The sequence below is a fragment of the Coenobita brevimanus genome, chromosome 38 (assembly GCF_032717465.1).
Source record: "Coenobita brevimanus isolate Jiangsu-jjx chromosome 38, ASM3271746v2, whole genome shotgun sequence".
NCBI lineage: Eukaryota > Metazoa > Arthropoda > Malacostraca > Decapoda > Coenobitidae > Coenobita > Coenobita brevimanus.
In genome coordinates this window covers 51039002-51098693 of record NC_136991.1, presented here as the reverse complement: position 1 = coordinate 51098693, position 59692 = coordinate 51039002, and the positions used below count along the sequence as shown (strand labels likewise).

The following is a 59692-nucleotide window of genomic DNA, read 5'->3' as shown; positions in this document are numbered from 1 at the left end:
AGAGGAGGATGGAAGGAGGAGGAAGAGGAGGATGGAAGGAGGATGAAGAGGAGGATGGAAGGAGGATGAAGAGGAGGATGGAAGGAGGATGAAGAGGAGGATGAAAAGGAGGATGGAAGGAGGATGAAGAGGAGGATGGAAGGAGGATAAAGAGGAGGATGGAAGGACGGTGAAGAGGAGGATGGAAGGAGGATTTGGCAGGAAAGACGATGGGGAGGAGGAAGGGACGCTAGGAAAGGGAGAAGGAGAGAAGAGTGGATGGCGGGAATGGAGGATGATATGATGGAGGGGATGGAGGTGGGATGGAGAGAAGAATGAGGGAGAAAAAGGATAGACGGATAGGGATGAAAAAGGATAGAAGGCTGGTGAAGTGAGAAGAGTTGAAGGATGAAATGATGGATATGAGAGAGAGAGACAGACAGACAGACAGAGAGAATCAGAAAGTGAAGCGATGCCGGACAATGACATATAAACAACACAGGGACAGTGACACAAAATATACAGGAATACAAGAGGGAACAGGAGACGAGGAAGGTGACAGCGAATATCTCACATCACACCTGGCCTAGATCACGAAGCATCAAGGGCTGGATAGGAGGATAAGTGAGGCTGGCAAGGTTTTGGGGAGAAAGCCAGGGAATTAAGGGAAGATAAATGAATACGGGGAAGAAACACAAGATAAAAGTGAGTACAGGGAAGAAAAGGAAGAAATATATGAATACAATGAGGAAATAAACGAATAAAAGGAAGTAAATGAAGATAAATATGAATACAAAGAAGAAATAAATGAATACAAGGAAGAAAAACAATGAAACCAGTGAATTTGAGGGAGGTAAATGAAATATACGGAAGACAAACAAGAAATATGAGAATACTGAAGAAATAAATGAATGCAAGGAAGAAAATCAAGAAAACCAATTAATTAAAACGGACATAGATGAATACAAGAAGAAAAAACAAGAAAGCCAGTGAATTTAGGAGAAATAAATGATTGCAAGAAAGAACACGAAAACCAGTATATTAGAGGGAATGAATTGATAAGGAGGAAAAATCAATGTAGAAGTGGAATAAGCAATCAACATGAGATTGAACATGAGGTCAATTATATACCTGGTTTACCTCAAGCCTGTAAAACGTAAACAGACAGAAGGGGTTGACACTGATCCGATAAATAAAGGCATGCATTTCCTTAACCTTAAATTATGTCTTAAATTATGTCTTCTTTTGTGTTGATAATCATGTGTTTCCCTTCACAAGCTGGTGATAACAGACATTTGGGATTGTGTTTACGTCTGGTCATGGAATATAATAAACACACAATATCACAATGAAAAATATCTGTCCTCACGAAAATATACCGGTACAGCTGACGGATTATTAAAACAAGCTGAAGAGTTGGGGAGATGTATATGAATTTTTACGGCACTGGTTTCAAGGCAGGTATTACGTAAGGACCTCAAACAGTAAATATCCAGCGACGTAAAGCATCAGACACCAGGGACAAGATGCAAGGAGATCAAAGTATGAGACAGGAACAGGAGCAACTTAGACTGAAGATGCTAGTGAAAGAGAGACAGGGATCTGCTTAAGTAAGAGAGGCAGCTTGAGCGCAGCAATGCCGGGAGAATGGAAGACTGGAAGATATAAAGGGGGGGGCTAGCCGGGTGGAGTTACGGGGAACAGTGCATGGCCATTTCAATAAAGCAAGGACGATCAATCTATAGCGCAATGTACCGGGGATCAAGGTTATACTGTGTTGATATGGAGGGCGGAAGTACTTCAAGAGACTGGTGCAGATCACATATACAGGAGGGACATATCTAGGAAGCAGGGACGATGGTCTGTCAAGGATAAATCAAATACTTAGTGGTGGTGGCTGTTACTACGTGGAGGAACAAATTGGATGGTTATATATAGACTAAGGTATGTACCAAGCATCAATCTAAGACTCTGTGGTGATCTGGAGGTACCAAGCATCAATCCTGAGACTCTGTGATGATTTGGAGGGGAAGTATCGGCGTGGAGGGACTAATTGCTGGCGTCATATATACGGAGGAAGAGGTAGGTAAGGGAATCTGTCAAGGATCAGTCTAATACTCTGTTATGAACTGGAGGAGGAAGTTTCGACGTGGAGGGACTAATTGCTGCAAGTCTTAGGTATGGAGGGTGAGGGATGTTCCGGGGATCAATCTAATACTCTGCAGTCATTTGGAGGGGGACATTTCTACAAGAATGGTATGATTTGGAGGAGGACGTTTCTGCTTGGAGGGACTAGTGGAGGTCTTAGGTATGGAGGGACTATTTGGAGGAGGAAATGTCTACGTGGAGGAACTACCCGGTGCCTATGGAGGGTGAGGTGGAGCAGGGGGGACATACCTCCGTGCGAGGGGCTGGTGCAGGAGGGGCAAGACATGACCATCATCTTTATCATTTCCTTGTGCTCCTCCCCGCTGCTCCCGATCAGGAAAGTCTTGGGCACACTCGTCATGGTGTACTGATGGTGGTGCTGATGCTGATGATGGTGCTGGCTATAGTGACTGTGCACCTCTTACGTACACATAAGGCCTTGGGCTGTGCATCTATGGCTCCTGTGCTTTGCTTGTGCCTTGACGCAAATTGTAAGCTGCGCTGAGTTATCGTGAGGGTGTATGAACGTTAAACTGACAGAGGTGGTGGCGTTGAGGTTATAGTAGTGTGGTAACTGCGGTGGGGCTCGTAGCATGGATGGTTGTGGTAGTGTGGTAAGGTTTGGTAATAGTAACAGTTATGACAGGGTGGTAGTTGGGTGTAGGGTTCGTAATACTAATGGTTGTAGTATATGGTAGCTGTGTGTAGAGTTGGTACCAGGGCAGGAGAGTGGTATATAAGTTAGCTGCTTAGTTTATGTACTTCAAAGTGTGGTTCGTCTAAATAATTGAAGGAGAGTCTAACAAGGTATCAGATGACTTCAATTACAAGTGTGTTAACAAAAAACGTGATGCACTAAGTGGTGGTTGTGTGGTGATGAGTGTGATGGTGGTTGTGTGGTTGAGTGGTGGTGTTACTGAGGGCGGTGGTGGTTGTGTGGTATGGCTGTGGTGTTAGTGGTGGTGGCTGTGTTGTATGGTTGTGGTGTAAGTGGTGGTGTTACTGTTACGGGGGTGGGGTACAACTGAGTGGCTATATAAACACTGGGGATGGTACTCAGTCTTATCACAGTGTTCTCTACGGTGTTCCCATGGTGCTCACTCCTCACACCCAGTCACTATACTCAACAGTGCCTCTCTTTACCCGTCGCCTGAAATACACGTCTCTGTTTTAATATATCACGTATGGTACAGCTATAGTTTTTTCACCTTAACATGGCTCAGATTTTTGTCCAGTTGCAGCTTTTTTTCCGGATGTTACTAAGGCTCAACATGCTTTCCACAACACTTCCTCGTGACCAGCATCATTTGAGACTGTACTACGGCTCAACATCCTCTCCACAGCACTTCTTCGTAACCAGCACATATTCTGGTGTCTCCTGTTACAACTCAGCATTCAAGAGCGCGATATGGCAATCTGGGGCCAAGTTTGACTAGAGAACGAATAATTTTGAGTCAGTTTCCACTTCATTTCCTACGAAGCACCGTATTCCACTGTCTTTAAGCTTCACTATACGATAAAGAGTTGTATCGCCACTATTACTTCTTGCAGCAGTATGCGTTGAGTCAAAACTGTTCCTTGTAACTTCATGAGTCACGCTTGCATCATATTAAATTATTAACTGAAACACGCTCTGCCACCGCTACCACATGCACAATACATAAATAAATAGATCGGTAAATACAGAAATACATCAATCAATTAATCGACCACATACAGAAATCCATCAATCAATCCATCCATCAAACATACAAGACAATATTCCTTGTGTCAAAATTATCCCTCCTTCTAACTTAGGTCAAAGGTGGATCATGATATGGCGAAGTTAACAAAATAAATACATAAATATACAGTAATAATCAAGGTGCAGTGTCACTTTTGTCTTTTGATAATCTTAATACTTCATCTATGCAAAGACCACAGCACACCAAAAATTCATTAGGGAAAGCAGAACAACACCACCGATCAACAGTGCTTGGGTACACGTGACAAACATCATAAATACGACTAACAGAACCAATCATCATCATCACCCTCATCGTTATCATAATCCACCTCCTCCTCCTCCTCCTCATTATCATCATCATCATCCTATTCCTCCTCCTCCTCATTATCATCATCATCCTATTCCTCCTCCTCCTCATTATCATCATCATCCTATTCCTCCTCCTCCTCCTCTTTTTGCTCATTATCATTACCCTCCTCCACCTCCTCCTCATCATCATCATCCAGGCCTCTCTTCCCACCTAAGGATGGGGTAGGTCGAGTCCAGAGACCAAGAGGAAAATAAAAGAACATAATGAGGACCTAACCATAACCAGCCCAAGTACCAGACAATAATATAAACATGAAACAAAGCTACTAGGGCAAGAAATCACCCGTGGCGATAAAAACACACAAATTATAGACGACAGGATAAGTTGTGGGGTAAGTGAATTCAATATGGCAACTTTTTTATGCTCTACACACACACACACACACACACACACACACACACACACACACACACACACACACACACACACACACAGGCTCGTATTCTGGGTGGTTAATTAACTCCCTAACACCTTTTCCTTACCGATTTGTCTTTTGGATATGGCTGCCTGACATTATTTTGTACGTTGTTTATGCAGGGTATGGTGATATTGGAATGATCTACGTAGCACAGAGGAGGACGGTAAGGTGTAAAAAGCAGAGTAAATCGCCTAGGAATAAGTGTTACGGAATACGGACCCAAGAGTAAGATATATTTAAGGCTAAGCTGCTGAAGGCCAGGGTCAGCATTCTCGTCGGTTGAGGAAGATCCCTAACACCTTTTCCTAGGCGATTTATTTTGCTTAGTACACATTCCTGTCCTCTACTGTTACAAAAATCCTTCCAATATCGCCATACTCTGCATAAACGCCGTACAAAAGGACATTAACCATCATATCCAAAAATAAATCGCTAAGGAAGAGATGTTAAAACTAGAATACCACATCAAACTGGGGTGTGACATGGAAAGTATAAGTCGCTACGGAAATGGCGTTACGAACCAGAACAGGCGCCTCTCTACCAAACACTACTGCCCCACATGTGTTCCAGGCCAACCCGTCTGGACAGCATCACCATATTCCCTTTAACAGTCTCCACCAGGCCCGTCTTAGCCTATAACCGCTTCTCTCTCTGTGTGTGTGTGTGTGTGTGTGTGTGTGTGTGTGTGTGTGTGTGTGTGTGTGTGTGTGTGTGTGTGTGTGTGTGTGTGTGTGTGTGTGTGTGTGTGTGTGTGTGTGTGTGTGTGTGTGTGTGTGTGTGTTAAAAACGAAGGTGTCGATAGCAGTGATGGTGGTGGTTGTGGTGGTGGTGGAAGAGGAGCAATAGGGATGGTGGTGGTGGTGGTGGTGGTAGTGATGGTGGTGAAGAGAGCACTAGGGACGGCGGTAGTAGTGATGGTGATGCTTACGCCCTGATGGTGGCAGTAAGCAGAGCGGCAGGGAAGGCATTTGTGATGATGAATGCGTAGTGATGATGGTGGTGATGATAAAGGTAGCTACTGAAGACGATGACATTCATGAGAAAGGTTAAGAGGGTAGCGTCCGGCTCACTGCACCACCCACACCAACACTACACTCTATTTCTTTCATCTGACTTACGAATGAGTCTCCTTGGTTATTAGTCAAATCAACCCCCCCCCCCAATCTGACTACACCTGGTCCCTACCCCCCACGCACACAAACTACATTGCCTAAGAGCTGCTGCATCTGCGTCAAATATGGCAGATACACGAAATGACAGGCTACATGCTTCGCCCTTTAAAAGTGTCGCAGTTTTGGTTGTGTGTGTGTGTGTGTGTGTGTGTGTGTGTGTGTGTGTGTGTGTGTGTGTGTGTGTGTGTGTGTGTGTGTGTGTGTGTGTGTGTGTGTGTGTGTGTGTGTGTGTGTGTGTGTTCCTTCCCATATACAGCACACCAACTACACTGAACTTCCCTCACTTATTGGCCTAGATTCACACAAAAGCATAACTCAACAATGCAAATCAACCTTTTTTTTTTAATTAAGCTAACTGATTCTGGCACCAACTAAACACCAAAACAATCAACAGCAATAACACCAAAACAATCACAAGCAATAACAACTACAGACAATACGACACACTATCAGCAGATCTGGCGTTAACGATCCCTGGTATCACATCAGCAAATTTTCTGACCGAGTACTTCTGGTATCCACACACACACACACACACACACACACACACACACACACACACACACACACACACACACACACACACACATCTAGTATAAAGGTCCATATAAACTATCAACCGTTCAGTAAAAAAAGTCACAAGTAGAGTTACTTTCATAACACACACGAAAACGATAAATGGAAAACACTGTGCTTAAAACATCATCAGATTCTGCCACCATTACTGAGTTTATGCTATTAACAGGAAAGAAAAAAGGTATATATTTCGGTCAGCCCCCAAAACTATGCCAATTATGCATCCATGGTGTTTTCTACAATTTAAAATCAGGCCAAAGAGCATACGAAGCATAATTGATAAGTATGTCTCTTCTATTAAGCATTAATTATTTCTATTCAGCATTTCTCATTTCCATTAAGCATTTCTCATTTCCATTAAGCATTTCTCGTTTCCATTAAGCATTTCTCATTTCTATTAGACGTTTCTCTTTTCTATTATGCATTTCTCATTTCTGTCGACCATTTCTCTTTTCTATTAAGCATTTCTCATTTCCATTAAGCATTTCTCATTTCTATTAGACGTTTCTCTTTTCTATTATGCATTTCTCATTTCTGTCGACCATTTCTCTTTTCTATTAAGCATTTCTCATTTCTATTAAGCATTTCTCATTTCTGTTAAGCATTTCTCGTTTCTATTCAGCATCTCTCACTTTAATTCAGCATTTCTCTTCCCTATTAAGCATTTACTTTCCCGAACTTTATCATTTTCTGGGAGTTGCACACAGCCAGGTTCAAATCTGCCTCCAACTATGACATATTTTTAACTAAAAATTGAAACTTTAATCTTAACATTGTATCGAGCCTCTTATGATTCTTTTTTTTTTCGACAAAGCTTTCCCCTAACCATGACCGATGATGTGACAGTCAAAATGGCTATTGTATCTACGCGTCTCTCTCTCCCTCTCTCTCTCTCTCTCTCTCTCTCTCTCTCTCTCTCCATAAATACACACGAACTGGAGTGCACTGGAACAAAGAGAGGTGGCACCGAGTTTTTTATTTATTTATTCATTTTGATGGGGGGAGGGGGAGGAAAAGGGACTGACCTGGAGTTGCATTTGGCTGGGTGGAGTAGGTCAGGGGACGAGCAATTAACAGTAAGTGGACTAGATCTATCAACCAAATGGATGGAGTGGACTCAAATGGATAGGTATGGGGTGGGGGAAGGGGTGCACGAGGCCTGGTACGGAGACAGATGAGAGGATAGTGGAGTGGGGTGGAAAAGGGGAGTGGAGTGGTGTGAGAGAGGTAGTGAGGTGGAGTGAGGTGACATGCTGAAGGTGGTGGAGATGGGTTAGTCTGGCAGTGGTGTGGGGTGGAGTGATGTGGGACAAGTAGGGGTGGGGTGGGACAGGCTGCGGTGTGGTGTGATGTGGTGCAAGCAGTGGGACAGGCAGTGGTGTGGTGTGGTATAGGGGTTCAATGGTATGTTGTGATGTGGTACAGGTAGTGGTGTGATGTGCTATGATACCGGTAGTGCTGTGGTGTGGTGTGGTGTGGTACAGGTACTTGTGTGGTGCAGTGTGGTACAGGGAGTGCTAAGGTGTGATGTGGTAGTGGTGTGGTGTGGTATTGTGTGGTGTGGTAGAGGCCATGGTGTGGTGTAGTGTGGTACAGGGTGGAGTGGGAGGTTTGCAGCGTACACCAGTAAGTATTGATCGAGGCTAAGCTGGTGGACCCCTTCCCTGTTCCCCTTGCCTCGCCGCCACCACCACCCCTACCACAACTACCACACCTGCTACTACCACCTCCGCCATAGTTACCACAGTTGCTGTTTTTACTACCACATCTACCACAAGTACCGCAGCTGCTACCACCGCTTCTGCCACAGCTACACTGCTACTACCACTTCTGACACACCTACCACCAACCGAAGGACAACTAGCATCACTACTTCAGTCACCACATCTGCCAATCCACCACCACCACCACCACATCTGCCAGAACCACCACCACCACCACCACCACCACATCTGCCAATACACCACCAACTCCACATCTGCCAAAAGCACCACCAACTCCACATCTGCAAAAACCACCACCACGACAACCACAAACACCACAACACCAACCATCCACGCTACCATACCTCCACCACAGGCACTGCAATTCGTTGATCGAGTCACTATAATAAGCATCACTACAACCATCAAACTTAACAACAAATATCATCACCTGAGTGCAGTACAGGAGTGGACGAGTATAACACAGGACTGCATATCATAAAATCGCGAGATGGGTCCCTAGTTGGTGCAGGGAACAGTTTATGGATTTGCATTTCGTTAAGACAATTTTATTCTATCCGCACAACCTCAATAATATCACCTCATTATTCAGTATGGACGGTTCGAAGGTGTGGAATATTTCATAGCACCCTTTCCATAGCGATTCATTCTGCTCATTACATTTAAATATCCACTTTTATGTGACTGGTGCAAACTATTTCCAAAACGATACAAATAACATACAGGATAATGTTAAGGTGTAATAAAATAAATCGCCAAGGAAGAGGTGTTAAGAAGCCTCCGATTGCCATGGGATGAGGGTGTGGCTTCATTAGATGTAGTGACAAAGGAGAGAGTTGGACCTCAGGGATTGGAGTGCTGAGACTTCACTATTATAACGTCTCTCTCTCTCTCTCTCTCTCTCTCTCTCTCTCTCTCTCTCTCTCTCTCTCTCTCACACACACACACACACACACACACATACACACACACACTATCACAACACTTCATCAAGACTCACCTAAACGTACCCACTTCAGCTGTAACCTTTTCATGTAACTCTCAAAGGACATAATGTAACCCTGAAATATACATCCACATTAACCACCACCACCACCACCAGCCAATAGTAGTAGTAGTAGTAGTAGTATAAGAAACAGTAATAATAATAATAATAATAATAATAATAATAATAATAATAATAATACTAAGATGAAGAAGAAGAAGAAGAAGAAGACGAGGACGAAGATGATGATGATGAGGATGATGATGATGATGATGATGACGATGAACAACAAATACAATAATAATAATAATAATAATAATAATAATAAATAAATAATTAAAACCTTCTCCCACCACCAACACACTTTGCAACCTGCCAATACAAGCTTTTTAAAAGATTCCTCCATTTTTCAACCATAACCAAAATCAACCAATAACCTCAATTACAACCACCAGTGGCCATAATATATCCCTAAATTATACCCACGTCAACCACCACCACCACCACCACCCACTTCCCTACCACAATTCCGCCTACCAACATCGAGACTGTTACATTACGTGACTAACGCCCCACGGTTACTACCACAATCCGTCCACCAACATTATCGACACCGCAGCAACTACCAACATTCCGACCTGTGACACCAACCACCAAATTCCTAGTACCACAATCCGTACACCAACATTATCGACACCGCAGCAACTACAAACATTCCTACCTACTCTTTGACACCAACTACCAATATTATTATTCTACCAACATTCCTACCAATCCGCGACATCAATATCTTCACTACTAACACAACCAATATTCCTACCTACCCTGTGACATCAATACCCCTCACTACCAACATTCTTATTCTACCACCATTCCCATTAGCTACGACCTCCACACCAACACTACTAGCTTCCTCTGTGACCCCGATATTCTCACTACCAACATTCCGACCCCATAAATATTCCTACTACCACTATTCTTATACAACCAACATTCTCACTACCACCACCATTCCTACCCTCAACACTCTACCACCACTGCCATCACCACCAACATTACAATCACTGTCATCACCACCACCATTCCTAACATCATTATTCCTGTACCACCACCATCATCACCACCACCACCAACATTACCACCACCGTCATCACCACTAACATTCCTACCATCACTATTCCTGTATCACCAATATCATCACCACCACCAACATTACCACCACTGTCATCACCACCACCATTCCCACAACCACCATTACCACCACTGTCATCACCACCAACATTCCCACAACCACCATTACCACCACAAGTTTCATTACAGCAATCACAACGAACATAAACATTTACTAACACTGAGAAGGTCAAGAAACCGTCGCTACAATCCTTCACACAACTTCACACCACGAGTGGCATTTCAATCTCATTTCTACTGGAGAGAGGCGCCTTCTCGTGGTGGCACTGCTATGTGTTTACCCTCTTCTGTCTAGGGACGATTTCGTTCTTGCGGCCACCAGACGATTTTATTCAGCTTACAATGAGTCCCCTGGCAATAAAGGGGTGATCACGGATTTTGCTAATTCACCCACTTCAGCATCTCTCATAAGCTATAAAATCACCTGGAGACAGGATGAAAGTTCTGTGTGTGTGTGTGTGTGTGTGTGTGTGTGTGTGTGTGTGTGTGTGTGTGTGTGTGTGTGTGTGTGTGTGTGTGTGTGTGTGTGTGTGTGTGTGTGTGTGTGTGTGTGTGTGTGTGTGTGTGTGTGTGTGTGTGTGTGTGTGTGTGTGTGTGTGTGTGTGTGTGTGTGTGTGTGTGTGTGTGTGTGTGTGTGTGATCGAGTACAATGGGTTAGACATGTCATAACCCCTAGTGACTTAACAATTCAGAATGACGCCATATATTTCATCTACGTAAAAGAATACAGGGAGAAATAACTGGTAACGAAAACAGTAGCTACAATCCCAGGGTTAGCTAAATCTGCACCCGGTAGACTGCAGGTCAAAGTTACCCTCCTGCTGCACACTGCCCTTGTCTCTCGTGATATGAAAGAGGGACGTATGTAGAGCCGGGTAGGTGAATAACTCGGCTTCCTCAGTGCATTATCCGGGAAATTCTCTACACCTCTATACTTCTAAACTCTTCATTCTGTAACGATACTTTTAGTCATTTAATATTATTATTTTTTTACTGAACGCACTGCTGACTCTCCTACTTGACTCCAGCACCGGCTCACTCAGCACTATACACTCAGCGCTGTGACTCAATATGTTATGAAATTCCTCGGACAAACACCGTCTCAGCAACGCCAATCTACAGCGCTTGCATTCCTCTTCCATGCGCCAGATTCAATACAGACAGACGGTGTGCACTATACGATACACACTTTTCTAGAATACCACTTACTTGAAGACCATAAAGAAGGTGAAGAGAAGCGAGTATTTTACACATACACACACACACACACACACACACACACACACACACACACACACACACACACACACACATACACACACACACACACATTACGACTGGATGCCCCTGGGTTGTAACAGGATCCTCCCTTCCTGAATATCCCCTTCCCTATCAATGCGCGTTTGTTCTCAGCTGACGAAGATCCGTAACTCCCTTCACTTAAGCAGATGGCCAAATGTAGTAAATCTGCCTAGCAACCAAGGAGACTCATTCCTAACTCGTCTAGTAGGGTAAATCTGACTAGTAACCAAGGAGACTCATTCCCAACTCGCCTAAGAAAAATCCATGCAACCAGGACCTACTGAGTTGTGAGAAGTGTAGCCAGACTGTACTGTAGGGTAAATTTGCTAGTAACCAAGGAGACTCATTCTTAACACCAATCAAATTCCACGCTACCACGACTTATTGACCTGTTGGAGTGGGTCAGTTCCATCAGATGAAAACAATACTACAGCAACGTAAGACACACAAAGAGGTTCATCCAACTCTTCTTCTTCTCTTTCAACTCTTTCTTCTCTTCCTCTCCTCCGCCTTTCTCGTTCACTCCCTCCTTCCCTCCTCCTTTTTCTCTCTCCCTTCTCTCTCCCTCCCTCCCTAAATTTGGGGGTCAAACCTCAACGCTTACTTTCTCCCTCCCTCTTTTTGTTCTTCCTTCTTTTTCTCTTCCTCCCTACTTCCCTATCGTCCTCCACACTTCTCCCTCCCTTGTTTTTTCTCCCTAAACTTGGGGGTCCGGCCTAAAAAATGACTCTCTCTCTCTCTCTCTCTCTCTCTCTCTCTCTCTCTCTCTCTCTCTCAAATCCTGACGCTCAAGACGATGGGCTGCCTAAGTCAAAAGTCGTATCCAGCCACCACCTCGCTCACTCACTCAACACAGGTAAGGAGATTCACCCTAGCACATACCTGCACGCAAGGAGAGTCATTCCACCACCAGGTGCATGGAATTGTAGCCAGACAACCTTAAAAATCTCTCTCTCTCTCTGTCTGGGATCCATCCTCGAAAATGACAATCTCCCCCTCTCTCTTACTCTCTCCCTCCCTCCCTCACTCTCTATTTTCCTCCCTCCTTACGTACCCCTCCCTTCCTTTCTGTCCCTGAATTTGGGGGTCCAACCTCGACTATGACAATCTCCCCCCTCTCTTACCTTCCCCCTCCCTCTTTTCCTCCCTTCCTACGTCTCTCTCCCTCCCTGCTTCTCTTCCTACAGCTTCAAAAATAAGAGTCTCCCTCTCTCTTTTACTCCCTCCCTGCCTTCCAACGTCTCTCTCCCTCCCTGTCACTAAAAAATGTAAAGGAAACTGTGCTGCCCTGCCAAATCCACGCCCCTATCCAGCCATCAACTCTCTCACTCACAGGAAGATGAGGGACACAGAGGAAGGAAAACTATTAAGCGAATCTGCGCCGTATCCTGTACATACACCATCACACCCCACTCACCCACACAACATTAAAATTGCCAGTCTCTCTCTCACACACACACACACACGACGTCCAGGGATTTGCCGTATAAGTAACGCAAGTGATACTAGGGCTAAATCTGAGAGCTAAAAAATGCCCTATCAACGTGGGTCCAATATTTAAGCAGTGGAGTTGCTGATATTGTTCTGGGCGACAATGGCCTTCCTCACAATTACCCCATAAGGTCACCAGTAATTGTGGCTCCATAACAACTGTGAAATGAGCTAGATTGTGTGGCAGTGTTAGATGGTCAATAACTGGTGGAAAATATAAGAAAAATAACTCATACCGATGTGCGCATACAAGTCTGTCTGTCTATCTATCTATCTATCTATCTATACACAGACGGGTTAATCCAGTAAGGGTTGGCCACGAAGAAATCGCCTCCATGTTGCCCCGTCCCCTGCCATTTTGCTGCCCTCCCCCCCCCTCCCAACTTATAAACACCCCCCTCTCTCATAGACCCCTCCACTTCCCCCCTCCATCTCATCCTCGGTGTTTACGCAAATTACATAATTACGTGAACCGATACATCATGAACCACATCCTCCCCCCTCCAGCCGCACCGTGAGAGCTACTATAATCCTTTTACCTTAACCTGGCCAAGAGCTTTGTCCTGTTACTGTTTAATTCACGTGGCTCGATGGCAGAATTAGACAACAGTATGGCTCTACATCCTTTAAAGTGCCACTTCTTCATGACTAGCATTACAAGTACAGTATATTCTAGTGTTTAACCTCTTGTTACAACTCGGTATTCAACACTATGGCTCTACATCCCTTCCATGGCACTTCTTTATGACTAGCATTATATTCTAGTGTTAATCGCTTGTTACAACTCAGTCTGCAACATGGAGAGACAGCAATTTTAGGCCAAGTTAGAATAAAGAGAGTATGGTATCCGAGAAAACTCATTCCCATCACATAACTAAGGATCATCAAATTTATGCAACCACGATTTACCATTTATGTGAGTGATCCAGTTCCATCAGAAGAAAACAATCTACCTATCTATCTATAGCCATACGCCTTAATCCCAAAAGGGGTGGCCACAAACAAATCGCCTCCATGTCTCCCTGTCCCCTGCCATTTCGCTGCCCTCCTGTTAAACAATCCTACATTTAAAACTAGGCTTCCAACCGGACGTGTGGTATCCGGAAGAGTCAGCAGCTGCAGCAACACAATGACCCCTCTCATGAACACAGCTTGACCCTCTCTCTTCAATATCACAGCCACTTAAGTGCTATACAGGCATCATCACTACCATCACTTAACCATCACTACAACACTACCATCTATACGTCGTAGTAGTGGTAATAATAATAATAATAATAATAATAGTAGTAGTAGTAGCAATAATAATGATGATGATGATGATAATAATAATAATAATAATAATAATCCATCACACTAACCAGATCCAGGTAAGGGAAGATGACAGCACAGGTAGGCATGGAGTCTGTATGTGTCTATCATCACTGCAAACACCCACTACACACACCCACTACACACACACACACTCCCCTCTTCTTCCCTACACTCGCTTATCGCAGCATCTCGGTTAGTGTATCAGCGTGTGGTTTATTCACCTGTGATGTTCAAATGGCTATCTCTGACTATCTACGTTAAAACACACACACACACACACACACACACACACACACACACATTTTTTTCCTCTCCATCCCATCCACCTCTCTCTCTCTCTCTCTCTCTCTCTCTCTCTCTCTCTCTCTCTCTCTCTCCATCTATATCCCCACTCCCCCATCACTTTCCGTCCACCGCTCCCTCACTCTTCATTACAAAGCTTCTCCCTCACCCTCACCCTCCACCATCAATCCTCATTCTCTCTCTCTCTCTCTCTCTCTCTCTCTCTCTCTCTCTCTCTCTCTCTCTCTCTCTCGCTATCTTTCCAATCTCTTCCTACTCTTCCCTATCAGATCTTGTCCATGTCCCTCTTTCCAAAAATATTCTCCTCACTTTCCTACTTCCCACCTCTCCTCCACCTCCTCTTCTCACCTCTCCTCTCTTCTCTTTTCTCCTCTCCTCTCTTCTCTCCTCTCCTCTCTTTTCTCCTCTCTTCTTCTACCTTCATCCTTGCTCTCGTCTCCCCTTCCCTCCCACTTTCACCCTCCTCTCCTTCCCTCTCCATTCATCTTTCTCCCTTTTTTCTCTCCTCCTTATTCACCTTCATCTCTCTCCTCTCTCAGTTCTTTCCCTTCTCGTTCACTCTCTCTCTCTTCTCTCTTACTATTTCTTCCCTCCTCATTTACTATCTTTCCTTCTCAGTTCTTCTCGTACACAATCTCCCTCTCTCTCTCTCTCTCTCTCTCTCTCTCTCTCTCTCTCCTACCTTCTCAGCTCTTCCCTTCTTATTCACGTTCATTCCCTCTCACCTCCTCATTCTCTAATTCTTCCCTCCCATTCATCTTCACCCCCCTTTCTTCTTCTTCCTTCCCCATTCATCTCCACTCTCTCTCCACCCCTCCACACACTCGACCTCTCCCATATCTCCAATCTTTCACCCTCACTCACCACTCCTCCCTTCCTTCTTCCTACTGTTCTTTCCTCCCCTCTCTCCCTCCCTCCTTACCGAACTCCTCTCCTCTCCCTGTGTGTATCACTCTTTACCTCTTCTGTTTCTCCTCCTCTCCTCTCCTCTCCCCTCCCTCATTTCCTCTACTGCTTCTCCTACCCTCCTCCCCTCTCCCCTCCCTCTTTACCTCTCTATTCTCCCTGCCTCTCCTCCACTTCTCTCCCTCTTCTTCTCTCCTTTCCCCGTTTTTCTTCTGTCCTCACCATATTTCTTCATTCCTCTCTCTATCCCTCTCCTCTCCTCCCCCCCACCCACAACCCCTCCCCCACCTCTTTACTACAGACCTCTGGCCCTTATTCTCCCTTAGCCTTTCCAAACCATTATCGAATTTTGTGCCCCATTCACCTTCTCCCTCTCCCCCCTCCCCTCCCTGCCATCTTATCCCTCCTTCTCTCCTCTCTTCTCTCCCCTCCTCTCCTCATCTCACCTAACTTCTCTTCTTTCCGCCATTACCTCGTGTTGTAACTCTATTCACCTTCTCCCCCTCCCTCCCATCCTATCCTTCCCTCTCCGCTTCTCTCCCTTCCCATTCTCTTCCCCTTCCCCTCCCTCCCTCCCACCCCAAACCTCCAGTCCTTTATTCTCCCCTACCCTTTCTACATCATTACCTCTTACCCCTGTCCACCACCCACTTCCTCTTCCTTCTCCTCACCCCACCTGTCAATCACCATCCCAGCCCTCCTTCCCTCCCTCCCCCATATCTCCATTTCCCTTCCCTGACACCCCCACCCCATTCCCTCCTCCCCACCCATTGCCCCCTCCTGCCATCATCATTTCATCCTCTCATCTCCCCATTTCCACTCCTCCCCGTCACCTCCCCACCCCTCCATTTCCCCTTCCCGCCAACACTACTTCGTCCCCTCAATCTCCCCCATCTCTCTCTCCTCCCTTCCTTGTATCTCCACCCCACTCCCTCCCTCCCATCACCTTTCTACAGTATATGGCAAAACGCGAGGAATGAGGAATGGCACTATGGTAATGAGAAGGTGTGGCACTACGGTAATGAGCAGGTGTGGCACTATGGTCTTCAACAGGTATGGCACTATAACGAGGGAACTCGGCCAATACAACCTAATTTTCAAATGACAACACAAAAACCACTTAAACCAAACATATCACAGGTTTCTCTTCCTTTTTACCTCATTATGATGGTTTTATTAGTTCATTTACCTGTTTTAATTACTTCCGGGTGGTTAAATTAGACACCTTCCCATCACCACTGGTACTAAAGCAGTCAGTTAGACATACATGAAATATAAAGCCAGAATTAAACACGGAAACAACCCTCCTTCATATTGTTTACTTTTCATAACTCTATCTTGAAGTCATTTACCCTGACGAAACAAAGTCCAACCTGTTATTGATCTTGGTATTTTGGTTATTTACCGTCACTGCTTCGTCCTCATGTATTTTCTCGTTATTGCCATTTGTTATTTTTTACACTGCTGTTATTGTTCATCCAGGTAATGCTTGGTAAGTGGAAACATTTGAATTTATACAGAGTGCCTATATTCACTGTATCCATCAACTGTTTTAGTACATTACAGAGCTCAGTGCACATTTCTTCACTGTAACCATCAAGTGTTTTAGTACATTACACAGAGGTCAGAGCACATTTTCATCACAGTAAGCATCAACTGCACATTACATACAGCTCAGTGTACGTTCCTTCACAGTAACCATCACCTGCTTAAAGTACATTACATACAACTCAGTGCACATTTCTTCACAGTATCCAACAACTGCTTAAAGTACCTACATTACACAGACCTCAGTGCACATTTCTTCACAGTATCCAACACCTGTTCACTGTACACTGCACACAGCTCAACTGCTCAGGTCGAGAGCTTTGCAACGCTGGTCTCTTTCACATCAATACCTCCCTGCTTGCACTGTGCTCTCATTCCTTGGTCATAGCGAATGCAGGCTGACCAGCGGAATTCGGTATACTCATTTCCTGTGTGTGTGTGTGTGTGTGTGTGTGTGTGTGTGTGTGTGTGTGTGTGTGTGTGTGTGTGTGTGTGTGTGTGTGTGTGTGTGTGTGTGTGTGTGTGTTTTGCGCATAAAGCAATATCTAAATAGAGACTTAGCCTTTGCAACATGTGTCCTTAAATCCACTTGTTACTAACGCTATATTTTCGTAATATTTCCGTTCCTGGTAACTTACATTTTTTTTCTTTACAGTGTCAGGCCCGTATACTTGGTGGCATAGGAAGTGTCGTGGCACCTCCTCCATAGCGATTTAGTCTGTACATTATCCCGCAGCACTCTCTTCCATGGTATTTTTTTCATTTTAATACCGAGACAGCTGGCATCAATAACATACAGGTGAAATGCTGAGGTGTCATGTGCAAAATAAATCGCCAAGGATTAGGTGTTTGGAAATCCTGTCACTCAGAACATGACCTGAAGTTTCACCGCCTACACACACACACACACACACACACACACACACACAATCTTAAATCCTGCCTCAAATCTACACGGGATGCAAGTTACCAGCGTACAATCTCCGCTAGGACTGCTGACTGTTTATGTCTGGCCTCTGACTGTCGTGTTTAGACCAAGTATACTACGGGTTCAGGGAGCAGCTGCCAGTCTCTCTCTCTCTCTCTCTCTCTCTCTCTCTCTCTCTCTCTCTCTCTCTCTCTCTGTTAATAACGCTAAGAAAAAAAAAAAACGGTGTGGCCAATTGAAATATGTGAAGACACTGAACAGCAGGCGGTATAGCATAACACTGAGATGGGTGAACTACGACAAATGGCCACACCAAACTAAGAAAAGTTCTGATCGATGTACGGCAAGAGAGTACACTACCAGCCCACTGACTCCCACAAAAAGGGCAAGATGGATGGCAATTTATGTTTCTGACAGCAAAGGTTCTCCCGTCAGTACACGACTATAAAGAATAAGTGGTACTGCAACGTAGAGGGGTAGAGTGGTACATGAAATAGTATGCTGCTTGGCTCTGTCCTCGAAATAGTATGCTGCTTGGCTCTGTCCTCGAAATAGTACGCTGCTTGGCTCTGTCCTCGAAATAGTATGCTGCTTGGCTCTGTCCTCTATGGTTTATACCTGAGCCGCTCTGGACAAATAACAGCATTACACAGTAAATAATACATGATATATATGGCTGAAGACCAGACACAACACTATAATATGACAAATATGTTACGTATGCCGCTGCTACACGATACAACACAAGGCTTGTCACAATACACTACTGACATGGTACTGTATGGCACTAAACAGCATACGGGACTGACCAAGGCACATCATCACGGCATAACACGAAGATTCCACACTTCATATAACACTGGATATGAATTCATGGCACAACACTGGGTATGACAATGGCACTAGAGGGCACAATACGAGGCTCAACGATCGAGGCGACACATGACACTTGACACATGTGGCAGGGAGCAGTGATGACCATCGTTTCGAATACCTAGAGCACTGACTGAGATATACGCATTGCCCTGTAAAACCCACACCAGAGATGACAGTAGCACTAGATGACACACGAGGATGTTTAACAATGACAACAGTGGCACAACAGGGGGTTTGACACTGACACTAGCTGGCACAAGATTAAAATACCACTCATGACACAACACAGGGTTTGACAGTGACACTACGGATGGAACAACACGGGGTATGACAGTGGCACTCACGGCATAACACAGAATATTTCCTATGGCACAACACCGGATATAACGTTAAGGCTTCCCAGGCACTACTGGCAATATGACACTGACACGAATTTCATAGCACAGGATATGACACCCAACGGCACAGTAATAAGTATTTGCACGACACTTTACGACGCAACATGTGGTATAACAAGGGGCACTATAGCAGACGAAGTATGACTGCCAGAACACGGTGTATATGACACTGTAAGACTCCATAACGGCAATATGACACCCAACTCCACGATATCAAGCACTGTATGACAAAACGGGGTATGGCAAGTGACAGTAAACGAGGTATGAAGCTGACACAACGCAGGAATGTAGTATGGCACTGCACGACTTCAAAGCCCGAGAGATATCACTTCTTATGACAGAAAACGAAAAAGATAGGACACTCTCTGACACAACACTGAGGTATGACAGAAGTACCAGACGGGGTATGACACTGGCACAATTCTATATGGCGCTGCATGTAGGCCTTCAGCAGTATATGACACTATTTCGCGACATGAGGTATGACACAGGCGCAATTCTAGACGACACACCACATGGTATTTAACAAGGCAGGACTTTCACAACATACGCCCTACCACTCTTGACGACCGGAAACAAATCACTGATAAAGCAGGACTGTTCTGAAGTAGGGTTGTGTGTTATTACGGCAGGAGAACAATAGACTTAAGGTTTAACACTAGAATAACACAAGACGACATAACACAGGGGACATAACACTCCAGACCCTTCATAAAACACGTTCTATCACCATTTTATACCGGAAACGAAACACCGATAAAATAATACCCTTCTGAAGTGTTATTATGGTCGGCGGAGGGGAGGCGAGGCGACAGGGGTTGAGGCAGCGTGTGTGTGTGTGTGTTTGTGTGTGTGTTTGGCATTTGGGGGGAGGGACGCCGACCAATCCATATCTTGATGGTGGTGGTGGTGGTGGTGGTGGTGTGCTGCTAGTGTGGGCGTGGGAAGCAGTGGTATTTGTTGTGTGGTTGGTATATGGCAGGGTAGGTGTGGGTGTTCTTGTGGTGTTTTTTGGGGAGTTGTGTGGTAGGATAAGACGGTGGTGGTGGTGGTGGTGTTCTTCTATTGTGGGAGTAGGAAGCAGTGTGTGGTAGTTGTGTGACTGCATCCGTGTGGATGTGTGGTGTGGTGGTGGTGGTGTTAATAGGGAATAGTGGTGTTTGTGAGGTAGTACCTTAAGGATGGTAGTTTGGTGGTGGTGGTGGTGGTATTCGGCTAGTGTGGCAGTAGCGAGCAGTGGAAGCTGCGGTAGTAGGAAGCAGTGGCAGTTCTGGTAGTAGGGAGCAGTGGTTGTTGTGGTAGCAGGGGGCAGTGGTAGTTGTGGTACTAGGGGGCAGTGGTAGTTGTGGTAGTAGGGGGCAGTGGTTGTTGTGGTAGTTGGGGGCAGTGGTTGTTGTGGTAGTTGGGGGCAGTGGTTGTTGTGGTAGTTGGGGGCAGTGGTAGTTGTGGTAGTAGGGGGCAGTGGTAGTTGTGGTAGTAGGGGGCAGTGGTAGTTGTGGTAGAAGGCTGGTGGTGGTGGTGTGTATGACTCACGTGGCTACAGGTAGTGATGAAACTGAAGTAGTTGTGTGGCAGCAGGAAGCAGAGGTATGGTGTGGCAGCAGTGTGGAAGGATGTACCGTGGTAGTGGTGTGGTAGCAGTGTGGTAGGATGTACTGTGGTAGTGTGTATGATAACTGGGAGATACACAGCAGGGGTGGATAATCATGCAGTGTAGTGTAATGCATTGTAGTGTAGTTATGTAGTGTAATGTAGCGTAATGCAGTGTACTGTTGCAATGCAGTGCCGTGTAATGTAGTGTTGTACTGTAGCGCAGTGTATTGTATTGAAGAGGTAGTGTAGTGTAGTGTAGTGTAGTGTAGTGTAGTGTAGTGTTGTGTAGTGTAGTGGTAAGTGTTAGGGTGGTAAAGGGGCTCTTGGGTTGAAGGAAAGTGGTAATATGATAGGGTCGTGCAATGTGGTAGAGTTGTGGCAGTGTGGTAGGACGGCAGAGTTGTAGTGGTAGTGTGTGGCAGGGTGGCACTGTAGTAGAGTATGAGAGTGGTAATGTGTAGTGTGGCGATGTGGCAGGATGTTCTGGTGGGAGTATGGAAATGGGATAATGTGGCAGGGTGGTAGTATGGTAGTGTGGTAGGGAGGTAGGAGGTTAGTGTGGTACTGTGGTAGGATGGGATGGTGGTGGAATGTCAGGCTGGTAGTGTGGAAGAGAATTAGATTGGCAGTTGTGGTACGATGTTGGTTGGCAGTGTGGCAGAGAATGAGATTGGCAGTGTGGTAGGGTGTTAGTTGACAATGTGGTAAAGAATTAGGATGGCAGTGTGGTGGAGAATCGGGATGGTAGTGTGGTTGGATGTTGGTTGGTAGTGTGGTACTGTTAGGTGGTTTTGTGATGACGTTAAGACGATATAAGAGGCTGGAAAGAGAGAGGGCAAGACAGGGAGGGGAAAGAAGGAGGAGACAGCGAGGGAGGGGGAAGGAGGGGTAAGAGAGGGAGAGAGAGGAGGGAGGGGACAGAGAGGGAGTGGAAGGACAGGTAGCGGAAGGGCAATGGGTGGAAGTACAGGGAGTGGGGTGGGATGAAAGGACAGGTAGTGAAAGGACAATGGGTGGAAGTACTGCGAGTGGGTGGGATGGGGGGTGAAAGGTGAGGTATGCCAATGACCCAAGCCATCAATAACGCATAGGTAAGGCGGATCTTTTACGGTCACGTCAGGTCGGTGCAGGTGCAAATTTTTTATGAGGTGACTGATTACCCACCTCAAAAGAAAGTGAAAAACGATACCCTACCTCACGGAACGGCACTAAAAGATCAAAGCAACGGTTCCAATTAATTCCTTGAAGGGGGAACATGAAGGAGTTAATAATTACAAAGTTACCTGCAGCTTTAGAAAAGGAAATGGACACACTGGAATTTTATTATTACTGTTATTAAACCACTTCAACCCTAAGACGCATTTCTTGTTTTATTCTTCCCATCTCCAGAAAGAAAACGAAAGAAAGAGGACGTAACCACACTAGGGGGGTTACACACACACACACACACACACACAAAAGATATGGAAAACAAATATTACCAACAAAAAATAACTCTTGGTTTATCAGTTATCTTGTTTCATATTCATTCGTCTGAGTTTATGATTCATGTTGTTAAATATTCAGCCCTCTCTCTCTCTCTCTCTCTCTCTCTCTCTCTCTCTCTCTCTCTCTCTCTCTCTCTCTCTCTCTCTCTCTCTCAATAATGTATCCAAGGGTTGAATGACGAGTGAATGGATGTATGACCCCATTCACCAAGTGCTCGGCTAAAAATTCTCCTCCAGCTGTATTTTCCCAATTGATGATGATGACGACGACGATGATGATGATGATGATGATGATGATGATGATGATGATGATGATGATGATGATGATGACGATGACGATGATGATGATGATGTCACCCTTCTCCCTTTTTCCTCCTCTGGTGAGCGTGTTGCCAGCAAGGAAGAAATCAATTCTGAGAGTGACGTTTGGGGAATCACATCATCATCATCACCATCATCACACTACTCCCACCACATTCGCATTGCCCACAAGTCTCCTCCGTAAGCACACATCATCGTCATCATCATCATTCCCACCACAGTCATTATCACCACCATCACCAACCCGCATTTCTCTCAAGGCTCTTCTACGCACACGTCCTTCACCACAAGCCTATGTCCAGGTCGTCAATAATATGAAGACGATATTAAAAGTGATGCTTGGAAAACCACCACCACCACCACCACCACCACCACCATCACCATCTTGTTTCATCACCACCACCACACCACACACCTCGCATTCTCTCAAGGCTCTCCAGTAAGCACACATCCTCTACCACAAGCCTTTATGTCAAGGTCTCCGTCAATAATTAAAGGTTACACTCGTAGATGCGCGCTCTCTCAAACTACACTCTTTCACCTTGACTTAGCCCAGATTTTCGTCCTTTTGCAGCTTATTTCACGTAGCTCAGAGGCACAAAAAGACAATGCTATGGCTCTACATTCTTCAAAGCACTTCTTCGTGACCAGCATCATATTCTAGTATCAAGTTAGCATTGCAACTTAGCACTCTTGATGGAGAGATGGCAATTTCTGGAGAAGTAAGCGCAAATGCAGTACTTCTATTACCTTTACAAGTAGGTGAAGGATGCTCCGTGATCCCACCGCCTTAGCGATTCATTCTTGATATGTTAAGACTGACTCTTATGTTATTTTATGCTATTAGTATACAGGAAAAAAAAATCATGAGCATAAATAAACATAGTGAGACAGTATGCATAATAAATGGTTAAGGAAAAGGTGCTTATACTCCTTTTACTCTAACTTGGCCTAAATTGCACTCTCCATCTTGAATGCTGAGTCGTAACAACTGATTAACACTAGAATATAGTGCTAGTCGCGAAGAAGTGCTATGGATAGGAAAGAATCACAACATTTCCTCTGCCACCAAGCTATACAAAAAAACGAAAATCTGGGCCAAGTTAAGGTAAAACGACTATAGAATATGATGCTGGTCACGAAAAAGTGCTATGGAAAGGATGCACAGCCGTAGCCCTGCCTTTTTCTACCAGTGAGCTACGTGAAATGGGCCACAAAAAGGCGAAAATCTGGGTCAAGTTAAGGTGAACCAACAATAGCACTATAAGGAGAACCTGAGCCATGTAAAGGTGAAAGAACTGTAGCTCTTTAATGACAATATGAGCCATGTAAAGGTGAAAGAATTATAGCACTTTAATGACAACCTGAGCCATGTAAAGGTGAGAAACTAAATCACTTAAATATGCTGTGTTAAATTTCTTGATCTTCTTCTTTTCTAGGGAGGAAGGGAAATATTGATGGGTGGAGCCTGAGGTGCCAGCTCTACCTCCCTCCATTCTCTCTCTTTTTTCCTCTTTCCCCTCTCTTTAGTCGCTTTTCTCCTAGTTCTCTTTTTTTTCTCTACTGTTTCCTTGCTTCGTCTACCTCTCTCACAAGCTCAAGCAGAAGGTAGAGAGCAAAACGGAGAGAGTAATGGTCAACGGTACTGGGCTAGTTATTTAATACCATCTTTCCTCTTTCTTCCTTCTCTTTTCTCCTCTTTTCACTGTTTCCTTCTTTCCTCCACCTCCTCTCGCAAGCGAAGATGGTGATATTGGGCAAGCACGGCAGCTCAAAGATGGACGATTGGTGATTTTCGTATTTCAGTTCCTGCGTCCTCTCTAACCTCTCTTTCCTCTTCCCCTCCCTCCTTTCCTAGAGTTTCCTCCTTTCCTCCACCTCCTCTTTCAGCATACGATGGAGAGACAGACCAAACAGGGTAGGGCAAAGATGGATGTTAATATATCTAGCAGTTTTTCACACCCCATCCGCGTCGCCCACACTTTTTTATCACTCGCCTCCTTCCCTCCCTTCCTTCCTCCTTCCATCCCTCCCTTCCTTCCTGCACCGAATCCAGGAAATGGAGGGGAAAATGGATATACTGAGATAAGAAGGGAAAGACCGCTACCTCTCCTCTCGCACCCCTATTCAACACTGATGCTGGGATTCTCTCTGATGCTCTCCTCTCCTCTCTCTCTCGCTCGCTCTCTCCCTCTCTCGAATCGCCCCTGCCTCTCTTTACTCTCTCCTGCCACGTTTACTCACTTCCTCTGCCCTTACTCTCTCTCTCTCTCTCTCTCTTTGTGTGTGTGTGTGTGTGTGTGTGTGTGTGTGTGTGTGTGTGTGTGTGTGTGTGTGTGTGTGTGTCATTACCATTTCCTCTGTTTTTCCAATACTCTAATTTCCTCTCCTACATTTTTCCCGCCACAATTCTTTCCTGCTTTTTTTTTTACCTCACTCACTCTCACTCTCTCTCTCTCTCTCTCTCTCTCTCTCTCTCTCTCTCTCTCTCTCTCTCTCCTTTCATTCAAAGCTCTTCGCTGTTATGAACACCTTGATATTGTTTTAAAGGGCAACACCATATTCTTTCGTTCAGATGAGCGAAACAATAATAATAATAATACCAATAATAATAATAATAATAATAATAATAATAACAATAATAATACCAATAATGATGATGACAGCAGCAGCAGCGGCTACAACAATAAAAATAATAATAATAATAATAATAATAAAAATATCTGAATAGTTTAGACATGATGAACGTAGTATAGCATTCGGCTCACGATAAAAAAACAAACGATTTTATTCATTTAAGTCAAGTATCTAGAGAACAGGGGTAAAGACTATCATTTTCCTACTCAAATTACCCACCTCTTCATCCACTGACCGCTCCTTCCTCATCTAGTCCCTCCCTATCCCTCTATCTTTCATCTACTCCTTTCTAATCCCCCCTTCCCTCCCAATCCATCGACTCCCTCCCTCCTTCTCACCTGTTTCCTCCCTCCCTCCCTCCTCCACACCTGTCTCCTCCCTCCCTCATCACCTAGGCTACTCCCTCCATCGATCCCTCCCACCTAACCTAACCCCTCCCTCCTTCTCTTCCCTCCCTTTCTCCCTCCTCACGTATTCCCTCCTCCCCAATCCATCGACTCCTTCCTAATCTACTCCTTCCCTCCCTCACCTAATCCCTCTCACTCCACCTAACCCTTCCCTGCTCATTCATTTACTCCCTGTCTCCCTCCCCTCCTCACCTACGCCCTCCCTCCCTCCCTCCCTCCCTCAGGCCTCACCTATCCCCTCCCAATCCATCGATCCCTCCTATCTCACCTGACCCCACCTTTCCTCCCTCCCTCCCTCGCTCTTCATCTATTCTCCCTCCCTCCCTCTCTCTCCATCCATTCTCCCTCCCTCCCTCCCTCTTCATCCATTCTCCCTCCCTCCCTCCCTCTTCATCCATTCTCCCTCCCTCCCTCTTCATCCATTCTCCCTCCCTCCCTCTCTCTTCATCCATTCTCCTTCCCTCCCTCCCTCCATCCCTCTTCATCCATTCTTCCTCCCTCCCTCTTCATCCATTCTCTCCCTCCCTCCCTCTTTCCTGATCTAGTTAATTCTATCAGTCGTCTCTAAAACTGTGTCTGAATTTTAGTGCACCTTTACCCACTCTGACAAGCCTGTCCCTCTTGTCATCCTAATCTAACCCAAGACAACGATTCAGCCACGTATTCTCGTCGCTTTACGTAGCTCCCTAACACCTATTCCTTCGCGATTTATTTTTGGAAACGGTGGGTAATTTTTTGGCATTATTCACGTTGAGTATGGTGATATTAGAAAGGTTGATATAACGCAGAAGAGGACAGCAGGGTGTGATAAGCAAAATAAACCGCTTAGGAGGAGGTGCTAGGGAGCTTCCTCAACCGACTGCCTATCGTGGGTCATTAAGGAAGATGACCAATTTCTTCAAAGCCATAATCTTCCCCTAGAATACAACCCTGCACAGTCGACGTTACATCCAGGTCCCGCAAGTGGGTGAAAAGGCTCGCCCATCCACATCTTTAATAGTCCTGTCTCTCGTAATATCCTCTCAATGTTTCCTTTACTCCTTTCATCTTAACTTGGCCCAGATTTTTTTACGCAGCCCAATCGCAGACTAAGACAACACTGCGGCTCTGCATCACTGACCTAGCACTTCTTCGTGACTAGCATCATATTCTCGTGGTAATCCCTCGTAACAACCCAGCATTCAAATGGGAGAGATGGCAGTCTTAGGGCAGGTTGGAGCAAAAAGAGTATAGTCCCCCACCCTGTACATCGCCCTCACTGTCTAATCGCCACGTCTATGTTAATTTTCGTAGCATTCACACATGTTCCTTTTGAATTAGATATACCACGATACACACGTCCTTCCCTACACAAGTATATCTGGCACATACAGTCTGTCCCGCAATGGAACGTCGTGTCGTTACCTCTCAAGCCAATAATAATAATAATAATAAATAATAATAATAATAATAATAATAATAATGATGATGATGATGATGATGAATAACAATAATAATAATAATAATAATAATAATAAAATAACAAAGCTCAACAGAAGGAAAAGATCGAGTACCAGAAGTTATTATTTGCAATCCCAAGCTACTCTCAACGTGAACCCTGTGGACTGCAGGCTGAAGTTACCCTACACATGCAGTCCCACCCTCCCCACGCCGTCCTTTCTTCGGGGGATAGGGAGGGGACTGAGGGACGTTTGTACAACCCGTCAATTCCACCGCCGGGTCATATCGGTGCCAGCACATGAAGGCGTCCCTCTCCCACACCAAATGTACAATATATCACCACAGGAACAACAACCCAATGAAGGAAAAGACAGAGAAGTGAATAAATTCGTTACCATCGGCACTTGAGCTTCCCCACGGCTCGGGAGTAACACGTTTGATGAGCCCCCCCCCCCCTCTCTCTCTCTCTCTCTCTCTCCCTACAATATTCGCGCTTAAACTCTGATATAATATTTACTGCCCCGTCTGATCATTTCAACATAATTATAATACTTGGAAACCGCGCAGCTTTATATAAATACCACACTCTTTACCTCTGGCCATGTGGGGGGGATGTGGAATGAAAGACTGACTAGGAGAGCGTAACTGATTGAGGTGGATGGGGGAAGGGGGAGAGAGAGATCGAGGATGAGGTGGAGAGGTATATTAAGAGAGGTGTGAGCTGGAGAGAAAGCAGCCTGATGGCAGAGGGCAGGGCGATATGGAGGCGATTTGTCTGTGGCCATCCCTTACATGATAGATAAACAGAAAGAGACAGACAGCCAGACAGACGCACAGACAGATAAATGTAGATGAGACAGCCAGCAAGACAACCGCACAGGCACACAGACAGACAGATAAATGTACGCGTATAGTCAGATAATTCTTTTGGATCCTAGAGTGACTCCTGTGAGATGAGGGTGATGACTGCTGGGGGCAAGGATGGGTTAGTGAGAGGACTGTGAGACCCGGTGGTGGTGATAATGAGCGGTGATGAAGGTAATGGGGCCAATGAAATGAGACACAGGATATCACCACGACTTAGTATATATTCAAGGGGAGTGGCCCAGTTCCCTCGGATGAAAACAAACCAAGTAGTGTGAATCCTGGTGATGATGAGGGTGTTGACTGCTGGAGATGACGATGGTCTGGTGAGGGGGGGGCTGTGAGTGGGATGCCGTGCGTGGTGATGAGTGGCAATGAGTGGTAATGACTGGAATGAGACACGAATCATTACCCCTTGACTCCGACGTCGTAACTATACACTGTCTTCACCTGACAGAACTGGGCAACCCTCACACCTTCAAAACTAAATCATGGTTACCTGAAATTCAATGAGCCTTGGTTATGCAGTATGAATGAGTCTCCTTGGTTACTATACTCTTAACATCTTAACTTGGCCCAACTTTCTGTCCTCTTGCAGCTTAATTCACGTAGCTCAGTGGCACGATAAGACAATACTACGGCTCAACATCCTTCCCACAACACTTCTTTGTGACTAGCGCCATATTCTACCAATTAATCTCTTGCTATAACTTAATATCCACGATGAAATGAAGGCAATTTTTCTGATAGTTAATATAAATAGGAAGAAGTCAGCCTCACCACTACATCATTGAATTCACCAACCTCTCTCACACACCTCATCATCCAATCCCTCCAATTCATTCTAGGTCTCCTTCTCCCCTCCCACCTCACTCACATACACTCTCAACCCCACCCCTCCATCACACCCTTAGTCTCCCCCTCCCCTCCCCCCCTCCATCTCATTCTCGGTCTCCCCCTCCCCTCCCCCTTCCATCTCATCCTTGGCCTCCCTCCCCCCTCCCCCCTCCACCTTACATTCACTCTCCTAGTCAGTCTCTTATTCTCTGCCAGCGAGAACTTAAAGCAATACCTGTCTAACACCCACCTAATGTTTATATATACCGTTTACGTTGTTATGGTGATAGTTTTCCATGCATATTGTTCAGGATAACTCTCTCTCTCTCTCTCTCTCTCTCTCTCTCTCTCTCTCTTACCTGGACATCCACGAACCATCACTGCTCCTGTTCCTACTCCATTTTAACCTGGATTCAGGATGGAGTCACTTGCTTACAATAACAGTGAGGTGTGAGTGATTATTCCTCCATTTCAACCGTATTCCTTCAACCAGTGGCCAGAGACAGTGTATGATTCTCTCTCAACTGGGGACGCAAGGAGAGTGAATCCCTTATACGAGTGTCAAGTGGGATTCTTAACCCATATGATCCGTGTGATAAAATGAACTTAGCCTTTATACACCGGCCAGAGAGGGATTATTACGGCATATTATCACCACCAGGACACATACTGGCATAAATCGCTACTAACACTAGGAAATTACGAGAAAAAAACACTCTATTTCAACTCGGAGGTAAGGAGAAATTAATCGCTTATAACAGAGGTAATTGAGACTGTTACTTCCCTTCAACTACGTGACGGAAATGGAAAGAATCGCTTGTGGTAACGGTGGGGAGTAAGAGGCTGTGACTTCACTCCATCTCAGAGGTAAACTAGAGTATCGCTTCACCCGTGGCATGAGAGAGACTGGCTTTTGCTGTGTGTGTGTGTGTGTGTGTGTGTGTGTGTGTGTGTGTGTGTGTGTGTGTGTGTGTGTGTGTGTGTGTGTGTTGATGCATTACACATGGGGAAGGTGTTCGGTTCGGTGATAATCGCTTCCTTGACTCCCCCCCCCGTCTCTCTCTCTCTCTCTCTCTCTCTCTCTCTCTCTCTCTCTCTCTCTCTCTCTCTCTCTCTCCCCTGAGTACATCTGTGTGTGCTCGATGTAGTGATAAGTTCCCAATCATTTCTTGTTTTTCTTTCTTCGTGTTACCTATCATTTATTTATTTTAGGTAGTTAGTGAGTTAGTTATCTATGTATTTTTCCATTCATTTTGGCTATAACAACTTCCTACACACGCGTCAGCATTTGTTAGATAATATCCTTTACAACTTGCATAATAATTAATAACAATAATAACAACGGCAATAACAATAATAATAATAATAATAATAATAATAATAATAATAATAACAACACCTACCTGGGAATCGTGTTAGTTTCCTCACACTACTAATGACCTACGTATACCTGTAATTACCTCTTGATTGGCGTTACCTGAGAAAATAAATCCAACCAACCCCCAGACTTCAACCCAATTATAAAAGTGCACGAGACACCTGTGGAGAATGTAATGACCTCCGCCTTACCTGGCAGCCGTTGGGGTCGGTGGGATCTGGACGCACATACATATCATCAACACACTCACCTGCAAAGAGAAGAAAGGTGAATATACGTAATGATTGCTTTTGTAACGTCGTCGTCATCATCATCATCATCATCATCATCATTATTTTTCGCAGTAGTAGTAGAAGCAGTAGTAGTAGTAGCAGTAGTAGTGGCAGCAGCAGCAGAAATTGTGATAGTAGTAGTAGTAGTGGCAGCAGTTGTTGTAGCAGCAGTAGTAATTGTGATAGTAGTAGTAGTAGTAGTAGCAACAGTAGTAACTGTGATAGTAGTAGTAGTAGTAGTAGCAGCAGTAGTAATTGTGATAGTAGTAGTAGTAGTAGTAATAATAAAAATAATAATAATAATAATAATAATAATAATAATAATGACAAGGTAACCAATAACTCAACAGGGCTAACCAAAACAGTAAATAAAGCCAAAGATAATAACCAAAACAAATTATTTTATCAGTAAAGCTAATTAAAAGATTAAATTAAAAGATAATCATTTCAGCCAAAAAGTGAAAGTTAATTTATGTGCAAAAAAATATTAATATGAATTTTTTAAATGCTGTCAACTGGGAAAGAAAATAGTGGAAGGTGAACATTCTCTCTCTCCATCTCTCTCTCTCTCTCTCTCTCTCTCTCTCTCTCTCTCTCTCTCTCTCTCTCTCTCTCTCTCTCTCAAACACACACACACACACACACACACACACACACACACACACACACACAGCAGTAACGCTTCCAAACACATCAGGCCAAGAACGCAAGCATCGGTAATCGAAGGCTACGTTATATAAACTGAAGGTAACGCTGGTGGGGTGGGGTGGGGTGCAGGGATGTGTTGTGGTGGTGTGGTGGGGTGGGGTGGGGTGGGGTGTAATGTTGTAGTGGTGGGGTGAAATGGGGTAGGGTGGGGTGAAGTTTTGTGTTATGGTGGTGTTGTGATAATGGTGGTGTTATAGAAGGGGGTAGGGTGCTATGGTGTTGGTGTGGTAATGGTACTGGGTGTTTTGAAGAGTTATTAGTGTGGTGGGGTGGTGGTGGAGGTGTGTGGGGTGTGGCTGGGTGATGGTGGGTGTGTGTGGGATGTGGTGGGGGGGTGTGGGGTGTGGGGGGTGGTGGTGGGGGGTGTGGGGTGTGGTGGGGTGGTGGTGGTGGTTGTGTTGTTATGCACTTGGATCCAGGTCAACAACAGCATACATCACCCCAATCACAGTGGACTTGCAAAGCACTTATCACCATGGACGATACCTGCACCGATTGGGAAGCGGCATAACATCCATTCACCACACGACCATCACACCACTCAATACACTGACATCACCACAATAAACCACAGTCACGCACCACATACCACACCACACTCACCCACAATACTAACATCACACCACTTATTACACATACACACACAAATACTACCACATAACAAACGCAACACTATCATGACCACACAGCACACAGAGGCCAATGATCATCAGCATAAAATAAGCTACTGTACACATTAGCAACACCACACGTATTATCAAGACTTAGCAAATTGCGTGAGGGGGCCATTCATTTTCAACAATCGCTTATGGAACACCTGTAACCAATTGTCAGACGCATCAACCAGCATCCCACATTGCTGCATGTAGTCAGTAACGATACAAAAAAAAAGCCGGCCATGTTCTCTCGTTACATGCACAGTCCATCACGAAAGTACTGCACCCCTGAGGCCGATGGATGTGGAAATGACCGAATTCTGCAGACACATAAGAATCTTTTAACCCGATGCCACAGAAAATACAGCATCCAATATATGAAGTTTTATGCAATTTAGAGTCCTAATAATTACCAAGGACACTATCAGCATGTACAATCACAAGGTGTCCCATTTACCACAATACTTCCTCTATGTTTCAGAAAGATACGTGCAGTAAGGATGCCAATGCTTATTTGATTCACTGTCCATAGCCTGCATCCCACATTACAAACTGTAGTCAGCATCGATACATAAAATTCAAACACGTTCTATGTCATCACACGCTTCGAAAATTACCGTTGCATGTATTTAACTTTCATCCCACATAATAGTGTGCACTCATACTCAGAGGGATAGAAATAATGATTACTTCTTTCTTTATATTTCACTTCTTTCTTGTCTTCTGTGATTTGACGGCGTTTCGATCAGACTGGGTTATAAGAAATACGAAACTGGGGTGAAGTCTATGCTAATGTACCACCGGATATCTTGAAGGAAAGTCGCAACTATTGCTTCTACAGTTTATATTTCAGTTTCAACAAGAAATGTCTTTGTACTTGGGCTATAAGGCACATTAATCAGATACAATTAAAACACACATGGATTTGGAGTTAATTTCCTGCTAATGTATCACCGAATATCTTGAAAATTAAGGAAAGACGGCATAATTATGATTTCCTTCTTCATTTGCAGTACCTATATATACAAAATTTCTTCCGAGCTTATCACCTGGACCATACGCGATTAAAACACATTCGGAGCTGAAGTGAATTATCTACTAATGCATCTTCGAATAGCTTGGAAACGAAGGAAATAGGGTGTAGTTATGATCTGTTTCATCTCTCTCTCTCTCTCTCTCTCTTTCTCTCTCGTCATATGGTACTTGGATCCGATGCAATAATTCGACACAGGGAATTGTTGCGCACTCCCCTAACCGGAGACGTGGGTAATTTTCTGCTCGACTGTGTGACGAGAGGGGAGCAGCCAGTGCGTTGACAGCGGGTGACATTCTCCTATAGATCATTCACCTTGACTTGGCGGAAAATTTCGTCTTTTTGCAGAATGTTTCTCGTACATCAATGGCAGAATCATACGATGCTTCGACCCCACATCCTTTCTAATGCACTTCTTCGTGACTAGCATCATATTTTTTCTGTTAATTTCTTCTAACAGCTACGCATTAAAGACGAGATGACAAAATTTCGTCTTTTTGCAGCACGTTCCTCGTAGTTCAGTGGCAGAATCAGACAATATTTTAACCTTACATCCTTTCTATAGCACTTTTTCGTGACTAGCACCATATTCTTGTGTTAATCTCTTATACCTATGCATTCAAGATAAAGTTTTCGCTTTTTTTTTTATAGCATGTTTCTCCCACCTCAATGGCAGAATCAGACAATACTTGGACCCGACACTCTTTCTGTAGCACTTCTTCGTGACTAGTACCATATTCCTGTGTTAACCGCTCAACTAAGCATTCAAGAAGGAGACGGCTAATTTACGCCAAGTTAAAGTGAAAAGAGTATAGGCTTCAGAACTTTCCAAACACTATTTTTTCTGTGACTGATATTGCCTAACATATCTTAATATCCCTTCATGTGTTACTAAAGCAAACTATGCCAAATTTACAAAGGTATACAGGAAGCGTTCGCAACACTAATTCTTAAGCGATTTATTTTACCTTCACATCATGTATGTTACTGACAAAAATTATGTCAAATTTGGAAAAGCATAAACATTACAAAATTATCAAGTTGTACTATGCAAAATAAATCGCTTCGGAAAAAGTGCTAGGAGGCCTTCTGATGCCAACGTGAATACGGCAATATGAAGGAATACAACGCAAACTAAATCGCTTATTAAAAAGTTCTACGAAGTCAGAATTCAGGGGGTTGAGCAGCACGGCAGGAAGGAAAGTGAGGAGGCTTGTTCAAAACATTACACGGCTTCACACTTCACTGCGGTATGTGGACACTGTTACGCCCTGTTATGCCTACGTATTCGGGTTTATTTACACTAAGATCGGTGCTAGAGAGGGGGGAGCCTTCATGTGGTGGCACTGGTATAAACTGGGCGGCGGAGCTACCACACACACACACACACACACACACACACACACACACACACACACACACACACACACACACACAGAAATATTCATCCTCCCACCTCCCCCCACCGCACTCAATCACACCTCTCCACAGGGACATAATCATAGTTCTTTCACCTTAACCTGACCCAGATTTTCGTCCCTCTGCACCTTATTTCACGTCGCCCAGTGACAGACAAAGACCACACTACACCCCTCCATCCTTTCCATAGCACTTCTTCGTGACTAGCACCGTATTATATTGACACTATACTGTTACAACTCATGAAAGATCATACTACGGCCCTGTATCCTTTCCACAGCACTTCTTCGTGACTAGTACCATATTCATATACCTCTCCACCCCATCCCACCATCTCATCTTCGGCCTTCCCTTCCCACCCCCCTCCTCCACCTCACTCACATACTCTCTCCTCGTTAGTCTCTCGCCCTCCATCCTCTCCACATGGCCAAACCACCACAGTGTACTTTTCCTAACGCCTTCTACCACAGGTGCGGTTCATAAGAGATAATTGGAGGTTTTTAGATGACGTAACGCCATTCATGAGGGTACACAAACGTAAATATTAAAGACGGTATTTATTATCACGTACATCTTTTTGTCGCTCTTCATCTTTGTTATTATTTTCACGTAGCTATCAGTTTTTTTTCATTGTCTTTAATTAATACTGTAATCCTTATACTAAATGTTTTTTTTTTTTTTCGTTTTCCGCCATCGCACTATTCTTATTTTCACGCATATATCGGTTATTTTTAATGTCGCCCACGGTCTTATTGCTTTCATTATTACCTGTTTATTACTACAAATACATCCGGTCAGAAGATTTTTTCCCCCCCCAGAATATTGCCATTACCTTATCGATTAACAGATATACTTGTACATTATTATTATTATTATTGTTATTATTATTATTATTATTATTGTTGTTATTATTATTATTATTATTACCACTACCACCATCATCGTCATCATTACCACCACCACCATCATCGTCATCATCACCACCATCACCATCGTCATCACCACCACCATCATCATCATCACCACCACCACCATCGTCATCACCACCACCACCACCACCATCATCATCGTCATCACCACCACCATCATCATCGTCATCACCATCACCATCGTCACTACCACCACCATCATCACCTCTCAATGGATGTGCTGTTTAATGTTCACGCGCACGCTGTCATCACTATTCCATAACATACGTAACCCACATTCCTTCCTGCACTCCATGCTTCAACAACAACGTTTTCTTTGATATATTTCCTTATTGCGGAGGTTTTATAACACTTTACGAACTGGAAGGGTTACTGTTTTATTAGCACCTTCACTACTAGAGGGCTCCGTTTAGTAAATAAATAAATCATCAGATAAATTAAATGTTACCTGCAAAAATTGGCGGTTGTAGTAGTAGTAGTAGTAGTAGTAGTAGTAGTAGTAGTAGTAGTAGTAGTAGTAGTAGTAGTTGTTGTTGTTGTTGTTGTTGTTGTTGTTGTTGTAATAATAATAATAATAATAATAATAATAATAATAATGGGCCGTCGTCTGTCTCAGGGAGTTAAACACGGAGTAATTTAGTTCCACGTGAATCTGCACTGCACGTAGGAAAAGCTGCACGTGGCTGTATCGGTTCCTGAGCATGCACGTCCGTAAATTCTTCTAGGTGAAAATTTGCACGTGAATTTACTGTGAAACACGCACATGATTTTACAGCAGAATACGCACGTGAATTTTGTGACTATCCACGTGAAGTTACAGTAAATAATACGTGAATTCAACTATCATATACGCACGTGAATCATGAGAAGTACAGACACACATAATCTTATACAATGAAATACGTGAACTTACAGAAGTACGTGACTTTTGGCTGTATGCATGTGGTGTAGTAAGCAACCTGGCTAGGTGATTAGTGTGTGGCGTGTAACTTTTCGCGGTATGTGGTGTAAGTGTGGCGTGGTGTGATGCACTGTAACTTACTGCATTGTATTATGTTGTATTGTAGTGTGGTGTGGTGTGGCGTGGTATTCTGTACTGCGCTGTGCTGTGCTATGCTATGCTATACTGTGCTGTAAAATGATGTGCTGTGCTGTGTTGTGGCGTGATATACTCCCTTACAAGCCTCCCTCTCCCCAACACCACATCCCTGGTACGCAACTCAATCACTATACCTGGTGACAGCAGGACAAGGGGCACTGCCTGGTACTTGCATGTGGCCATCCTCCCTACAAGTCTCGGCATCACCATCACCACCACCACCACCTTCACCACAATCACCACACGCCAGTCACCATGCAACCTCCCTTTCACTTCCTCTCATTATCTGGGGGGGGCGAGCGGGAGGTGAGTGGGGGTGGAGGGGTGTGGAGTGGGATGCAGGCTAGGTGGAAGGATGTGGAGGTGGACGTGGGATGTGAGTGGCTGAAGAGAAATGTAGGTAGGTGGAAGTGGGGGTGCGATGCAGGTGGAAGGAAGTGTGATGCAGGTGGATGATGGAAGTGGAAGTGGGACGCAGGTGAAGGGCGGAAAGAAGTGGAACGCAGGCTTGGTGGATGGAGGTGGGTAGGTGAGTGGGTGGAAGTGGGAAGTAGGTGAAGGGTGGAGAGAAGTGGAACGCAGGCTAGGTGGATGGAAGTGGGTAGCCTGTGTGGGTGGGGGAATGGTGTGTGTGTGTGTGTGTGTGTGTGTGTGTGTGTGTGTGTGTGTGTGTGTGTGTGTGTGTGTGTGTGTGTGTGTGTGTGTGTGTGTGTGTGTGTGTGTGTGTGTGTGTGTGTGTGTGTGTGTGTGTGTGTGTGTGTGTGTGTGTGTGTGTGTGTGTGTGTGTGTGTGTGTGTGTGTGTGTGTGTGTGTGTGTGTGTGAGAGAGAGAGAGAGAGAGAGAGAGAGAGAGAGAGAGAGAGAGAAACGGGAGGCGAGTGGATGAGTGAGTGGGAGTCGGGGGAGGAAGAGGGAGTGAGTGTGGGAAAGGATAGTGAGAGGGGGAAAACACTGGTGAGGAATGGGGGTGAGGGAGGGCCAGAAGTGGATGAGGGAGGGGCAGGAGGTAGGTAGAGGGTGAGGAATGATGGTATGAATGAGGAACAGAAATGAGGAACAGGGTGAGAACTGAAAGTGAGGGAGGCACAGGAGTGAGACGGAGGGTGAAAAATGAGGGACAGGAGTGAGATACAGGGTGAGGATGAGGAACAGGAATGAGGCAGGAGTGAGGAATGGGCGTGAGTGTGGGATGGTATGGTAGGGTGAGTGTGGATAATTAAGGTGGGCATTAGGTAGACGTCAGACAAGGGGGTGTTAGTGTGTGGGTTAGGTGGGGTGAGATCACTTCAAAACAAAGTTGGCAGACTGTGAACACAACATTATAAATAAAGCAGCAAAAGAAAATATAAGACTCAACTTAAATAAACAAGAGCTGATGTTAATTATAGCAAAAGCACTCAGCCTTCTAGTGACACCAGAATCTTAAGCCAAATTAAGTGAACTAAATAAGGTATGAGTGCAAGTGACAAGGAGCAAAAGAAAATATAAAAAATAATACACACAGGCTACAGTACTCTAGAATATGACACAGCTACAAAGAACTACAAGTAAACTATAAGAAAATAGTTGCTAAATAATGAGACAACCATTTTAACAGCAAAAGAAAAAATACAAAACAGGCCATAGTACTGTAACTTAAAACAGCTACACAAGACTACAAAATTAGTAATAAAATGGCAACCAAATACTGAGGAAAAAATAACTTCAGCCCGAGGACTTATCTGATTTTATTCCTGCAACAATACGGCTATTTAACTGTACTTGAGAATTTTCCATCTGGTTAAATATTTTGTATCTGAAGTTAAATATTTTCTATCTGCAGTTAAAACAGATCCTTCATTCACCCCTTAACTACTGGGGTCCTCCTTTAAATAACTTCGGTACTTGCAAGAATAAAAGGAAGATATTACCCTCGAGCTGAATGGATTAATCTAACGTAATAAAAATAAACACAGAGATGTAATAACACTAAACACAGGGAAAATAAATTGTAATAAAACTAAAACACAAGGATAGTATAATGTAATGCAACTAAACACAAAGATAATCTATTTTAATGAAGCCAAACACAAAGATAATCTACTGACACAAACTAAGGATTATCTACATTAACTATAACAAAACTACACCCAAGAAAACAGACTAAGGTAAATTCCGGATGCCCCCCAAATAAGATGTGTGGGTTAATAGTGTGCCTTTATCCTGAAAAAGATCTGTACCGGTAACGCCTCTGTGCTCAGTTAATGGCCAGGTGTAGTCAGACTGGAGGGCTGATCTGACTAGTAACCAAGGAGACTCATTCCGACCGCGTAACCTCAGTGATTTCCACGCAGCCATAGTATAGTATTCAAGTTCTCAGAGCGGCCCAGTTTTATTACACGGAGAACAAACCATCTACAGTGCGAGGGAAGGCGACGCACCACACCTAAAACACCTTGATAAGATGTAAGGGATAATCTCCAGTGCTTACGGGTATCTCGCCACAGACACGCACTCATCCACATTTCCCCTGGTCATAAACATTACTAAATTCCCGAACCGCAGTCGTATTTGCCACCATTTCTTTCCCAGGAGAGTGTAGGTTAGGCTTGGTTAGACTGTTATGGCTGGGTTAGAATTATATATTACTGTAAAAGCTACACCCAAGCTGAAGCGGAGTTTGTCACTTTTTCTTTTCAAGGAGGGTCTAAGTTACTGTAGGTTTTGTTGGACTGTTGGGGCAGGGTTAGACATGGGTACAGAACAAACATCCTACCTCTGCAAAAATGGCCTATATTTTAGATGTAAAGTACCCATCACCGCTGTCAGCACATTATTACCGAACTTAAATAATGCTGTTAATCTAGCTTACTATCGTTACAAATGGAAACCACTATTACTTACCGGTAGCTAGTAAATACGGCAAAGCTGTAGTAGGCACAATAACTTCACGGTGATGCGGCATCTTTCATTAATATTTTATCACAAATTTTCATCACAGAAAATAAAAATGTTCTACCTTTAAATGTTTCAGACACATGTATCCCATCACCACACCCACGCTACGGTGCTTTCACCTTGACTTGGCCCAGATTTTCGTCAATAACTCTGGTATTATGACTCTTCCATCACCATTCTTATCACAGGTTTTCATCACAAAATAATATGTTTTACCTGTAAACGTTTCAGTCCATTCCTCACCACACCCACGCCATGATGCTTTCACCTTAGCCTGACCTTGATTTCCGTCCTTTTACAACTTATTTCACGTAGCTCAGTGGCAGAAAAAGACAATGCTATGGCTCTATTTCCTCTCCACGACACTTCTTCGTGACTAGGGTCATATTCATGTCAATCTATAGATACAGGTCTGCATTCAAAATGGCGATGGCAATTTTAGGTCACGTTAGAGTACAGTATACCGTTACCAACTTACCGTTACTGTCACCTGAAGTAACCTAATACATCCCACCACAGCAATACCTGCCACGTCACTACCCCAGGCCCCTCTGCCTGAACATCATGACAACTTGCGTTTCCACCACACCACCATAATTGCCGCACTGTCACCAGTAAAGAAAAAAAAAATCATTATCAGGAAGTATTTTACGTGTTATTTTTGTTACCTCAGGACGATTTTACTCAGCCTGGGGAAGACTTTTCATGCAGGAGGGGTCGGGAATAATTTCATTAACCCCTTCACTACAATAAATTTCCCAAATTAAAGAAACTCGTCAGTAGGACGCAAGAATACAATATAAATAAACGATATTCTATACTTGTTTCACCTTAATCTGGGCAAGATTTTCGTCCTCTTGCAGCTATTTCACACACCTCAGTGGTAGAAAAAGACAATGCTACACTTCTACATCTCTCCATTACACCACTTCATAACTAACATCATAATCGGTGGCGTGGCTACGAGGAGACCTTGAAGGGAGAGGTCCCGGCCCCCTCAATCAGATCTCTCCCCCCCCCCTTCCCATTTGAAATTTAGGGCTAGTTAATATATATATGTAGCAGCGAGCCCCTCCAGAACAGGACTTGGCCTCACCTTGGTTCTCTAATCTGACGAGACCTGGCTACGCAACTGACCATATTCTAGTGTTAATCATCTGTTACATCCCATAGACAGATGACAATGTCAGGCCAAGATAGATTAAAAAGGGTGCAGTTAAAGTAGTTAATCCCTTCCACCAAATTACTTTTTTGTGGCTCATATCTTATTACAGTACATACATTTTTATTCTAACTTGACAAATCCAAAACTCGCTTCAGCTCTGCTAATGGCCACGTGTAGTCAGACTGGTGGGTTCGTTCACACAGTAATGAAGCAGTAATTCCTGATTCATAATTAAGCTTCAATGAATTTCATGAAACCACGACTCTGTATTGAAGTTATGAGTGGCCCATTTCCGTCAGACGAAATAAACGGAATCTGCAAAAACAAACGGAATACAGCCTACCTTCACCTCCGTCTCACCACCACCACCATCACTTCTCCGAACAATGAAACGATGAAAAAACTCGTTTCACAGTAGCCAGAATCTATTTATCTATAAGCGGTGACCACAAACGAATCGCCTCTATGTCCGTCTCTCCCTTGTTATTAGGTGGCCCTTTCTCCAACTCACACCCTTCATATACACCTTCCTCTCATATCCCTCCATCTAATCCTCAGCCTTCCCTTCCTCTCCCCCCCTCCCCCCAAAATAGGTCATCGTTCCCTACCCAATCCCTGGTCATTAACAACCCTACCCATCAGATCACTTAAGATACATATTCCAGGTATTCCAGGCGTCGCAGCTCCTGTTTCTTGGCGATTTATTATACGTATTTCACCCTGGTACTCCCTCTATGTCTTTTTCATATATATCCCGAAATACCGGCCAGAGCGCCTCAGATAACTAAGTACATTTAAAAAGAAAAAAGCTTATTCGGAAAAATAAATTGCTGAGAACAATGGCTTCTGAGACCAAAAATTTCCACATGCATACCATACCATCTCACTGGAGTACCGGTACTGATCTATCGATAAATAGTGCAACAGATTATAAACATCAAGCTGACATCCACCGGTGTGTGTGTGTGTGTGTGTGTGTGTGTGTGTGTGTGGTGATACACACACACAACAAACACAGAGACAGGTAGATAAAGTGTGCGTGGGGTGAATGTTCATATATAAGCTTGCTTCCGTGAATGCATGTGCGTGACTAGTTTCAACCAACACGGATAATCTGTTATCAGAATTCTGTAATACGGTGAGTTTGCCGCTAAAACATGTAAAAACCGATATTTACGAATATGTACACCTATTTCGTCCTGTCATTATATCCAAACGAAATAAACCACAAAATTACTACCACAAACAGTCTATTGAATTATTCCTAGTGGTTTGACTTAATATCATAGTTGGCGATCTCTTTACAATTTCCCGTTTTCTCTGGTGCAATGAAAGCGTCCGAAACTCGCGATTTTCAATTATTATTCACCTACTACATTATCACAGCTGCAATTATGCTAAAAAATAAAACTGCAGAAACACCACTGCCTGAATACTCCTACGACCTTGGGGTGTAACTACGCTCACATGCTACTTTCATCCCTAATTACGCACCTTTATTTGACGTCTGACGGCATCCATGACGTCACCAGTTTCAATTTATTTTTTTTTCCATCTTCGGTAGGCACGTGAGGTGTGACGCATCTTTCGGCATGTCCTTCCTGCTCTCAATGACCATCCGAGTTTGTAACAGGGATATGAATGAAATTTCCCCATGCATTGCATCATGAAATGCAGCAAGATGACCAGATATTCTACATTAATTCAGTATTATTCACGAAACACACTGAACAAATATAGCAAAGCAGAATAAGGGCATCACCAAACCGTCATATACAAGTGTTCTTTCTTTTCTTTTTTTTTTTTTCGGGACAATACATAACGTCAATCTTTAACCCCTTCGGCATAATAACATCTTTCTACAGTATATTCCTGTTACCCCCATGCGATTTTACTCAGCTTGGGAATGATCTCTCGTACTAAACGGATGAAATAAAAGATGTATTTAATCCCTCCAGTCCCGCAAATACCTATTCTGAAGAAAATCGCCTTTATGAAGCACGAAATGTCATCGGAGTGAAGGAGTAAAACATCACAGCTAAACGGAATATACATAAGGATGAATTTTAAACCCCTCTGGTTCCGAAAGCGTTATCTCACGCTGAAAGCAATCGTCTGTTATCAGAGTGAAGGAGTTAATTTGACCTATAAACATTTCCGCCACACTGACTTGTACTTCTCAATTCCCCATTTATGCTATGGCGTCAGGGTAGGTATAAATACACTAGCTTGCAGCCCATACACTGCCAACCCAACTACCTTTGCCAACTTGTCTATCATGTGGAAACCATGTTCTCTAAACATACAAACAATGGAGGGAAAAAAAAAAAAAATCATTCACTTTAAAGTAGATTTTCCCCCTTCTGCATCCTATTGCCCGTGGTTTAATGACAATATGGCAATACTTGTCATGCATCCACAGCACTTCGTGACTGGTACCATATTCTACTGATCTCTCGTTATCGCTCAGCAGTTAAGATACAGCAACTGTAAGGCTTGCTGAAGTGAAATTTATGATACAGCTAGTATGCCAATTCCATGTACGGCAAAATGTTCTCCGCTGTGAACATTTAAACGATGAAAAACCTAACGTGTAATCAAATAAGCCAATCCTAAACAGTAATAGTCATAGAACATTATCAGTGTACAGTTAATAAGCGCCAAACCAAAAAATTACGATGAAGGCAAATACAGAGCCTTACCTGTGTACCGATAAAAGCATTATTACAGCCTCGTACAACCTGATCACTGTAATAAGTTCTCCATCAACATATTACCATAAATACATTACAGCTGAAGGGCAGACCTCTGACTTGCATACAACAGCCTACACAATGCAACAGGGTTCCCACACCTAATCAATATACAAAATTATTTATCACGACTCGCCCGATCCCAAAACCAACACTGCCAGACTTACGAGCGCCCTGACACTCAAGAAATGATAAAAACAACCCCATCAATCCAGTGATGCAATTTTGAGGTATAATCTTACTACCTCAACACGATTTCGTTAAATGTACGGGTGATTTCTTGTGAATGGGTTAGCGAATGCCATTAACATCTTAATTTGTGTTGGCCTCTCCTGACCTGAAAAGAATTGTGTGGGAGCCACATGAATAAGATTAAGTCATTGTACTAAAGAAGATGAAGTAAAAGATCTGAGTGTGCTTGAACTCCGTCATACTCATCGTTGTGAAATTTAATTATGCATGCAATTTCAACTAGCAATTTAATCATTGTGGTCACTTAAAATATTTCATTCGGTAATTGGGAAACCAACAATCAAATGGTTACATCCAGTGTAGAGACTCAAGCAGGGCTTATACCTGGACCAAAACAAGGCAGGTTTTGCGTTGGTCATCTATGGCTGATCACCTTGGCCCGTGACATCACCAGGGCATTCACCTGGCTGGGTCCCAGAGCCAGGACATCAGTGAGTTTTGAGCAGCCAGTGTGTCCCATTGTCCGTTTTAATTTACACATTTCATGAGGTTTAGTGCTTTTCATTATATGCCATGTGTAAGGGTGTTTTGCGAAGACATCCCACCGTCATTATCTGAGACTTGTTCACAAGGCAAATGTTAAAAATCACCAGACTAAAGTGGCTACATTTGTGTGGACGGAGGGACAAGGTTTCTTCCCACACCCGTGTCTGTAAAGGCATTTCAGCTCGAAACAATATGCAAGCGATCTGCTATTTAAAAAAAAAAAAAAAAAAAGCTAAAACCTGGAGCAGTCCTTATGTCTCTACACTGTGGTTACATCTAATACAGCACCTATCTATCTATCTACCACCAGATGCCCTAATCCCAGAAGGGGCAGACACAAACAGTCTATCACCTGTCCTCTCCCATCAGGCTGACATCTCTCCAACTTACAGTCTGCCCCATTCCTCTATCAGCAAACAGCAATAGCCAACCTTCCATCAACCCCTTCAATATGTGGCCTTTCTTAAGCTAACTGTAACAGAATTAAAACAGGTTGATGGTGGCTGGGGTGGGAGGATGAAATGTAAGGCATAAGAATATTTACTTCAATCTGCTCTCCTAAGCTGAATATAATCATCTAGTCGTGGTTCAGAGGAAATTATGGATTGGTCGCTGCATTAAATGGGTTGATGAGCTGGCCATGTGGAAAGGATGGAGAAGGACAGACTAGAAGAATGTATGTGAGTGAGGTGGAGACAGAGAGAGTGGGAGACCATGGATGAGATGGAGGGATACAGTGGAGAGATATGGTATATGACAAAAAGGGGTGTGAACTGAGGGTGGGCAGCCAAATGGCAGAGGACAGGACAACATGGAGGTAATTTGTTTGTGACCACCCCTTATAGGATTAAGGCATCAAGCAACTGACAGACAGATGAGTGGACTTGGCTAGGATGAAGGAGCAACAGAATATGGTTTCAGGGATGCCCTATTACTGTGACTGTACAGTTGGTCCGAATTCATCTAACGAGACTCGGCCACTCCCTAAAAGATAAGTGTGTACAATATGTATGCATACTGTATACATGTCACAGGTATTTTTTCAACAATATTTATTTTCTATGGCTGATCCATTTTCTTCTGAAGGAACTTAGCCACTCCCACAACTCAAATATAAAGTCTTGGTTGCATGAAATTCAGTGAGCCTTAGTTATGAGTTACAAATGAGTTTTTGATTACTAGTTAAATCAACCTTCCAATCTGACTACACTTGACCATCACCTGTGCTGAATAAGATTACAGATGTCAATCAGATTAAACACCCTAGCCTATACAGGCACAGTGCTATAGTTAATATTAATTCCTATTTTTTGCGGTCTCCATACAATTTTATCCAACTTCGTATAAATCTTCCACTCTGAATGGATCAATGTTGTCTCAGAATCACAGATCATCAGATGGTTCAAGCATGTTCTCTTTGCTACTGATCTGTCACTCCCCACTCGCTTGCAGCAGTCCCGATCTTTCACATTACATACCATACTGTACTGTCATGGTCTCATGTAAGGCTTTCAAAGAAGTATGCCATGAAAGAATTTTTTTTACATTATCATATCCAAGCTTTCATTGTACAAAAACCTCTGTTTTGTTACTCGAGTGCTTAAAAGCTCCAAAGTGACACACAGAGGTCACAGTGCCATTTGAATCCAGTTCTCCTATGGGAAAGGATGATGTATGAATGTTTATCCTGCATTCCAAAATGTGTCATGGCTTGTTTGGCAGAAAGAAGACTTCTATGGGATGGCTATCTTCTTTTCCCTCCTCATCACAGTTTTGGTACCAGCAATAAAGCACACCTCCAACTGCCCCTCAAATGGAAACCACTTCTGACCATATCCAGTTAGAATGCATTTACAGTGTTAGCATTTCAGGTTTGTCTCAAGTGCTTGGGTGATCTTGTACAGCTAAAATGACCTGAACAACAATAAGCTAACCTTACACCCTATGGGGGTTATAGGTGTCCGATTGTTTCCTATACAATTTTTTAATGACGGCTCATGGCCAATACAGGCTATTACCCGTATCCAGTTTTACAGTTCTGGACACAATTATTATCTCTGTAAACTTTGATATTACTTATAAGGCTGTTAAGTTCAATTCAGTAAGTTCCTAATACCTGGTACTATATCTCTTAATATGGAGAAACAGAGCAATCTGCAATGGCACAATTACATTCTAATCTCTTTAGTTAAATTAGTTTAGGTACTGAACTAACCCAGGCATACTTATTCAACTTAACCTATCGAACATGACTCGCTAATACAGTTCCAACTACCTCATCAACTTTAACGACATGGCAGCCAACCAAATTACTCTCTCATGTAATATTTCAATGTAAATTTCACTACTGATAAATGTCATTAATATCTTACAGTGGAGAATATCGCAGACTAATCCAGTATAATGATTTCCTATGTCCAAAATAATGAGATTCTGTGGTTATATGGAAGTAAAATAATACCATAACAATTACAGTATTGAGAATGATCACTTACGAAGAAGCAATACAGTATAGGCATAAACTGATTTTCCAATTCAAGCCTTTTTTTTTTGCACCCAAAGATTCCTAAAAGTAACTGAGTTGAAATTAACTAATCATACGTATTAAGGCTACCATATTCCTGCCCAAATTTTATGCACTGTTAGAATATAAGCTAGAATTTGTCCGCTTTTGTATATATACTAAATTACACTCAGAGCAATCATACCTACGTTTTTTGACAGTTAAATTTCTTGCCTAATTTGATTATTTCAGTAAAAAAATAAAAAATACATATTATTTCAATTTTTGCCATAATACTGGTTTGTACACGTGCAATTCACTACGCCCTTCAGTATGATCACCCAAGGGGGCCCCTCATTGTGAAGCAGTTACTCTTATATACTTTGTACAGGTACGATAACATCTTTAATATAATGTGGTTGTTCGACTGTTCCTCCTGCCAAGGACTGTGCACTGTTCTAGAGACTCAGAGTGGAACAAGATGGTGAAGTTACAGGCAGACTGCACCTCCATAACACCTAACTCTAATTTATATACCCTCCATATCACCACAATACTCTATACCTCCTGGCCATTTCAGATACTATTGTACACGAAAACTATACCAAAAACAGCACCTAATGAACAAATTAGGCTATACACGAGCCGCTGTTCTCACCTCTGAATAGGTCCACCACATCTGATCTATTTGTCCTTCGCAGCATTTCCATGCCCAGTCCACCAACTCCCTAGGACTGCACTGGGCGGGGGTCACTGGTCAGATAACATCCCATGCCCAGGTCTAGACATGGTTCCAGCCCATGAATGAGGCCCTGGTGCCCGTCCCCGTATGGTTCCACTTTTGTACTGAAGGAGTTTGTTTGTGTCCGTGTTGATGTCGATATCAGACCTGCCAACCCTCTGGTCCGTCTCTGTACTTCAAATAACACCTACTCCACTAACGCAGAAGTTCTAGAGTACATCTTGTTTATGATATAAGTAATGATGTTTTCTGACACACATCAACCGCAAAAACACAATTATATACCTATATTTACATGACTCAGGGGTACCAACCCAACCACAAGCTGCAGCTTCGACTAAAAGTCACCAATTCGCCACCTCCTAACTTTCAATATTCTATTAGTTTCAACCGACTGACACATTTACAACTTATTCTTTTACGAAAATTTGCGCTAACTTTCGACATCATAAAATTTTTACTCCGGAAATCACAGGTACCACTGTCAAGATCAGCAAATAAACTGTTCACGGAGTACTGGAATAATGAGGCTTCCATTGATTTCTGAACTTTGCTAAAATACAGTGATTATCTTATTTACCAAGATGAATTATAAAAAGTGATATAACTCTGATTTACAGGACTACTCCTTACAGTCGTCTCTGCCGAATCCACCAACTTAGTGATGACCTCACCGATAATTCCACGAATAGTGTCGAGTAACCCAAAACTTGCCAAATTAGTATAAAATCATGCAACTTTAAAATATGAAAAGCACTCTTACATTTTTCTTTTTACTATCAGCTTTCCGTAGGGCAGAGACATTTTCCGTAGCCGAGGTCCAGCGGCCGAATATCCTTCAAATGAATAAGACAGTTCTATGTAGTATAATAAAATACATAGGCAGGTTCATGGCACCAAAAAGATTATTATCAGTGATAACTTAAAATTTCCGATAATACAACACAAGCTTATCGGTCCTTGCTTCCCACGATGTCGGCCTCTCCTTCCCAATCTGCCTTGCTGCTATGGCCCACAGGGCCCAGTCTTCATTATTCTCTCTCTCTCTCTCTCTCTCTCTCTCTCTCTCTCTCTCTCTCTCTCTCACACACACACAGCACCGCCCCCTACATACTCTCCCACTTATCTCCATCTCGTTCTCGGTCTGCCTCTCCTTCCATTCACATAATCCTCATACACTCGCTTACTACTTCTCACCCCTATGCAAAGACCGGACTGTCTCATTTAGTGGTTGTTTATCCCAGGATAGAGATTGATTGACCCATCACAGGCTCAAAGGCCATTTTTTAAGCAAAGAAGAAGGGACCAAAGGCCAGTGGCCCGCAAGATTGTTCCCTCCAAGAATGAACAAAAACAAGATAACGAACCAAATTCAGTATCTGTTCCAGATGCCTGGACACAATGCGTTTGAAAGACTGGAGGTCATAGGCAGTAGGAAATACGGACAGAGGAAGACACTACTACTACTACTACTATTACTACTGCTGCTGCTGCTGCCACTACTACTACTCACCTCTAAGCGAGACGTCGTGGAGGGCGAAGGTGGAGTCGGAGGCGTCTGGGTGAGGGAGTGGAGGAGTTGGAGAAGCTTTCCTCCCGTTGGGTGGAGAGGTGGAGGAGGGGTCTTGGAGGAGAGATGACCTGTTGTGGAGAGCTTCGCCTCCCTCCACCGTCCACACGCCTCCACCGCCCTCCTCCTCCTGGCTGTTGGCTGCCTAAGGACGAATTCACCAACTAACAATTAATTTCTTTTCGTAACTATAATTTGAACTTTCGTAACTATAATTTGAACTTACAATATTATTAATTTCTTTTCGTAACTATAATTTCAACTTTTGTAACTATAATTTGATCTTACAATTAATTTCTTTTCGTAACTATACTCTGAACTTACAATTAACTTCTTTTCGTAATTAACTTCTTTTCGTAACAATAATTCACAAACTTATTTACAAATGTTCCTCTACTACCTCCCTGTCCACCAAAGTTGAATTGTAGACTGCAGGAGGAGGGCAATTTCAGCCTGCAGTCCACAGGGTTCACGTTTCACAGTATAGCATTGTTTTGCTGTATGTTTAATGTTGATACAAGACTTAAAATTCTTGCACTTGGAAACGTCATAATCCACTCTTAAAATTCATCTCAGTTTTCAAATATATCGGGGGGAGAGTGAGGATGGAATGGAGGGATGAGGTGGAGAGGTATATGAAAGAAGTGTGAGTTGGAGAGAGGGTAGCTTGATGGAGGAGGACAAGTGGACTAGGGAGCGATTCGTCTGTGGCCACCCCTTCTGGGATTAAGGCGTCTGGCTATATATATTGGAGACGGATAGTTCTGACATTCATTAATTTTGCCTTTAATAGTGAACACAAATCAGACAAGTGCACCGATCCGTTTGAGCTAAAGAAATAGGTTAATCATTCGTAGGCACAACATTCAAACAGCTTAAATACAGGCTGGTGCGGGCTTAGTTCACCACCTGCAGTTCAAACTTAAGCCGCGGAGCACTACCGTCGGTGAAGTGAAGGGCTTAGGGCGAGTATGGCGATCTGTAAGTACGTGATATCAAATTCAGGATCTTTCTACGTGTCTGATTACCACAGCCACTGATAAAATCCTCTATCAACAGTTAATCACATCGGTTAGACTGGCAACTGACAATTACACGGGTGATTTGCATGTGTGGCTGCAACCTACCACTTGAGTGACGACGTAATCTCCCACAGCTGACTCATGGACCTGACAACGGCAGCCCACGACCATTCCTTCACAGTACAAGTGGTAGATATGAATTTCACACCATCTTGCCTCCTCTACGTACGAAGGCATTGAGGGTAACCACATAGTGCAGAGGACACAACGGCCACCATCACTGCATCTCGCTATTTTTAGACATCACTGCACTGCCACTCACTCTTGCCATATTTTTGCACACGTTTCATAGCCGATTTTGACATGTTTCCAATTAATCAGGAACATATTGCCCTCCCACGTTCTTCTGTGAGACCAGTACAGTACATAATTATATAAAAATCAGGAATAAGAGTCACGGAACACGCGACTTATCAACATTTGGTTTGCCGTCTTCTGTGCACCCATCCGTACGCGAAGGCCAGGCATCACTGACATCATTGGGATGCAGTATAAAGAAAATGAATCACTAACTGTATTATTTTGAATGAGAGTAATCGTGTGTGTGTCGGAGGCAAAATTATTTGTCTTAAGCATATTTGTGGCAAGTTCCTTCGGATACCTTTGCATCTCAGATTTATGGACTGCAGTCTTCACTACACCATAAGAATGTTCACATCTTTCGTCCCGCATTTCTCACGCACATTTTACATATCAATACAGCTAACACCATTCTTTTTACGTCCTAACCACTCACGCAACCCTCGCCGAACACTGCCTCTGCACCCTAGTGTGAGTTGTAAGGTGGTGGACATCCGGCAACCCCCGTCAGGAGTAAACACGTAGTAGTAGTAATATTTTTTATGAATGAATGTGCCGCCCGCCACAAGAAACGAAGAAGCTGATTGGCTGACGAGGACTGATCTTGTTTCCCTCCATAAGTGGGCACCGCGTGAATAACATTAACGTATTTGAAAACGCGACATTAAAAAATTACAAGTTTTGATTGTCTTTATCACTGAAAATATCTTACATCGCACATCCTGGACTCCATTCGATTATTAAAAAAATAAATAAATAAATAAATAACCCGAGAAACCAACTTAATATAGAGATGATCCACAGATGACGAGGGCAAAATGGTGAGTTACATTAGAGTTCGTTCACCTTGACCCAGATTTTCGTTCTTTGGTATGTTATTTTACACGATTCATTGACAAACAGAACAAGACAATACGATATCTCTACAACGTTTCCATCGCACTTCTTCATGACTAGCATCATAATCACTGATACTGGAGAGATTTTAGGTCAAGTTAAATTGAAAAGAGTATAATGCATAACTGTCAATTAACCCGTTCAATACGCTAATGACTATTACTTTTATTATTATTATTATTATTATTATTACTACTACTACTACTACTACTTCTACTACTACTCACTACTAGAACTACTTACTACTGCTGCAGATGTTTCGAACTGAAGTGGTCTAGCACAATCTTAAGTAATTCCTTTGCTATCACAGATCTTTAAACAACGAAAAAATTCGCCTGGTAATAGGAGGATAATGATAAGGAGAGAGAGAGAGAGAGAGAGAGAGAGAGAGAGAGAGAGTATCTATTACCACCCCACCTGGTTGTAATAAGTTCCGCCCCCAGTGGTGCTCGTGGTGGTGGTGGTGGTGGTGGTGGCGAAGACGCTGGTGGCCACTCCGTCCGCTGTGGTGGTGAAGGTGGTGGTATAGGTGGTGGAGGAGGAGGAGGAGGTGGGGAAGAGGGAAAGGCCCCACACTCCACCTCGACGTCGCTCCTCCAGTCTCTCCTGTCCACTTGGGTACCCACGCCGAGCTGATTAGGGCCGAAATATCCACTTACACAGGGTATCTCTCTCTCTCTCTCTCTCTCTCTCTCTCTCTCTCTCTCTCTCTCTCTCTCTCTCTCTCTCTCTCTCTCTCTCTCTCTCTCTCTCTCTCTCTCTATCTCCATGAGGTTATCTTGCTGAATGAAACATATTATGTAACACTGCGAAGGAGTGGAGGGATATGTGAGGGAGGGGGTGTGAGTCGAAGGGGAAGGGCAGCCAAATGGAGATCAGAACGACCAGGAGGGGATTTGTTTGTGGCCACCATTTACGGGATTCAGGAGTTTGACAACAGATAGATAGATAGACAGATAAATATACGGGCGAAAATGGCCTGCCTCATAATTACCCCATATGTTCATCAATAACTGTACCTTTTTAACTGTTAAGAATTAGGACCAGCTTGATATAACAATTTTTACCCATAACTTCCTCTACGATGACCTCCTAAAGTTGAGAGAGAGAGAGAGAGAGAGAGAGAGAGAGAGAGAGAGAACTTGCTTGACACCCCGTAATCTACATAACAAAACAGGCGCCCACACCAGCAGGGGTAGATTTCGCGGCCAAGTTTTCGATGAAACAGATTTTCAAAGCATACGGTAAATTTAAATCTACACTAACGGACACGACCATCGCATCAGGGGGGGTTCTTTACACTGAGCACCTGAATCTTTCCGCGCATGGTACTGGGGCGAACTTATGTCGAGAGTTGAATGACGTAAACAGTGAACGGGAGGATGGCAAAGTGTAAGGTTCAAAATAAATCGCTTAGGGAGAAGTGATAAGCAGGCTCCCATGTCAACGTGAATAAAGGCCAATAACATCAACGAAAGAGGATAACCAAAGTGTAAGGTCCAAAATAAATCGCTTAACGAGAAGTAATAAGGTTTCCATGTCAACGTGAATAAAAGTCAAAAAGCTTCAACGAAAGAGGATATTGAAGTGTGAGGTCCAAAATAAATCGCTTAGGGAGAAGTGATAAGGCTCCCATGTCGACGTGAAGAAGAGTAAAAAAACGAAAGAGGATAACCTAAGTGTAAGGTCCAAAATAAATCGCTTAGGGAGAAGTGATAAGCAGGCTCCCATGTAAACGTGAATAAGAGTAAAAAAATCAACAAAAAAGGATAATCAAAGTGTAAGTTCCAAAATAAATCGATTAGGGAAGAGTGATACGGAGCCTCCCCTGACGTGAATAAAGGCCAAAAGCATCAATGAGCAATATTATATACACCTGAAGCTCAAGAAAGTCCGTGAATACGACCCCAGAACGCTAAGAGGAAATTATATAACTGCCTACAGGGAAGCGCCGATAGAGAGGGTTATACATCACGAAATATAACCAAATATAACCGTCTGGATATACAACTAAGCAGACTCTTTATAAAGCTGAAGTATATGTTTGTATCTGTGGGTCAGGGTTAACGCTAAATACTTCTTCGTGTGGAGAAACAAGACAAAATAGGAAAACTCGTTGCCTTGACATTTCGGGTCCTCCATCTTGCATGTTTTTCGATCCGGCGGGAAGGGGACGGATTTGCAGCTGTCTGGCTCGCGGTAAAGTTAGCCCTTTCTCTACAGTGGCTATTTTTAACTCAGACTATGATTCTGTTTTCATGTGATGGAACTGGGCGATTTCCATAACTTGAATGCTGAACTAAGTCGTGCTGCATGATAGTCGAGGTAGGAGATGACACTTACACCTGTAAAGAGAGAGAGAGAGAGAGAGAGAGAGAGAAGTATGGAACACATGGGGGATCGATGGTTGTGAAAGTGAGCGAGTTTTGCAGACGCACATGAATCTATTAACTATCTATCTATCTATATACCTAGGCTGCTTCCCCCAGTACGTGACATCTATTAACACTCCCTCAGAAAAATGAATCCTCCAATATGCGACCTTTAATAACATACATCTTTTCTATCCTTAATGACCTAGAGCAGCTTGTACAGCACCCTACCCGTATCCCTGACCGCCTTGGAGAGAGCTCCAACATACTTGACCTCTTCCTCACAACCAATCCTTCTGCTTACTCTGTTAATCTTTTCTCTCCGTTGGGCTCCTCCGATCACAACCTTATTACCTTAACCTGTCCTATCGCTCCAGTACGGCCTGCGGACCCTCCAGGGAAACGTCGTCTCTGGCATTTTGGAGCTGCGAACTGGGAGGCCCTCAGGCAGTACTTCTTTGATTTTCCCTGGAATGATTATTGCTTCCATGGCCGTGAGACATCTGAGTGTGCCTTGCGCATTACGGAGGTTATTCTCTCGGGCATGGAAGCATACATTCCTTTCTCATATCCTTTGACTAACGCAAGAAAGCCTTGGTTTAATCACGCTTGTTCTAATGCTGTCCGCAACAAGGAGAGGGCCTACAAAAGGTACCGGAGCCAACCCACCCCTGAATCACATAATCTTTACGTTTCTGCCCGGAATCGTGCTAAGTCTGTTCTTCGCTCTACTAAAAATAATTTCATCCATACTAAATGCTCTCAACTCTCCAACTCGAATTCTTCTCGCTCCTTCTGGCACCTTGCCAAAAATCTTTCTAACAACTTTACCTCATCATCCTTCCCTCCTCTTTTCTACTCTGATGGTTCTGTAGCTATTTCTTCTACTGATAAAGCAGATCTCTTCGCACAGACTTTCTCCTCCAATTCCACCTTAGACGATTCCGGTGCTGTTCCTCCATCACTTCCCCACTCTGACTTCCTCATGGCTGACATTAAAATTTCTTCAGTTGATGTATTTTCTGCCATTACTGGCCTCAGTACTAACAAGGCATATGGGCCTGATGGAGTCCCTCCTGTTGTTCTCAAAAACTGTGCTTCTGTGCTTACACCCTGCCTAGGCAAGCTATTTCGCCTTTGTCTGTCAACTTGTACCTTTCCTTCTTGCTGGAAGTTTGCTCTCATTCAGCCAGTCCCAAAGAAGGGTGACCACTCCCAACCCTCCAACTATCGTCCAATTGCTTTAACGTCCTGTATTTCAAAAGTTTTCGAGTCAATTCTTAATAAAAATTTTAAGGCATCTTTCCTATCACAACCTTCTTTCCGATCGTCAGTATGGGTTCCGTCAGGGACGCTCCACTGGCGATCTTCTCACCTACCTTTCAGACTCCTGGTCATCCTCCTTTCGGGACTTTGGCGAAAGCTTTGCCATTGCACTTGACATCTCAAAGGCTTTCGATCGAGTCTGGCATAAATCTTTAATTTCCAAACTGCCCTCCTACGGTTTCTATCCTTCTATCTGTGCCTTCATCGCTAGCTTCCTTTCTGGTCGTTCTATAGCCGCTGTCGTAGACGGCCATCGTTCTTCTCCTAGATCTATCAACAGTGGTGTTCTCAGGGCTCTGTCCTATCACCAACTCTCTTCCTTTTATTCATCAATGATCTTCTAAGCTGTACATCTAACCCTATCCACTCATACGCTGATGACTCCACCCTTCATCTTTCCATTCGGTTCCCGCAACGCCCATCTCAACAGTTACTTCAAGAAACAAGGGATGAGGCTATGGCACACCTAATGTCTGACTTGGCTCATATCTCTGACTGGGGTAAAAATAATATGGTTGTCTTTAATGCATCTAAGACTCAGTTCTTACACCTATCAACCCGACAAAATCTTCCACAGGTATACCCACTAATGTTTAATAATATTCAGATTAATCCTGCATCATCCTTGAACATGCTTGGGGTTTCATTTACTCGACTTATCTTGGAAAGATCATATTACATCTCTTGTAAAATCTGCTTCCAAGAGATTGGGTGTGCTAAGCCGACTCCGCTCTTTCTTTACCCCTGCACAATTGTTGACTCTATACAGAGGTTTTATCCGCCCCTGTGTGGAGTACAACTCTCATGTGTGGGGAGGCTCCCCACATACAGCTCTTCTCAATAGGGTGGAGTCAAAGGCTTTTCGTCTCATTAACTCTCCTCCTCTTACTGACTCCCTTCAACCTCTGTCTCTTCGCCGCACTGTTGCATCTTTATCTCTTTTCTATCGCTACTTTAATGGTCACTGCTCCTCTGAACTGTCTGCTTGCATTCCTCCACCTCTACGACGGGCGCGTAGCACCCGTCTGGCAGCAAACTCTCATCCCTTTTCTGTCCAACTCTCTAATGCAAGAGTTAACCGTTACTCCCAGTCTTTCATTTATGCAACAGGTCAGCTCTGGAACTGTCTCCCTCTGTCTGTATTTCCTCCTGCCTATGATCTCCAGTCTTTCAAACGTAGTGTGTCCAGGCATCTCAAAATGATCGGATCTTGAATTTGGCTCTCTATTGTATTTTGTTTTTCTCTTGGAGGGAACTGTTACTGCGGGCTCATGGCCTTTGGTTCCTTCTTCCTCGCATAAAAAAAAAAAAAAAAAAAAAAAAAAAAAAAAAAAAAAATACTGACTCAAGCAATATTCCCTGCAATATGTGACATCTAATAACATACTGCCACAAGAAATATACCCTGCAATATGTGACATCTGCCACAAAAAAAATATACGAGCCAATATGTGACATTTAATAACATACTGACTCAAAGAAAATAATATACCCTCCAATTTGTGACGATTTATGCGATTTCGTGTCTTAATCATAACCAAGGACACTATTTGCACTTATAATTACAGGGTGCCCCATATATCACAATGCTTTGCCTGTGAGAATGATAGGTGCGGTAAGATGGACGATGCTTTTTGGGGCTGACTGTACATGTGGAGGTGCAGAATCATGTGCCAAAGAAGAACAGTGATTACAATGAGTGCACAAACCAGTACATTTAAACAGATAATGCAGAGGTCAATTTGTGCGGATCTGCAAGCTGTACAGTTGCGGAACAGAGGACTTGTTGCGGAATACAGGAGCTGTGGAATACTGGGGTTGTTGTGGAAGAGAAGTTGTTGCGGAATAGAGGTTGTTGTGGAGTAGAGTAGTTGTTGCGGAAGAGACGTTGATGAAAAGAGAAGTTGTTGCGGAATAGAGTTGTTGCAGAATAGTGGAGTTGTTGCGGAATAGTGGAATTGTTGCGGAACAGTGGAGTTGTTGCGGAACAGTGGAGTTGTTGCGGAATAGTGGAGTTGTTGCGGAATGGTGGAGTTGTTGAGGAATAGTGGAGTTGTTGTGGAGCGGGAAAGTTGTTGTGGAATACAGAAGTAGGAATGCGTGTGTACTGTTCACCCCTTCTTTCCGATGGCATATTTTTCACTCTACCAACCTTCAGACGATTTTACTACAGATGAGGGATTTTCCGACCTGGAGGGGTTAAATAATCTAGCCTTTATAACACACCCTTCAGTCCAATGGTAACCTCCTAAGCTGGAATCACCTGGAGACAGCAAGAGGGGTTTATATAAAAAAAAACTACGGGGTGGGACTGAATAGGCTAAAGAGACTGGGAGTGTAGGACCATCAGTCTACTGTATGTAAGGAGGAGTGATGGGGAGTGGGGAGTTAGTTATGAATATTTGTGAAGTTAAGTGAGGGACAGGGTGACGTGGAGGTGATTCGTTTGTAGCTACCTCTTTCGGGATTAAGGTTTTTGGATCTAGAGTGTGGTTAGAATAGGAAATAAGTGGATTAGGAATGGATAAGAATGACAGATTATAATTATGAGGGAGGGTGGTGTATGAAAGAGGGGGGTGTAAGTTGGGGAGAAGGCAGCGAAATGGCAGGGGGCATGGCGACATGGAGGTGATTTGTTCGTGGCCGCCCCTCACGGGATTAAGGCGTCTGGCTATGGGAAGATAGACAGATAGACAGACAGACTGAGAGATGCAAAAATACTTGAATCCATTTATTGAGGACAGCCCTAAAGGATGCCCAAGAATAAAGAAATAGTGTAGTTAATATTTTGAAGACGACAGGCCACCTTAACCTGAAGAAAAAAGATGAATAAAACAGTATATAAAGAATCGTGTCACTGTGAGAGACTGAGCAGTTACTGGAACTTTATTTACTAACTTATTTATATATATATTTTACTCATTTATTGAGGAGGATTTCATTTGTAGCTACTAAAAGCAAGGGTTGTAGTGAAGTGTGACAACATTCTCCTGGGCATAGTAACTTTCTATCACGTCTTTCCCAGTCTTATGTTTTGTATACCACGCCATTATATTCTGCCGTATGACTTTTAAGGTTTTTTGAGACTATATTCTTTGCTCAAAACTAACGAGCCTACTGAAAGAATGCTAGTAGTGAAGAAACGTTAAGGAGCCACCTATTCCAGTGACAATAAGGCGTGTTGTATGTCGTGTGTTGTATGATGGTCCATTCTTTGAGTGTAGGCTTCGTAACACTTCTTCCTCTGTTATTTATTTTGCATATCACGCTTGAACATTCTCTTGTGTGTAGCTAACTGATTTTATCCCGACACAGTTTGCATCAACGACATAAAATGGGATAAACATGTGTAGTACGCTGAATAAATAAAAAAGGAAAAGGTGTTACGAAATCTCTAATGCCGTTTACAGTACGACTCAAAAGTTGTGGTGAAGGACTTACCTAGTTGCTGACCTGTACGAGCCAAGACTAACCTCGCTCCCCGGTCTCCAGCAGCTCCAGGTCAGGCTGCGGTAGGCCCAGAAACTGCTCCTTGGTCATGTGCGTCCGGACCTGACTCCTGGAGGGCCCCTCGTCCTCGCTCAGGTCGAGGTTGAGGTTGTCGTAGCCCTCAGACGCCCCGAGTGTGACCCTCAACGGCCAAGTCGGTGCGGGACGGTGCGCTGTTGCGGTGCTGGCGAGGGTCACCTTAGGAGGGGGAGGGTAAGGTGACCTGGTATCCGGCGGAGGGGAGGCTGGGGCATCGCTAGGGCCTTCTGCACGGGTTGGAGAGAGTGTGTATACCTGCTGAGGGTGTGGTGATGTTGCTGTGGTGGTAGGTGGACGAGTGGAAGCAAAAGGACGGTATCTTAAAAAACCGGAGGAGGATGTGGTGTTGGGCGTGTGCGTGGTGAACTTATTAACAGCAGGGTTGTAGGTGGTGTAGGTGGTGACCGTGGGGCCATGCGTGGTGAGGGTGGTGACCAGGGTGGACCGAGTGAGGCTGGTGACTGCCCCGGGTCGTGTGGTGCAAGCAAATCGACTGGTAAACGTGCTTCCAGTGCCGTAGCGGGGAAAGGTCGGGGGGCTGGTGGTGGTTGGAAGGGAAGTGGATGAGATACATGAAGGTGCTAAAGATGTGGAGGAGGAAGGGACACAGGAGGTTTCTACAGGAGAGAAGGAATCACGTGGAGGCCCTGGAGAGGTTGAGTGTAAATCGTGTGTGAAAGTGGCTGGCGGAGGCGTGGTGGGTGGCGGTGTGGTAGGAGCAGCGACGGGCGGGGGCGTGGCCGGACATACAGTGGCAGGGGCAAGTGTAGCGGCCCCTGGGGTGTACGACAGAGGAGGGAGAGTGTAACCTGACGACATGCTGGCCAGAGTGTAGTCCAAGTGGCGTAGCGGAGTGGTGGTGAAGGTGGCGGAGTAGGTGGTGGTGGTGGTGCCCTTGGTGGTGGTGGAGAGGTGGTGCGGCGCCGGAGTGGAGACCAGACCCACGGTGTAGAAGGAGCCGTGGGTGGCCTTCCCGCTCATAGCCGGCACCCACACTGCCAAGGCGATGGCACACCCTTGAACTCAGGGTGCGTTCGTTTCCCGACAAAATGCCTTCGAGGTTATGGTCACCCTTGTGTTGGGGGTGCGTTTGCTTCCCACCAAAAATATTCTTGAAGGCTCTGGAACACCCTTGCGTTTTGGGTGCATTCGTTTCCTACTGACAATTCTTCAGGGTGCGTTCAGTCTCTGACTAAAATTCTTCGAGGCTCTTGCACCTCTTTGACATATGGGTGCGTTCGCCGACACAAAATTCTTGGAGGCTCTTGGACACCCTTGAGCTCTGGGCGCGTTTGCTTCCTAATAAAAATTGTTCAGCTCAGTTCAGCAGCGATGTTGAATTTTT

At 44.0% G+C, this 59692-nt stretch overlaps 1 protein-coding gene across 1 annotated transcript; it reads right to left on the bottom strand.

Annotated features, from left to right (window-relative positions):
• Positions 1-19004: 19004 nt before the first annotated feature.
• Positions 19005-59328, bottom strand: LOC145396599 (uncharacterized). Its single transcript, XM_080269973.1, has 5 exons — positions 58293-59328; positions 51539-51753; positions 48786-48987; positions 30511-30569; positions 19005-19106 (listed from the first exon to the last, which is right to left on the bottom strand). Exons 1-5 carry the CDS (start codon positions 59326-59328, stop codon positions 19005-19007), a joined length of 1614 nt encoding a protein of 537 aa, XP_080126099.1.
• Positions 59329-59692: the final 364 nt, after the last annotated feature.

Excerpts from the sequence above, each read along its gene's own strand:
- LOC145396599 (XM_080269973.1), bottom strand. The coding sequence starts at position 59,328 with ATGAGCGGGAAGGCCACCCACGGCTCCTTCTACACCGTGGGTCTGGTC. Across the intron at positions 48,988-51,538 it reads GCGGAACTTATTACAACCAG|GCAGCCAACAGCCAGGAGGA; the intron begins GTGGGGTGGTAA and ends ATTCGTCCTTAG. Across the intron at positions 30,570-48,785 it reads CCACGACGTCTCGCTTAGAG|GTGAGTGTGTTGATGATATG; the intron begins GTGAGTAGTAGT and ends TTCTCTTTGCAG.